Here is a 59,411-nt window from a genome sequence, read left to right as displayed (position 1 = left end):
AAGGGTAATAACAGCTCCTAATCTCTTAGGATACTGGGAAAATTAAATGAGTTAATATTTGCAAAGCACTTGTAACAATGCCTAACACAGAGTAAATACTTGTAAAACAAATGAGAATTTACCTTAAGGGAACACTGAAGGTGCGGCGGGTGCTTTAGTTTTGGGGCAGATTGTGGCTCCAAATGTCACAATGTGTATTTTTGATGCATTCCTCTCCGCCTCTTGCTCATTCACTGCACGCTAAGGTTCAGTTTGCTCTCCTCCCTCCTTAGGGCCCTGTAAAAGCAGTTGCTGGACTGAGAGACGGTAAGAGTCTAGACTCTAGAGACTTTTCCCTCCACCTCCAAGGTGGGATAAGGCCTGGGCTAGAAGGCGGGGAGGGACAAGTAGGCAAAGGAGCAGAAGGAGGAGGAATCTGAGCCCTCGAGGACTCTAGAGAGAGGCACCTTCCACTGGAGGATGAAGCAGACAGTCATGGTGCCCAGCCCCCCACTGTGGGACCACAAACACGTGTAAGCCCCCCGATTGAGTTAGGACTTAGCCTGAGGGGAGCTCTCCCTGCCACACACAAGGGGGACCAGGACATAATCACTTGGGAATTTCCCTCTCAGCCATAACAGTTCTGGACATACCACCACCACTATAATGACAAGGATGTTTGTTAAAGTGTCACCTATTACAGCAAACACATGAAAAGAAGTTAATGTCTAATAAAATGGGATCGGTTAAACAAATAATGATATTTTCTTTACAATAATAGAATATTAAGCAGGAATTTAAAATGATGTTAGAGGAGAGTACATAAGGTCATCTAGGTGAAAACAGGGCAAATCACAAAATAATACATAGCACATGTCAGGCTGGTCTCAAACTCCTGGCCTTAAGTTATCCTCCCACCGTGGCCTCCCAAAGTGCTGGGATTACAGGTGTGAGACACTGCGTCCAGCCTGAGAAAATATTTTTAAATAAATGTGTCATTAAAATGTTTTATATATACATATAAACATATGTATATAATTTATATATGAACATATGTGTATATATTTATACATATATATTTTATATGTATAAAACATGTCCTCTGAACCTTTTTTTTTTTTTTTTTTGAGACAGAATCTCCCTCTCTTGCCCAGTCTATAGTGCTGTGGTGTCAGCCTAGCTCACAGCAACCTCAAACTCCTGGGCTTAAGCGATCCTACTGCCTCAGCCTCCCCAGTAGCTGGGACTACAGGCACACACCACTATGCCCGGCTAATTTTTCTATTTTTAGTTGTTTTAGTTGTTTGGCTAATTTCTTTCTCTTTTTGGTAGAGATGGGGGTCTCGCTCTTCCTCAGGCTGGTCTCGAACTCCTGAGCTCAAGTGATCCTCCCACCTCGGCCTCCCAGCGTGCTAGGATTACAGGCGTGAGCCATCGCACCCAGCCCCTCTGAACCTTTTGAGTTTGCTCTGGATTGCGGGAGGAAGGGAGTAAAGAATATAATTTTTACTGTTTCCCCCATTAGTGAGTTAAAAAAAAAAAAATTTGCTTCAGCATTCAGTCTGGAGAATTTAAATTTAAAGAAAAACTAATTTTGGGCCGGGCGAGGTGGCTCTCGCCTGTAATCCTAGCACTCTGGGAGGCCGAGGCGGGTGGATGGCTCGAGGTCAGGAGTTCGAGACCAGCCTGAGCAAGAGCGAGACCCTGTTTCTACTAAAAATAGAAAGAAATTATTTGGCCAATTAAAATATATATAGAAAAAAAATTAGCTGGGCATGGTGGCGCATGCCTGTAGTCCCAGCTACTTGGGAGGCTGAGGCGGTAGGATCGCTTAAGCCCAGGAGTTTGAGGTTGCTGTGAGCTAGGCTGACGCCATGGCACTCACTCTAGCCCGGGCAGCAAAGCAAGACTCTGTCTCAAAAAAAAAAAAAAAAAAAAAAAAGATAGAAAGAAAGAAAAACTAATTTTAAGCTCTTATTTTCAATTGTGGCTGAGTAAATTTTTGTGCGTATTTATCCTTTGTGTTCAGGAGAGGGTGAACTTGGCAGGCCTTTGGTGTCTAAACCTTGCACATTTCAAAGAAAGGTCTGGCCCTGGTAGGTTCCAGAGGTAATCTCTGAGCCCCTGCAATGCGCTGCCCAATAAGAATGTCTTTGTGTATCTGGGGCCTTGGACTAGCCAGAGAGTTGAAGCCAACAGTGTGATTTATGGTGGGGCCCCTGGGCCAGGCTGTATCAGTTTGGGCTGCAGAGGAGCTGGACATTGAGTGACCTGGCCTCTCTTAGAAGTGAGTCAATATATCCAGTCCACATTCAAGGGATGTACAAATACAAGAATACCAGGAGGTGGGAATCATTGGCGGCCATCTTAGGCTGCCTACCATATGCAATAGTACTGGTGGCAAACGATGATGTTAGTTCCTATGTATTGCACAGTTGCTATGAATCAGGTGTGGCATTGTGTCCTCACATGCTATCTCACCACGATGACTCCTTTCTTCACTCAAGATTTGTCAGGCACCAGGCACTGTGAGCTGTTGAGGACAGAATGACAAAAAAGGACCACTTCCTGCTCTTGAGGTGCCCATGTCCAGAGATATAATTTGTTCCAATCTTACGAAGGAGGAGAAGAGAGGTCACACAGGTAGCAAGTGGCTGAGCTAGGAGGCCAAAGCTGGGGGTCGGTGTGACTTTAAGGCCAGTAATTTTTGTGAAGACAGCAGATTTCAGAACCCACCATCCCTGGAAACATCACTGGGCACCAAAGGGGCATTCGTCACTCCTTGTCTGAGAACAACTGTGAGGAAGAAGCAAGTCACAAAGAATACGTACAATGTAATTCCATTTATATGAAGTTCAAAAACGGGTGCTTGTTTAGCAGGGCACACATAGCAGGAACACTGAAGAAGAAAGCAGGGAAACGATTTCCACAGGTTAGGACAGTGGCCACCTGGGGGCAGGTGGGGGGAAGGGAGTGTCATGAGGGCGCACGGGAGCTCCTGGGGGCTGAGTACTATTCTACCCCTAGTGGTAGTTGTATAGGTGTTAATTTATAATGACACATTAAACCCACTCCTCTGCATGTCTGTGTGACACACCTCACAAACAAAATAGCAATAAGGACCATTGTGTTGAGTAGGAAGCTCTTCGGCTGCACCTGTGGGGGCAGGGAAAGTCTTTTTCAGAGACACAGTGGCTACAAGGTCTTCATGCCTCCAGCAAACCTCCCACACAGATGAACTCAGTCTGGCTTACCACTATGTTCTTAACATGTGTTGCACCCAAAATAACTTCTGAGGAAGACGGTGCTTGGTGAGGTTATCTTGCCATTTGATACAACGTGTCTCAGCAAGTTGGTGGGGTTTTTTCTATTCCTGCACGGGATGGCTGAAGAATGAAACCTAATTCTCATTGTAATAAAAGCCACTCGGGTCTTTATAAAGCAAAGCGTTGTACAAAAGTGCCAGGGCATGCTCACTCCCGGCATGCCTCCAATTCATTAGGCCTTAATGGATTCTCTTTCAAAACCTGTCAAAACAGCAGAGAGGAATCTGACATTGAACTCTGTTTGAGACCATGAAGCCAGACCGGCTGGAAATACATGAGAGGGAGGCAGAAGCCAGTCTCTGTCCATGGTGGAGAGAAGGACTGGGAAGAAATTTCCAACAGTGTCCTAATTCTTTAGGGGATGTTGAGCTGGTTTTATCCAGTCCCACTTTGGTCAAGGTGGAGCTTTACTTTCTGAATTACCAGCCCTCTAGATGCCTGGGCCCATGACAATGTTCTATATCTGCACTTGTGGGGTGGTTTCCCGGGCATGAGTCAGGGTCACATGGAACCGAAGTGTGTTTAGGGCCCCGCAAAGCATCCTTCTGCTCCCAGTGGAGGTATGGTTGCTGGATAAAGTACTAAATTCCTGTTTAGGACACTTTTCTCGTAAGTCTGCCCCCAAATATTGCGTGGGACATACTTATACTAAAAAAGTATTCATTGCTTATCTGATATTCAAATTCAACCGAGCATTCAATATTTTTATTTGCTAAATCTGGCAACCCTGGGGTGGGTGTGGGAGATTTTCGGCATCCAGCCATGGGAGAGACAACGGGTGCTGGCAGGTGTCTACTGGGCTCTGTGGAGCCAGCGAGGGACACTGGTCACTTGAGCTGCTCACAATCCCCACTTCTCTCCTCTCCCCAGCCCCAACCCTAGAGACACGCTGCTACCTAGTATCCCGGCTACACACCAGCTCTGCACTCATATTTGATAAAATCAAGGAATTATTGCTAATCATGTTATATGATAATGGTATTATGGTTATGTTTTTTAAAGGAGTTTAGAGATGTATAGCAAAATATTTATAGATGAAATGACATACCAAAATTAACTCAAAATGGATCAGAGACCTAAATATAAGAGCTCAAACTATAGAACTCTTAGAAGAAAACATACCAGCCGGCACTACATAGGGAGACCCTGTCTCTGAAAAAAAAAAAAAAAAAAAAATTAGCTGGGCCTGGTGGTGCCCACCTATGGTCCCAGCTACTTGGGAGGCTGAGGCAGGAGGATCACTTGAGCCCAGGAGTTTGAGGCTGTAGTGAGCTAGGCTGATGCCACTGCACACTAGCCGCAGCGACAGAGCGAGACTCTGTCTCAAAAAAAAAAAAAAAAAAATTGATTCATCAGTTGTAGCAAATGTAGCAACTAATGCAGGATGTTAATAATAGTAGTGACTGTGCCCGGGGAGAGAGGTTACAGGGAACTTTCTGCTCAATGTTTCTGTAAACCCAAAACTGCTCTAAAAGATAAACTCTGTTAATTTTTTAAAAGATAAGGAGAAAAGAAGAAAGATTCATATCAGCCATTTTTAGAATTTCTCAAAAAGGGAGAATAGCTTTAAAAATATATTGAAATTAGATTTGGTTGAGATGACTACAAATGACTGGAAGAAAATTATTACTATCTAGAAGGATTCTGCATTAGGATTTCCTCTAAGTGACTTCAAGTTCTTATTTATTCACATTGACCAAAAAAATGGAAATCCTAAAAGAATTAAAAAGACAAAAATACACAATCATATTACTCTGCAATTGTGCCCTCCAATCCTTCTGTCTTAGCTCAGCCCAGCGGCATTTTTGCATGTAATTGTCCTGAACTCTCCTCCTTTGTCTTCTGGGTCTGCAGGCGGGGGACTCAGTCACAAAGGGTGGGGTGTGCAGGGAGGTCCTCAGGAAATTTGGTGAGAGTGGGGGCGGTGGGGAGTACTTGGAATATTGATCTGGCCACGCTTACAAACACTGCTGAAGTGGCCGAGAAATGCCTCCGTTGAGATTGGAACCCTGGGCTTCTTAAGTGTTGGGAACCGGCTTTCCCACCAAGTGTTGGGGAAGACACACCCAGCCCCGCCCCACCCCACCAGCTCTTGCTTAGATGTGAAAGTGCAAGTTTCTAATCGTCCTTGCTGGCTGGGACTGGAAGCACCTGTCAGGGGGAAGAACAGGTCGAGGCTGCTCCCAAGCGGCTGTGGACCAGCAACAGGGCCCTGCAGGGAGAGAGGAAAAGTGTGAGCTAAACTATCTATAAATGGAGAACAAGGAGGAGTCTGTGATACAGAATCCATTTTGTTTTCTCTTTTAGTCTCTTGAGCTTGCGGCAGTCAATTTTTTTTAAATTAAAAAAACACTTAATTGGCAAATAAAAATTGTATATATTCAATGTGTACAACATGATTTGATATATATGTACATTATGTAATGATTGCCACGATCAAATTAATTAACATATCTTGGCCCGGTGCAACCGGGAGCAGTGGCTCATGCCTATAATCCTAGCACTCTGGAAGGCCGAGGTGGGAGGATCCCTTGAGGCCAGGAGTTCGAGACCAGCCTGAGCAAGACCAAGCCCCTGTCTCTACAAAAAAAAAAAAAAAAGAAAAGAAAAGAAAAATTAGCCGGGCATGGTGGTGCACACCTGTAGTCCCAGCTACTCAGGAGGCTAAGGCAGGAGGATCACCTGAGCCCAGGAGTTTGAGGTTGCTGTGAGCAACAGAGGCAGACCTTGTCTAAAAAAAAAAAAAAAAAGCCTTATAACAACAAAACAAACATATTTTCATGACAACAAAATAAAAAATTCATAAAGCTGTGGATTTTACATGACTGAAAGCCAGAAAAATAGGAAAGATAACTGAATGCAGATGTAAAACCAATGAAATATTAATTAATTTCAATGTCCTTGATTTCTTCCCTTCTGGTAGTTTGTCAATATGTATACTATGTAACACTTGTTTTTCATGATTTTTGTACATAATATAATCTAGTTAAGTTGAGTAACTAAGATTTACTTTTAACTATGTTGTATATGATTTCTCCTCTTACTTTAAAACCCAATAAAGTATTAACCTCATTTTGAATTCTCCATTCTATATGGTGACCATTTAATGCATTTTTTTAAAAACCTGTATTACATGTTAAGCATTTTTGCATCACATAATTTCTATGAAACCTAGAAAATTTCCATTGTTTTCTATAAATACTAAGCTGTCATTGCCACAGTAACCATTATTATGCTTGATTAAATGTTGGATATTAATATTACTTTACAAAAACATCACACATCATATAAGAACATCATTTGTCTTTGTTCAATACTATTTTTGTTTTTTCTGTTTATTCAGTCTTTTTAAAAATTAATTCTAGTAATACATATGCATGCATTTTTTTTAAATACAGGTGATGTTTCACTTTTTTTTGTTATTGCAATCACCTTTCTTAGGTTGAAATGTTTCACTTTTTAAAAATAATCAAGAACCTGTTTTTTCAGATAGAAATGCCTTTAAAAAAATATTTTTTTCATAGAGGTGGGTGGTGGTGGTGGTGGGTGGGGGTGTCTCATTTTGTTATCCAGGCTGGTATCGAACTCCTGGCTTCACGCGATCACCCTGCCTTGGCCTCTCAAAGACCTAGGATTAACAAGCCTGAGCCACCTCACCTGGCCAGACGTAAATACCTTAACTGGCCAAAGCTGATCTTGAAGATCGGTTGTAAAACTGTCATAGAAACAAAATGCTTTGTAGTTAAGATATGAAAACATATATAAAAGCTATTTGTACAATTTCTTTCTCCATCTAAAATAATTTTGGTGTAAAATTAAATACGAAATTTTCTGCCATGTTCTTGCAATGGAAAATTGTAACCATTAATTTAAATTGAATTGCGTTTTGCTGGAAACATATTTATGCTGTCAGAAGCATGTGATAGCCATTTTTCAGGATCACAATGAGCACAGTAAGGCTCCAGAGGTTTTTGATTTTCACATTCAATTGCAGCTTTTATAAATATAATTTTCTGCATATGCTTATGGACACGCTAGAGTTGCCTTTGGCTTTTTGAGTTATGAATTTGTTACAAATAATTCGTCTCTTGTTCTTGTTGTTTTGATCCATGATCAAATCTTCATTTAGTGAAAAATATGAAGCTGCAGGGATTTCATCTGATCTTTTCAAATTATGGGCTTGAAGATATTTTTGGTCATTTTCATATGATTAGTAATTAAGTCTTTATTCCATAAAGAATTTGTAAAAGTCCTGTCTATGGATTTTATGAGTCATGTTTAGCCGAGGTCTATTCACTTTCATTGTTTCCAGTGAAATTTAAGCAGGCTGCTGCCTATTTCCTTTTCTTCAGGTTTTTTTTTCCCCTTTAAGCTTTCCTTCTGTATTTTCTATGTCAGAATGATCTTGACTTATACTCATTTTAAAAATTAGTTCTATAAAGCTGAATTTATATTTAAATTTCTGGAAATTTAAATTATCTTATTTAAGTTTTTCTAAAAATTCATAATGGTAGCATTCAATGTACATCTGTTGCCATTGTGTTGGTCCATCTAGTTGCCAATTCATATCATGCTTCATGGATGTTGCCTCTAGACCTGTAGATATACAAATTTAAGAGAAATATGAATTATTTAATGTAACAAAACATTCAGCTGTCATTTGCAACTGTTGCAAATACCAGAACCATGCATCACTGACAAACGACACCTTGTTATGCAAGAATCTATCGCATTTGTGCTGAGGAAGGATTTGACAAGTTAATGAATTTGTCTTTTTTTTATTAAGTGCCTCCTCCTTCCCCTGCTCTGAAGCAGTGTCTAGCTCTACGTTAGCAGCAGCACAACTTACAAATATTCACGACATTCTGACTCACTCCCTACTTTGTTTCAAGGGTATAGGGCTAGAAATGCAGAAAAACAATTTCTTGGGACCTGAAACAGCGTACGTCATGAGAACAGATGTGTAGGGTATATGGATTCTGCCGTGCCGTCACTAAGTGCCAACCAAGTGACAGGCACTCGTACATTCCTTAATATCCAAGTCTGTTGTGTTTGTTATATGTGGGGTCCTCCAAAGCTCAGAGTCCCTGCTCACCTGGGTTAAGGGCACTGGACATTTTGGATGTTGTCTTAGGAACTAGTGAGAAATCTCTGGAGGGTGGGACCCCTGGCAGACCAGAGAGTCGGGGGAGGGAGCTGTCCTAGGGGAGAGTTGGGAGCCGGGGCAGAGGCAGATTTACCATGAGGCTAAGGAAGCTTAAACTTCAAGGTCCCTCATTTGCACAGATTGCTCCAAGGTCCATGCCTGATTAGGTGTTTTTTCTTGAAGATGGCCCCCAACCCTAAAGGCTTAAGTTTGAAAAACCTAAGGGAGGCTATTAGGGCCAAAGCCAGATAGGTTCAGGGCAGTTCAGCATGGAGTCTTCTGGCTGTGTCCGGGAATACACGACAGGACCAGAGGCGTGCGAGCTGGAAGCAGAAGGCCTGAGCTCACTCAGGAGGTTCATCCAATCTCTAGAGCAGCACTGATCAACAGAAATATTAACATAATGCAAGTTACATGGATAATTAAAATTTTTCTAGTGGCCACATTTAAATAAGTAAAAATAAACAAATGAAATTAATTTTAATAATATATGTTATTAGACCCCATGTATCCAACATATCAATGAAGTCTTTAAAATCTGGTGTGGGCCGGGCGCGGTGGCTCACGCCTGTAATCCTAGCACTCTGGGAGGCCGAGGTGGGCGGATCGTTTGAGCTCAGGAGTTCGAGACCAGCCTGAGCAAGAGTGAGACCCCATCTCTACTAAAAATAGAAAGAAGTTATATGGACAGTTAAAAATATATATAGAAAAAATTAGCCGGGCATGGTGGCGCATGCCTGTAGTCCCAGCTACTCGGGAGGCTGAGACAGGAGGATCGCTTGAGCTCAGGAGTTTGAGGTTGCTGTGAGCTAGGCTAACGCCACGGCACTCACTCTAGCCTGGGCAACAGAGTGAGACTCTGTCTCAAAAAAAAAAAAAAAAACAAAAAAAACAAAAAAAACATAAAATCTGGTGTGTATTTTATACTTACAGCACATCTCAATTCAGATCAGCCCCATTTCAACTGCTCAGTGGCTACACGTGGCTAGAGGTTGTCATACAGGGCAGCACCACTCTAGATAACCCTTCTGTTTCTACCTTCCAGTCAAAGCTGGCTGGGATGCCGTATCAGTTTCCTATTGCTGCTATAACCAATCAGCCCAAACACAGTGGCATAAAACAACACAAATTTATTCTCTTACAGTTCTGGAGATGAGAAGTCCCAAATGGTTGTCACAGGGCTAAAATCAAGATGTCAATGAGACTGCTTTCCTTCTAGGGAAACTGTCCCTTCCCTTTTCTAGCTTCTAGGGGCTTCCCACATTCCTCAGCTCATGGCCTTGCATCACTCTGACTTCTCCTTCCATAGTCACGTCTCCTTCTCTGCCTCCGACCCTCCTGCATCCCTCCTAGAAGGACCTGTGCAATGACACTGGGCCCACCCAGATAGTCCAGAGTAACCCATCTCGAGATCCTGAACCTGATGACACTTGCAAGGTCCCCTTTACCATGTAAGGTAGCTTATTCACAGGTTCTGGGGATTCAGAAGTGGGCATATTTGGGGGGCCTTTAGTTGGCCTATCACAAGTCCTTAGGAAGGGCTGAGGCTCAGAGCCAGGATGTTAGGGCCGCTAGTCCAAGTGGGGCCAGAGGAAGAGGGAATGACTCCATTGTGTCCAGAGTCAGAGGAAAGAATGAGCTGAAACTTCACAGGAGGAAAACTGGAGAAAGCAGAAGGTGTCGAGTCTTAGGGAATCCTATGGTTTGAATATTTGTCCCCTCCAAAACTCATGTTGAAATTTAATCCCCAGTGTGGCAGTATTGAGAGGTAGTGCATTTGAGAGGTGATTGGGTCATGAGGGCTCTGCTCTCATGAATGGATTAATCCATTCGGGGATTAATGGATTAATGGGTTATTGCTGGAGTGGAACTGGTGGCTTTATAAGAAGAGGAGGAGAGGCCTGAGCTAGGAGGTTAGAGTGCTCAGCCCCCTCACCATGTGATGCCCTGCACCACCTCGGGAATCTGCAGAGAGTCCCCCCCAGCAAGAAGGCCCTCCCCATTACAGTCCCTCAACCTGGGGCTTCTCAGCCTCCAGAACTGTAAGAAATAAATTTCTTACCTTTATAAATTGCCCAGTTTCAGGTATTCTGTTACAAGCAACAGAAAATGGACTAAGACAGGAGGAACCTGGTCCAGGCCCATCCCCAACAAGCGGGCTCCTTTTTTTTTTTTTTTTTTTTTTTTGCCATTTAGGAAACTTGTCACAGTTATGAATCCCAGAATAGAGCTTTTCTTCCAAAGATTGTATTTATTCCACCCAGTTTTAGGCCAAACCCTCCCTACTATCTTCTACCAAATGCATGCACAACCTCAGTGCACAAGTCAGAACTCTCATGACATGCTTTTGTGGTAGAGTGGATCATTTAAATGCTAAAATAGTCACTGAATGAAGCCAGGTGCAGTAGCTCACGCCATAATCCCAGCACTTTGGGAGGCCAAGGTGGGAGGATCTCTTGAAGCCAGTAGTTCAAGACCAGCCTGGGCAACATAGTAAGACCCCATCTCTATAAAAGTTTTTTTTTTGTTGTTTTTGTTTTTGTTTTTTGAGACAGAGTCTCCCTCTGTTGCTTGGGATAGAGTGCCTAGCTCACAGCAACCTCAAACTCCTGGGCTCAAGCGATCCTTCTGCCTCAGCCTCCCAAGTAGCTAGAACTACAGGCATGCGCCACCATGCCCGGCTAATATTTTTCTATATATTTTTACTTGTCCAGCTAATTTCTTTCTATTTTTTTTAGTAGAGACAGGGTCTCACTCTTGCTCAGGCTGGTCTCGAACTCCTGAGCATCAAACAATTCACCTGCCTCGGCCTCCCAGAGTGCTAGGATTACAGGCGTGAGCCACCGCACCCGGCCTATAAAAGTTTTTTTTTTTTTTTTTTTAATTAGCTAGGCATGGTGGCACACACCTCTCAGCTACTTGAGAGGCTGAGGCAGGAGGATAATTTGAACTCAGGAGTTCAAGGTTACCGTGAGCTATGATCATGCCACTGTACTCCAGCCTGAGCAACAGAGAGAGACCCTGTCTCTAACAACAACGACAACAACAAATACATACGTTCCCTGAATGAAAAAAATAAATATATTGCATTTTACCATAGGAATATTATTAAAATGAGATGATGTGTTTCTGACCAAGAACCCAGCACTAAATAAGTCAAAAATACATCCTAAGAGAAAAGATTATAAAATCTGTAATCACGTAAAACAATAAAAATGTGCTATTGCAGCTTCTAGAAAATGGGCTTAAATGAACTGTGCATGATAATTACACAAGGAATCCAATGAACTGTAGACCTCATGTAAGTGTCACTGGATCAATAATTTGAACTGAAGCCTAATTAGATGGCTATAATGTGGCCATAATAATCTCGCTTGACTTGTTAGAGTTTAGCATGGCTCACAGGAGATGATTTAATGACCCAAGCATATCTCACAGGGTCTTCTGATCTGTGATCTATCTTGATCTATTTCCCTGGAGCAAGCAGAGGTATTTAAAATTATTTCTGTGAGCCGGTACATCTGGTGCTCAATGTGCTATTGGTAATGATGGTCATCCTGGCCAACGTGGTCCAGCGCACCAGGCACACTGGGAAGGAAGGGGACCTGACACTTGGCACACCCACTGGGGGAGGCAGTCCACAGGTGTGGGTGCTGGGAGGCCACCCAGTATGGGCAGCTGACGATGAGCAGTTGTATAGTAAACCAGGAAGCATCGGAATCATGTGGTATAACAGGAGGCAGACAGAGGGTAACAAGAGATTAGGGATTAAATTAACACCCTTGGCATTCTTGCATATCTCAGTCACGATTTAAAATACTCTTGAGCGACCCCGAAGATCCATGGCATGCAGTCATTTGTCATTTTGCCAGGACAAGCAGCTTCAACACCTGAGCACGTGGGACTAGTTGAGTGACTGACCAGTATTCCATCTCACCATGGCTATGTGGTTCTTTGGTCATAGTTCAGCATGCAGAAACTTTCTTTTGGTCATTAAAAATAACAATGACCACAGTAGGGTTTTTTTGTTCATTTTTGTTTGTTTTTTGCCTTTGGCAAAGAAAGTCAGCTGCCGCTTATTGGCATTACATTGAAGAGAAATTCTGTCAGAAAATGAAATATAACTGAATGTCGCTCTCGGCTGTGCTGGGCTTGGAGGGATGAACAGGCTCACTTGTACTCCCTAAAAAAAAAGAAATCGGAGAAGCTGCTGCTTGCATGTGGCAAAAACCAGTCCTCAAGGGAGAGTTAAACTTTAGTGAAAGTTGAAAAGGAGGTTAATATGTGATGTGAGGCTATGCACGAGAAGCAGGTGACCCTTTGATTTTGGAGAACAAGAGTCATCTGTACAAACAAGGCAGGGATTCAAGTGGCTCAGAAGTGTGGCTCAAGCATGTCATGGACTGGCTGTAATCAGAAATCAGACTTGCAGGGGCTGACGCTGGGGAAGCATGTCAGGAGGGAGCGGTGCCATTGCTCCCGGCTGGAGTCTAAAGGCAGGGCTTGGGTGGGGCGTGGGGAGGGGCAGAGCAAGGCAGGGTCTTAGTCCTGGAAGGCCTGGAGCAAAGGCGCAACAGATCATCAAAAGGGCACTTTGGGCTCCAGAAGTGAGGCGGAAGCCCATCAACCCAAATCACGGCAGGGGCAAGAAGCCGAAGCTGACCCCATACTTTGTGCTGTGTCCCCACACATCAGGCTAAACATCCTTAATCTTTCTTTCTAAAATCAGGATTGGTCCTAAAAATTGTGGCAGGGCTGACCCTACAGGTTCCGGAGGAGGATCAAAGGCTCTCAGGCATAGAGAAGAGGGCTATAAGGCCAGGAACCAGGAAGGGTGTGAGACAATTTTCCCAATGAGGAGCAACTGGCTGTGTAGGGTCAGACGGCTGCAGAACTCTGGACAAGTCAAACGATGGAGCATCGGGTTCTCCTTTTCTGGGGAAACTGTATGTGAAGTCCTTACTGTGTGTCTGATGGGATTAAGGCAATTTGTCTTATGTCAACTTGAATAAGTTGGAATCTACATTTCTCAGAATCCTATTCTCTGTATGGTTCCAGGTAGGAGGTGGCCAAAAGAGGAATTTAAATGCAATTGGGAAGGTGGAGGTGAAGTAGCAGCCATTACCCCCTCCTCCACTCCTGATCTGCCTCTTCTTACCAACTGTTGACTCTACTGACCAACAGCAGCTCTTTACTCACTGCCAGATCCTTGACAGTGACCCTCAAAGGCAGGAGTGACAAGAGGGATGGCTTCCCACTGACCTCCCATGAGCCTTGCCTCTACCATCCCATTTTGGTGGTTGGATGTGCTTAGCTCGTCAGATTGACCAAAGAGTAACCTCTTTTCTGATCCCCAACTTTCATTCTGGACCCTCACTTCCCTGGCTCGGCCCACAGATGTGTAAGGTCTCCTCCAATAACAAATTCCTTATCCCATAATTTATAGTGGTTCTTCTTCCCTGGACTCCGACTGTATTACTAGGTAGTCTGTGTAGACTCCTGGGAAATCCAGGCATGGAAGCTTCCACCTACTTCCATAATGGAAGGATTCTTTGGTTGCAAGAGAGAGAAAGCCACACTGAACTAATTTAAACAAAAAGAAAAGTAGGGGTCCTTTATTGGCTCATATACTGAAACCATGCGGGAGCAACTGGAGCCAGGGGCTCAACAACTGCGGGTCTCTGATTGCTGCTGCTCTCTTCCTGTTTTAGCTTTATTTTTTTCTACATGAGGAAAGGCTGATCAGCGCGAGCCTGGGTCATGTGTCCACTACCCGGACCAATCACAGGCCAGCGGAATGAGGCATTATAACCGACCCACCTGGATCACTTGCCAAGCTCCATGACTCAGGGTTGAGTTAATTGTCAGAAAAAAAAAAAAAAAAAAAAAAAAAAAGTAGCACAAATGTGTCCACTGGGAGAATTGTAAACCAGGAAGCTACCTCCTGTTACATCTACTAAACTCCACTTAGTAAAAATTTAAGCAGTTTTGAGCATAACAAAAGCCCTTTCTAGCTAAGGCATTCAAAGAAATATCTAGTGGTTGGAAGACACAAATAAATTGCACAGGTCCACCACAGAATCTGATATTACACTGATATGCTCTGAGAGCTTTTTGCAAAATTACTGGAAACTTTACAAACTCTAGGTTATTGGGGAGATCTTTAGATGGAGCCTGACAACATGTCTCACTAGAGGCTTGCTTCTGAAAGTGAAAACACTGATATCCTCTTTGTTTTTGGACATTATAAGAAGCAAGTTTTTGGATATTACAAGAATCAAGAACTCAAGGGGAGAACAATGATAAGTCTTAATCAGGAAGAAAAGGAAGTCAAATATGGAAACAATCACATCTTTACCACATTGAGTCTCTCCATCCATAAACATGGTATATAATGCCTCCATTTGTTCAAGAATTCCTTTATGTCTTTAAATAAAAGCTGTAAGATTTCTCCATAAATGTTTTGACCATATTTTATTAGACTTATTCCTAGACACTTTATATATTCTGGTCCTATTATAAATGGTATTTTTAAAGTTAAATCTTCTAAATTGTTTGCTGTTAATATGTAGGAAAGCAAATTTTGGCAAGTATCTTATATTCAGAAACTTTGATAGACTTTCTCATTAGTTCTAAGAATTTGTCTAGAGAGGCTCTTGTATTTTCTATATATTTTCTCCTAATTTGCACATGAAAGTTAATTTTTCTTAGGTGAAAAATCCAAATTAAGTAACGTAAGCCTAAGACTATAATATCCTGTATTCATTTTCCATCCTTTAACAACTAACATTTATTTAGTTTACCAGAAATCACACTGATCTATGGAAGAGTTCCATTAGCCAAGAGAAAGTTTTCATATTTCACATGACATCCTTTTCTTGGAGATTCTCAAAGGCCCTGAGAAGTCCTGCAAAGAAACCTCTTAAACTTGGGTAAACCCTACATTCCAAACCTACTTTATCATGGAATCCCTTTTCAAACAACACCATCCAGGCTTCTGAGGAATTACTTTGTACAAAGAACACACTTTGGGAAATATGGTCTAAGGAACCACGTCATCATGAAAATGGTTAACTCCAGGATTTTCTCAAGAACCTACTATCTCTTTCTCTCCACATTCTATAGAAGTTAAACTGGGTAGAACAAGATTCTATTTGGCTTTTTCTGTTTCTACTCTTCAGACTTTAACACTAACTCCCTGTGGGTTAATGCCAGCTTTATGAAAGAAAGAAAAATATGCATATTAAATCTCATGAGACTACCCAGTATGTCTATTCTTCGGGAAAGGGGCACAGCTGGTCACAGTGGGAGATTGTCTTTGTAATTCCCATAAATATCTTTTGACCGACACGGAAATGACATTTTTCTGCTTCTATTTCTTTTCCTGCTGAACCCCAGGCCGCCAGCTATTATGCCATGCTTTTTTCCTTACATTGTGCAGAACCCCAGTGTTTATCACAAAGTGTTCTTTCTGTGTTCTGGATTATGTACCAAGGCTACAAATTTGTCAGAGTACAACTAAATAAAATCAAATGTAAAAGTCCCACAACTAGGAACATATTTTATTCAGGGGCAAAAACTCTAATTATGTAAATTTTCCTTGTATTGCTATTTCTGATCAGACAGTGTATTTATTAGATAATTTGAAAGGAGAATGATGAGTGTGTACCTTAGTGAGTTTCACTCTGGTATACATCAAACTTGCTTTTGGAGGCTGGGTGCGGTGGCTCACACCTGTAATCCCAGCACTCTAAAGAGGCCAAGGCAGGAGGATTGCTTGAGGTCAGGAGTGCAAGACTAGCCTGAGCAAGAGCAAGAGCCCGTCTCTACAAAAAATGGAAAAATTAGCCTGGTGTGGTGGTGCGCAACTGTAGTCTCAGCTACTTGGGAGGCTGAGGCAGGAGGATCGCTTGAGCTCAGGAGTTTGAGGTTGCAGTGAGCTATGATGATGCCATTGCACTTTACCCAGGGCAACAGAGCAAGATTCTGTCTCAAACAAAAACAAAAACAAAAACAAAAACCACCCAAAGAAACCTTACTAATGGAGCTCTGAAAATAATATAGGTTTTTTCCTTACCTGGGACCTCTGAATTAGAATCCCTGGTGAGAAGCTTAAGCACTTGTATTTTATAAAGCTCTGCAGTTCATTCTTTGGCATTTATTATGTCTTTCTTTTTTAATAAATCATTTTTCAATATGAACTTGCCTAAATTTTTTTCCTGATTTTGATGTAAAATAACAACAAAGTATATTTAAAGAAAATTTTTTTTTGAGACAGAGTTTCATTCTGTCACCTGGGCTAGAGTGCTGTGGCATCAGCCTAGCTCACAGCAACCTCAAACTGTTGGGCTCAAGCAATTCTCCTGCCTCAGCTTCCCAAGTAGCTGGGATTGCAGGCTCAGCTAATTTTTCTATTTTTAGTAGAGAAGGGTCTTGCTCTTGCTCAGGCTGGTCTCAAACTCCTGACCTCAAGTGATCCTCCAGCCTCGGCCTCCAGAGTGCTAGGATTACAGGTGTGAGCCACCACACCCGGCCAACAAAGAATATTTTTAAAGAAAAAAGTCAATTTCAAACCAATCTTCCAAATACAAACATGTCTGGCTCTGGTCCTTGTTCATGAAGCAAAATTTTGGAATTCTGAATTTGTCACTTAGAATTTTATTTTTTTAAATTTCCATGCTACCATATAGTAATAATAATTGTCATTTTAGCAATTGCATAATATTCAAACAAGTATTTATTTGAATCATAATTTAGCTAATCATTCTTTTACTATTGGACATTTAAGCTATTTCTTTATTTCGTTAGCTGCCTTAGAGATAGTAAGAAGCTTGATGTGTATGGATTTTGCTTTTCTTTCGAATCAATTCCCTTGGGATAATTTTCTGGAAATCTGGTTATTGGGTCAAAGAATATGAACTTTTTTATTACTCTTGTTAATGGTTACTAAATTGCTTCCCCAAAGGTTGAACAAATTCTCAAAGCCATGGCCCAATTCCATGGCATAATTGCTGAGGTTTTCAGGGAGGGACAGGCAATATCAGAGGTCTGCTGGGTTTTCCCACGACAGAGGAAGAAATGACTCCAAATACACCAGTCATATTACCTTACTTAAGAAGAAAGGCAAGAAACCTAATAATAACAACAGTGTCATGTCACTGCTCACCTGTCTCACCTACACTTCCCTTGCATTCTCTCTAATTCTCAGATAACCCTGGGAAGTTAGATCTTACTGTTCCTCATCTCACAGATGAGGCAAGGGTGGGAAGAGAGATTCAATACCTTGCCCAAGGGTGATACAGTGAGTTAGTACTGAAATGTGGACTTGAACCCTGTGTTTTTCCAGTATTACATCATGCGGCATTTCACACCATTGACTCCTAAGGCAGTCCTGGAATCTCTCAAATGAGATCCTCCTGAGTCATACATGGGCTGTGAAATGGAATATGATATAATGGATGTGGTAGGTTAAAGATGTCCACAATGCTCTGCTGCTTCTCCCATCAAGAGGTGGAGTCGACTGACCCTCCCCTTGAACCTGGGCTGGCCTGGTGTCTTCTTTTGACCAATAGAATGCAGTGATCCTGTTTAGGTCTGGGCCTAGGTCTTAAGAGGTCTGGCCGCTTCAGCATTCACCCTCTTAGACCTCCGAACCACTTTGTAAAGAGGGCCAGTTTTCTTTTTAGAAAGACCACAGAAAGAAAGAAATGCCTGGCCAGCCCAGCCCTTCCAGCCATCCCAGCTGAGACACTAGACGTGAATGTCGCCATCTTGGATTTCCATCTTCAGTCAAGTCACCCAGTTGACAACATGTGGAGCAGAAATAAACCATCCCTGATGAGCTAACAACCAGTGTTGTTGTTTTTAATGTCATTGAGAGTTGAGGTGGTTTGTTATACAACAAAGATAACTGAAGGAATAGAGTCTACTTTGGTGAATGCCAAATAGAAAAAGTATCGGCGACACATTCAGTCTTCCCTGGCCCGCACACAGCAGAATGAAATGCATTGACATTTACCACCTTTCGTGCCACCTAGGACTTACCTCTATCATGACACTGACCCCACTGCACACACAGCCTTAACCTGTGTACGTGTCCATATCTGCCATATCTGCCTTCCTTCCCACACTGGGCTTAACTCACCTTGGTAACCACAGCCTCATACACAGAGCCTGGCACTAAATAGTTGTTTAATACATATTTGTTGAGTGCATTTTGACTTGCTCTTGATTGACTGGTGAAAGCACTTGAAATGGAATAGTAGCTTTTCTTTATTGTGCTCAGCACCAGGCAAAGTATTTTATGTGATTTATCTCATTTAATCTTCACAACAACCTCATGAAGTAGGTCCTATAATTATCCTCTTTTTACAGATGAGGAAACTGAGAGACTAGGTAAATTGTTTGAGGTCATACTACTGTGGGCTGGCACAGACTCAAACCTCACTTTGCAAAGAGAAAGATTTTTATTATGAAACATGTCAACCACACAAATAACTATAGAGGTGAGTACAGCATACACCTGTGTACTTGCATTTCCCCAAAGTCTTAACTTCTTCTATTTGCTTCAAAGCTTTATAATGCTCTTAAAGAAATACAATATTGTAGATTCAGCTGAAGTTTCCTGTGTACTTGCAATTGAGAGAGTACACAGGGAACTTCAACTGATATATATCCTTCTCTTCCTCCCTCATCTTTTATCCCAAGTTAACAAGATAACCGTCCCTCTGCATTTGGTGTTTATAAATCTATGCTTTTTTTGAAGTTCAGGGGCACGATCATAGCTCACTGCAGCCTCGAACTCCTGGGCTCAAGCGATCCTCCTGCCTTAGCCTCCAAAGTAGCTAGGACTACAGGTATGCACCACCGTGCCAGGCTAAACTTTTTTTTTCAGAGACGATCTTGCTATGTTGACCAGACTGGTCTTGAACTCCTGTCGTCAAGCAATCCTCCTGCCTGGGCCTCCAGAGCGCTGGGATTACAGGTGTGAGCCACTGTGCCCAGCCCCCATGATTTTTATGTTTTTCAACATATGCATGCATTCCTAAGCAAGGTATTATGGGTTTTAAAAAAAAAAACTACATAAAAGGAATCATGCTTTTTACACCCTTCTGTACCAGAAGTGGCTTTTTTTTTTTTTTTTTGAGACAGAGTCTCTGTTGCCCAGGCTAGAGTGAGTGCCGTGGCGTCAGCCTAGCTCACAGCAACCTCAAACTCCTGAGCTCAAGCGATCCCCTGTCTCAGCCTCCCGAGCAGCTGGGACTACAGGCATGCGCCACCATGCCTGGCTAATTTTTTTTTCTATATATATTTTTAGCTGTCCATATAATTTCTTTCTATTTTGAGTAGAGGTGGGGTCTCGCTCTTGCTCAGGCTGGTCTCGAACTCCTGAGCTCAAAGGATCCGCCCACCTCGGCCTCCCAGAGTGCTAGGATTACAGGCGTGAGCCACCGCGCCTGGCCAATAAATATACTTTTGAGATTCATCTTGTTGATATATGTAGCTTTTTAATGCTATATGGTATTCCATTACGGAACTATGCCATAATTTATTTAGTCATTCACCTGTTGATGGACATTAAGTTGTTACTTCCCCCAATTTGGTTTTTTTTTTTTTTTGCTATTGCAAACAATGTTTCAATGAACATTTTTTTTTCCAATGGACATTTGTATACATGTCTCCCTAGGCAGATCAGCAACAGTTTCCATTTAGGAGTGCAATTGCTGTGTTACAGTATATATATTAATACATCTATAATTCTACTAGATTTTGCCAAGTTGTTGTGCAAAGCGGTTTTACTGATTAACATCCCCAGAGTCCACTCTTAGACATTATGGGATGGTCTTGATACCAGTTCCAGGGTTGTCAGCAAACAAGTGCTTTTTAAGTATTTGTGATGGGGAAGACAATACTTTAGGCATTGGCAGCAATTAAATGAATGAAGCCATTGCAGTGTAGTGCACAAAACCCCGAGAGGTCTAGCTGGTTGGTTGTGTCATGGCGGACAGCACTAGCTCTGTTAGGACTCACTCCCACCTGCAGGAATGTCGTGGAGGCATGTAGGTCAAGCTCTGCGTCAAACCCAAGGGCAAGTGGGGGCTGAAGTCCAGGTTGTGCTCCTGTACTCTGCTCACCACGGAGCCTAGCACTGGGCTATGCCTGTCTGGAGGAAGGTACACTTGTAGCCTAATTTGCATAATGCCACTGTATGGGCTAGTGGCAGTCCTAAGTAGAATGTATTCATCTGTGGGAAACCTGTACACCTGATTAAACAGGAGACAGAAGTTACTCAGAAACTTGCCAGGTTTTAGAATGGGTAGAGCCAGAAAATGGTTGTAGAGAAATGGCTGGGGCTAGGCAGAGGTTAGGGACAAAGGAAAATTTGGGTGCAGTGTCTAAGCTCCCATGTTGCCATGTACTCTGCCACATCACTCCTGGAGGTTGGTCATCTTGGCCAAATGCCTCATCCCCAGGGAAGTTCCTGTCTCCCTGCAGTTCTTTGAGACTTCTGGATCTTGCTGTTTCAGACCATCTGAGCTGCATGGTGCACAGAAAGGTTATGCAAACTAACAAAATAAACATGGTACCTCGGATTATAAACCTCACCCAGAGAGATTTCACTGCAGGTTTCTTACAGATTCAAGCAATTCAAATGTCCACGCACAGGCATCCAGTATGGTCAGGTGGCCTCCTGGAGGCTCCAAACAGCTGGACCAGGAGAAGATATCTCCTGTGGAATCAAATGAGGTGGGTCACAGTCTCTGGAAACTTCATTGCTTCTCTACATGCATGAGCTTTGCTGTAGTTGAAGGGCCTAAATCGGCTTTGGGTAGAACTTCACTCTGCCTAAAGGAGTTTGCAGATTCTTAGGATTTAGTCCCAAACGGAACTGTTGTTGGAAGAAGCTGGGAAGAGTGGAGGGGGCTCTGGGAAATGATCAACCATACCTCCGCCAGCCACTCATTGAACAGAACCAGAATTAAGGTCTTAAATACACAGCTGAAAAATTCCCAAGATGTGCGTGGCGGTGCCAGAGTCTGGGCAGAAGCTATTTGAGGCCCCTCCATCACAGCCCCTTGGATGGGGCTCCTGCCCTGTGAAGTTATTACACCTCGGGTCCAGACAGGAGGCAGGGGACAGCCCCCTTTTATCACCTGCTAAATGACATCACATTCCTTTTTACCAACTGGTGTCTACAGTTCAAGAAAGAAGGGCACTGTGTCCATTTCCCAGAGCTGCTATAACAAAGTACTACAAACTTGGTGGCTTAAAACAACAGAAGTTTATTGTCTCCTGGTACTAGAGGGAACTCCAAAATCAAGGTGTCCGCAGGACCATGCTCCCTTGCTTCTTCCTAGCTTACGGTGGTTTGGTGGCAATCTCTGGCATTCTCTGGCTTGCAGATGCATCAGTCCAATCCTCATCCCATGGTGCTCTCTCTGTCTTTCTGACTTCACAGGGGTGTCTTCTCATAAGGACATCAGTCATATTGGATTATCAACTCAAGTATATCTTTTTGTGGGGGATATGATTCCACCCATAACAGGCTTGTTTCTGCATAAAACTGCTCCTCTGGCCTTTGGATCTGTCTCTAGCTGCAGTATAGCGAGTTGATTAATCCATGGGTTCAGGCCAGGCTCAGTGGCTCACACTTGTAATCCTAGCACTCTGGGAGGCCAAAGTGGGAGGATCACTTGAGGTCAGGAGTTCAAGACCAGCCTGAGCAAGGGCAACACCCTGTCTCTACTAAAAATACAAAAATTAGCCAGGCGTGCCTGTAGTCCCAGCTACTTAGGAGGCTGAGGCAGGAGGATTGCCTGAGCCCGGGAGTTTGAGGTTGCTGTGAGCTAGGCTGATGCCACGGCACTCTAGCCCAGGCAAGAGAGTGAGACTCTGTCTCAAAATAAATAAATAAATAAATTAAATTAAATAAAAAAATAAAAAAAAAATCCACGGGTTCAGAGTCATTGCTTGCGTTAAAATTGTGGCTTTGCTGTAGTGTGACTAAGGTCTGTGAAACAGAAATACAGCGATACAGATTTCTGTGACACAGAAATAGATAACAAGAGTATCTAGTTTTTCAAGTTGATGGAGGATTAGGAAAAGTACTTTGCACAATGCTGAGCATTAAGTGCTCATTAAGTATTAGTTATTTAAGTGCCATAGTATTATTATTCCCCAACTGTTTCCATTGACTTATTTTGGAGTAGGTCATTTATTCTTCACTGCAGACACTACTCATGGCCCTGGAGCACAACCAAATGCTTCTTCATTTTAAGAGAATTGAGAGTTGGGTGAAGAGCAGGAGGGACTCCTTCAACGTATATCCATAAAGGAGACAGTTCATATTTATTAGCACTCAAAAATTCTTTCTGTAAATGCTTCCAATGAAAAAGGTAGGACATTTCTCAAATTGTGCCCCCCAAAGTTGGAGGGATTATAAGAGAAGAAAACTGACTGACTTTTAAAAAGAGCCTCACAGGTGATGTTTACTTTGATGAATGTTCCCCAGTGTCCTGTATCAAGCCCTCACTCAGCTTTACAACAGGTTCAGAAACTTCACCACGTTTGAGTCCCAGGATGGAAAGCTGACTCATACTAAAAACATTCATATGATGTACAAGATGTAGAAAGTGAGAGGGTAATTTATGCAGTTTACAGTGACAAAAATGTCATTGGCAGACCAGTGCCTTCCATAGGTCCAATCACGGCTTCTCTTCTTAGAGAGAATTATCAGAAGGCTGCTTGGTGGGCACAGAGTCAGAGTCAAGGGCTTGGGTTGCAGGATTTCAATGAATAATAGCATTGGGTTCTGAGGCCAGCTTCTTGATGAGATGGGATTGGGTACCTTCTCCCTTAGATGGACACTACCTACTTCTTCTTCTTCTTCTTTTTTTTTTTTTTTTTTGTCTCCTTGGAATGCTTTCATTTTTGACCTCCTCCTTCTGACGGACACATTCCTTTTTTGGACAAAGTGTTTTGCTCTGTTTACCAGATTCTCTTTTTTTTTTTTTTTGAGACAGAGTCTTGCTCTGGCATTATCTTAGCTAAAGAGAGCCTCCTGCCTCAGCCTCCCAAGTAGCTGGGACTATAGGTGCACGCCACCACACCAGGCTAATTTTCTATTTTTAGTAGAGATGGGGGTCTTGCTCTTGCTCAGGCTGGTCTCAAACTCTTGACCTCAAGTGTTCCTCCTGCCTCAGCCTCCTAGAGTGCTAGGATTACAGGTGTGAGCCATCATGCCTGGCTTATTCACTAGATTCTTATTATTTTTTTTTTTAGAGGCCAGGATCAGAAAATCTGAAAATCCTATAGAAGCTATCTATCATAACCATCTCTGCAGAAAAACACCATATTTACAAAACCATATGAATAATTTCAGAGGGTTTGTGGTCATCCTTGAAGCTGTTCTATGCATCCTAAGATAAAATTCCTGCCTTTAAGCAGACTTTGCCCATTTTGAGCTGATAAAGTTGAAGCCTAACAATGTAATCTTATTTTCCTTGTGACTAAATTCTTAGGACCACCTTCTGTCCTTACCTCCCTTGTCATTCCTCTACCTTCTAATCTTACACTAGGGCCACCTCTGTGACCTCTGAACTGCCCAGACCTTGTGACCACTCCTTAAGCCACAGCTACTGGGTTGAACTCTAGTTGTGATTATAGTGAACACTGTTTTCTCAACTTTCCCCCTTGGACTTGTATCTTGCACCTTCCCTGGTATTCCAGTTAATCCCCTCCTCTTTTCTTCTTTCCTTCATTTTCCTAGCAGGCTTTGCCCATGTCCCCAGGCATTGGCTATGACTGGCAAGTTGATCTCATAAGCCCTGATCTTCTGTCCTTCGTCCTAATAACCATATTCATAGCCCCATCTCCCTCTTCTACTCCCTCCACCTCCATTTTTCTTTCTTACCAATGCTTAACCCCCCAGACATCATTTTCTGTTTCTTCCCTTTTTTACCTCCCCCACCACTAAGCATTGTCTTTCTTTAAAATATTCCTTTTTGGAATGATGAAGATACAACATCTCTATGGTTCTCCTGGAGAGAGTTGGAACCCATTATATTAAGTGAAGTATCCCAAGAATGGAAAAACAAGCATCACATGTACTCACCAGAAAATTGGTTTCCTTGATCATCACCTAAATACAAATCTGGAAATGACACCAATTGGACATCAGACTGAGGTGGGGGGTGGGGGAGGGGATGGGGGTATGCCTACACAATGAGTGCATTGCGCACCGTTTGGGGAGTGGTAACACTTGAAGGTGCTGACTCGGGAAAGGGGGGGTGGGGAAAAAAATATGAAACTATTGTTTTTAACTTGCACTGTTCACTTAATAATTTATCATGAATATTTCCCATATTATTTCATATCATTGTACAAGAAATAATGTATACATTATGAGGACATACTGTATCTAACAAGATATACTGTTAGACTCTTTGATTCTGTAAAATTAAAAAAAAAAAAAAATTCCTTTTTGCAAGATTTTCAATACATATTTGTATTTCCCACCCAGACCACTCCTCTGCACTCCAGATTTGCATATCTTATAGTCACTTAATGAGTATTTGCACTTGGATGTCACAAAAACAGTACAAACTTAATGGGTCCAAAACGAAACTGATGATTCTTTGTTCCATTTTTCTCCTTCTCACTAAATTGCACTCCAGTTTACACAGTACGTTGAGCCAGAGGAATCATTGTTCATTTTTCCCTTTTCCTTGCCCCCCAACAACGTGAATGAGTCTTGTTGCTCTACTTCCAAAATATATCTTGAGTCCAAAGCATCCCCAGGGCCACAAACCTTAGATTAGGACAGCATCATTTCTCACCTGAACCATGTGCAGCAGCCTCTTAACAGGTGTCCCTGCTTCTACACTGGTCTTCCTCTAACCCATTCTTCACACAGCAGCTACATCTCACATTTAAAAAAAAAATTTTTTTTTTTTGAGACAGGGTCTCACTCTGTGGCTCAGGCTAGATAGAGTGCAGTGGTGTCATCATAGCTCACTGCAACCTCAAACTCCTGGGCTCAAGCGATCCTCCTGTCTCACCCCCCAAAGTGTTGGGATTACAGGTGTGAGCCACTGCACCCAGCCTACAGCTTTCTTTAACAAACAGAAATTATATTGTGTCACTCTACTTAACCCTTTTTAATGGTTCTCATTCATTCACTAAATTTTTACTGAATATCCTCTACGTATCGGGCCCTCCATAATCCCTGTCCTTGTGAAATAAATGAAGTGCTGGTTAGAAAGTGGTAAGGGCTATGAAGAAAAATAAAGAAGGGGTAAAGGAGGGGAAACTGTGTGTGTGTGTGTGTGTGTTGCTACAATTTTAAATAGAGAGTCCAGGGAAAGCTTCACTGAGGCTGAGTAGGTGACGTCTGAGCAAAGGACTCGAAAGAGGCGAGGGAGTAAGTAAGAATATTCGAGACAAGGGAATAGCAAGTGCAAAGGCCCTGAGGTAGAATCCTGACTGGCTTTAGGGCTGAGCAGAGCAGAATAAAACTCAAGCTTTACTATGTACTATGGTTTATAAAGCGGCACAGTCCACCCCCACCCCCCCAAACAAGAACAAAAACAAAAACAGGAAATAGCCCTCCTTCTGTATCTCCAACTCCCTTTCCTGGCATTCTCCCTCTCACCATATTCCATCCACACCGGTCTTCCAGTTCATGAGAAGCTCTTTCTTGCTTTTGCCTGTGTTGTGCCTCTGCCAGGAATACTCCTCCAACCCTATACTCATATACAATTTGCAAAGTTGGCTCTGTCTCATCCAATAGGTCTCAGTTTAAATTTCACCTTAGGTTTTTTCTGACCATAGGACTTAAAACAGATCTCTTCTTGCTATTTTTTCCCTTATGTCAGCTTCCTATTTATTTCTTTCCTGGCACCTATCACACTATACAATTATGAATTTTACTTAAAACTCAAAAGGTACAGTCAATGGAATCTCACTGCCATTTAAATTTGCATTTGATCACCAATGAAGATTAAGCATTTTCCCAAGTGATGGTTAGTTTTGGCATGAGCTCTTTTCTGTATTTTGCCCAAAGAAATGCTATTTAAAGTCCCTATGTCTTAAGGATGAGAGCAGGGCTGGCCAGCTGAAACCCTGCAGCGTCCACTTGTCTAGGGGGGATTTTTTCTCCCCAAGTTCCTGGTAGAGGCAGTGACTCACGGTGACTATATCTTCGCAGGAATCATTCCAAAACCCAAACCCATTTAGAGGAAAGTGTTTCACTTCGATACAACCAAGTTGTGAAAATGGGCAAGAAAGTTGCATTTGAGTGGTGCCAGGTGTCCCCATTATGCAGTTACTGAGCAATTATTAATGGCCACCTAATTATGCATTACTATGAAATGACCGTTACGGGGAAGCTCAAAGCCCCCAAACCAGGGGATCCCTGCCCCTCATCTGCCTCTCCGCCTTTTCCAGGGAGCTCTCCGTCCCGAGGCAGGAGATGGCCTAACTGACCCCTGGAGCCCGCACAGGGTTTTCGGCACACAGCTTGCGGCATAGAGCAACACGGACCCCATGGCTCTGCAGGTTTCTACCCGGCCCCTCTCCCAGGCCCCACCGAGATCACAGCACCTCTCGCGAGAGCACGAGCTAGGCTCGGCTCCGGGCCGTGGGACATTCGCGAGGCGCTCCAGACCGCGCCCCCTCTGGCGCAGCTGGGAGAGGCGCTGGCGAGGTGCGGCCGGGAGCGGCCGGCTGCGCGCACGCGCAGGTGAGCGAAGCGGAGCGGGCGCGGGGGCACGAGGGAGAGGGGCGGGGCCTTGCGTCGCGGCGCGGGCACGTCGCTGCGCGTCCTCTGTATTTAATGTCTCTCTGTTCCACCCGCCTGGGCGAGCACGTGGGGGAGCTGCCGGGGCACCGCGCTGCGGGGCCGGGCCGCGGGGCAGAGGCGGGGGCCGGGGGGTGGCGGCGGCGCGCGGACTTTGCACGCCGACGGTCGCCGAGGAGCTGGTAGGTTGGGGCCTCGGGGACAGCTGACCCGGGGAGCCCCGAGGGCGGTGCGGTCGGGGTGATGGGGAGCCTGGGGTGCAGGTGCAGCGTGCGACGCGCGCTCCGGGTGCTCCGGGAGCCAGAGGCGTGGGACGCCGAGCGTGTGCGGAGGTTCCCGGCCGCCTCCCGCTGTCAGGCAGGCCCTTTCCTTTCCCTCGCCTGCGCCCCCTCGTCCTCCCCCGCCGGCGTGTCTGCCCGCGGGCTCCTGACAGATCGCGTGTGCCCGGCTCTGGGCGGCGCTCTGCAGCCGCGCCGGCCCCCCACGCGCGTCCCTGTCCTCCGCTGGGGGGCGAGGACGCGGCGCCCGGGACGCCTCTCCGCACCTTAACTTTCCCTGAGCGCGTCCCACCCAAGGTCGCCCAGCCCCACATGCGTTTACTTTTCAAAGGTCGTGTGTACCCAGGCTGAGCAGGGAGAGGCGGCGGCGGGGCGGGCTCTGGGCAGGGCCAGGTGCGCGGAAGGGCGAGGAGGTCCCCTAAGCCCGCGGGGATTCCTCCCGCCCCTGAGGTGTTGGAGTTGAACTGGTCCTTTCTGGAGCCTAACCCAACTTCTGGGACCTCTGGCTCGCCCCGGGTGGCGCCCCACCGTGGGCCGGGCGGCGGAGGCAGACCCGAGCAGGTAGCCCAGCGCCTGAAGTTCAGTGCGGAGAACGAGGGGAAAGGCTCGGCTTACGGAACGGGGAGGATGGGCTGCGAGACCGGTCGTGAGCCGGTCCGATCGTGTTTCGGGCGGAGGGGCCGTCTGAACCGAGTTCGGGTGCGGAGGTCCCAGGCTTGGGTGTTTCGAGCGGGATTAGCATTCGTAGACTCTTAGACGCGTGTCCGGAGAGGCAGAGGCCGCCCAGCCTGGTGTGCCCGCTGACTTCAGCCTGGGGGCGCCCAGGGTCACGTGCCGGGCTCCGCCTGAGGCCCTCGGCCTACTGTCCGCGATCTGGAGAGACCGCGCTTGTTTCGGGGTTGCGAGCTGCAGTGTGCTTGGAGAGGCCGGGGGCTGGGCGCCTCCAGGTCTGGCTTTCCAGTGTTCAACTATTTAGTGCCCTAGGTTAAGGTTCTTCTATTTCCCCTCCCTGGGAAGGGTAGGAGAGGAAAGGTACTGTTGGTGGTGGGCGGTGCAGAAGCGACTCCGGACGGCAGGGAAGCCCTGGGTGTTCCGGGATCTCCCTCACCCAGGGAGATGTCCAGGGTGGCGGGCGCCTTCCAGCCCCTCTGCCGCGGTTAACGCAAACCCGGTGGGCTTCGCTCCAGGTGCGAGGTGAGACCTCTCAAGCCGGGTAGGGTGTATGCGCCGGGCAATTAGTGAGGTTAAACTATCTTTCCCCTACTGAAGTGCAGGCTATTTGGTGTTTAAATTTCTCTCTCGTAGTGAAATCTAGGCTGCTGGACCTGGTATAACCATATCTGTTAGTTACTGATCAAGGAACACCGGTTCACAAAAAGCGATTAATTCTGGCTACCGATAACCTTACATGCTCGTGTAACTGCTAAGTCTTTCCCAAATTAGTACCTTTTTTTTTTTAAATCTTTATTTAGAAAGCAAAGCTTGGACTCTTAGCACCACCCATCCACTTTGCTCTTAAAGGTACAGAGTGTCTTTGAAGTGAAGTGAGCAGCCTGATTGATCATTTATCTGATTTCTCTGTTCTTGGCACTTAAGTGGTTCACCTGCTGATTATTTAAGACTTTGAGCACTGGAAACCAGCAAAGTTCTGTTTGGGGAGCTTTTTTGACTTGTGTTGAGCCTTTCCTCTTTCACCTCTAACATGTTTTGTAGGTTCTGGGTAATAATTCCTGGGTGTGTTCTCTATGAAACATGGCTCTAGGTTAGAGGAAGTTCTCTGGATCCTACAGGTATGCAAATCACTAAAGCTCCAGTCCATTACTGGATTAAATAGGCTCCATTGTCATGCATATTTTAAGTGCTGGCCCAGAACTTGTAGGAACTGATCCTAGCCTGTGAGTGAGACTGGTCTAAGGGATTTGGGTCTAGGTGGGGTCCTTTGTAGGAGTTCCAGCTGTTTCTAGGAAATGCATTCTCACTTGGCCACTGCAGGGTGACAGTGGAGCTAGGTGTCTGTTGTACACAGCCTGCTCAGGTGCTGAAGTCAATGTGTCTCCAGTTGCTGAGCATTAATATTGTAAAGCAATTTGTCTTGCTACCTGGTAACCCAAATTATTCTTGGGCTTTGGATGTATAGCCACAGTTTTGGGGAAAAGCTAGTTTTAGCCACCACAGTGTTCCTTCGCCATCCTGAAGACAAACTGAGATCATATTTGTGAGACTACTGTGCCTGGTTCATGATAGGTGCTTAAGCACTGTCGTTGTTCCCCACCCCCCAACAGAAGCCCCGAGTCTTTCTCTGGAATCACTTGAGTGATTTAAATTTTATTAAAAGCACCCCTCCCCCCAGCTTCTGACCTAGAAACTTGGTTGGAAGGAAACGGGAAACAATTTCCCCGAGCTTTGCCAGCTAGCCTCCTGGCTCTAGCTTGCAACAGCATGACTTGCTCGAGTGGGCATTTCAGGGCTTTGAAGAGCAGGCAGCTCATAGCCCATGAACCTGGAGAGCTGTCTTGTTTTCCCCTAGGGTTCTCCTTCCTAATCATGTCTGTGAGTCTAGAATGATCAAGCTTCGCTGTAACTTGGTCTGTTTTTCTATTGTGGGGAAGACATTGTTTTGGATATGAGTTAATACTTTCAGTTTGTCATTCTGAGTTTTCCTCAACTATGGAAAGGTGGTGAGTCCTAGGGGCCTCTCATCCCACTGAAATCATCTCATACTCTTTGAGAGTTGCTTATCTCTGTAGAGGGGTATATTTTAGTCCTAAACCTTGCTTCCTAGGGCAGGTTCTGTTTCTTCCACATTCCTTCCTGGTGTAATACCCCAGGCTTGTTTCATTGTTAGGATCATTTCACATCAAGTACGCATTGTATGTGACATCCCACTGAGGGAACCTGCTGACCCTGGCACCTAATTTTAAACGTGGGTGGTGGAAAACATGATCAATGAATATGTTTGGAGTAGGGCCGGGTCTGGCTGGAGAAGTAGCTGGTGAGGACATGGGAACTAAAATTTGGAGGCTGCTTCTTCATTGACAGTTACTGTGCTAGGTGAGTTACAAGCAAACAGCTCCCTAATCCTTTAATCCTCACACCTCTGAGTACAGTGCAGGTGAAGCTGGAGGTCATTCCCAACTGTTTCAATGGCTGTCACAAAAATACAAATTGAGGGGTGGGTTTGGACTTGAACTAGGTCCTCTGGAGGGCTTTTGTGAGAAGAACCAAGGAATATTTTTAAATCCATGGGCTTGTCTCCTAATCTTTCTGCTGCTTTCTAAGCAGATTGTTGCAGTGAGTGTTATCATTCAGCATTCTGAGGACTGGCTTTCCAATAATAGGTAGCTTTCAAGGTGTCCTTTTTCTTAACTTTTTCTCCTGCTAAATGGTGCGGCCCTGCCTTCATTCTGTCCAGGTCCTTGCCACCTGGATGTTTCTGGGGCTTGGTTTGATAGTTTGCAGCAGTTGGTAGTAAACATTCTGTTCCCTGTCCCGTAATGCTGGCTGGCTGTGTTCACTTAGCCATGTGTCACTGAGGCCCACTTGCCCTTGGGAACAAAGCGGGCCCCCGAGGCGAGTTCTGGAAGTAAATGTATGTAGAGTTCTGGGCTGACTGGGCTTGCTTCACTGCTGGGCTTAGCTGGCCAGAGCCCTGGATTGGGTGCAGCTCTCAGAGCTGAAACCCAGCTGTGATTCTAAGCAGGCCTGTTCTCAGCCTTCCCGGGTCTTCAACCAGTAAAAGAGGGTTGGTCAACATTAAAGACATTCAGTTTGTGCTCCTGGAGCCCTGGTGTTTGGGCTGGGAAGCGTAGCTGAGTGGGAGGTACAAATCAAAGACTTAAAAAATCTGTTTTCTGTTCTTCTCAAGTTCTCTTAGCTCTAAGGTGCTACTGTTCTAAATATTTTTGTTTTGAAAGATAACTCTATTTGCCTAAATCCTTGGGTAGGGGGAAGGGTTTAGAGCTGCCCTATTTATAGGGTAACTACTAGCAATCTGTGGCTAAATTTAAACTTTTTAAAGCATTAAAATTTAAAAATCAGTTCCTCAGTGATATTATCCACATTTCAAGTTTCCAGTAGCCTCATGTGGCTAGTGGCTGTTGTCCTGGGCAGTACTGGTCAAGAGCATTTTCATCATTGTAGAGAGTTTTGTTGGACAATGCTGCACTACTAGAATGTTCTTTGCCCAACTCTAAAAGCTTAATTGCCTCAACTTGTAAATCCTTAAGGCATAATATGTTGGGGCTTAGTCTTTTGTAGTCCATAAACCCAACAGCTTTGGTTACAGATTACTTATATATATATCGGTTCTTTTTATGGCAGATTAAGAAGGGAGTTCTAGTCTGCCAGTTGGGAGGGGAGAGAGCAAGTATGGAAGAGTTTGAGAGAGGAGCTCAGCAAGGGGTCTGGGGACAGAAACATGAAGCCTAAGGCCCTATGCTAAGCCTTTAGAAAGCTGTTTTGGTTTGAGACCCTGTTTATTATAAAGGTCCTATCTGGTTCTCCAAGACCTGTGTTCATTGTCATTGGTCTCCAAATGTCAACTGTCTCCAGATGTGCTTCTTGGGCCTTCGCCTGATGACTTCTACGGGATCCTGGTGTGGGCACTCTGAACTGGGTGGCATTTTCATTGTGTTTCCTCTAGTCCATCTAAAAGTTAGGGGACATTCTTTGTCTTCAGGAAGGTGTTGGGGGAGAATGAGGCCACGGATGGGTCCTGACGCTTTGGTGTGGGGTGGGATGGGTGCTTTATTTCCAGATGTCTCCTCCTCTGCTTCTGGATGTGCTTTGTTAGAACCCTGCTGGACTGACCTTTGACATATAATGTGAGGTCTCTGTTCTTGGAGCCAGACAGCGTAAGACGCTGACTGAGCACCTACTGGCATTTTAGGTGGGTTCTTTTGATCTATGCCATTTTTATCCTCTCTCAACCCTGTGAGGTTAAATACAGCATCTCTAGTTTGTGGGTGAGGAAACTGAGGCCCCGAGGTGGGTAAGCTGGTCCCAGGACACAGCAAGGGTGGCTGGCTTTGGACCTGGGTCACGGAGAACCCCTCCCCCTTCCTTCCCTCCATGTGCTCAGAGGCTGTTTCTTATTTACTGCCCCATTATCACTCCTTCATCCAGAAAACTAAGCTGGATTTTTGAAAGATTAAAACTATTCCTAAAACTTGAGTCTGACTTGTTAGTGTTTTGAGTCATTTAAGCCTCATTAGAACCTTGTGAGGGAGGGCTCCTTATCCCATTATAGGACATTTTCATTTTAGGGGAAACGGAAGTTTCCTACACTTTAGCTCTCCTGTCTTTCCAAAGCCATGTTTTGTCATCAGAATTGTGCAACTATCAGGTCCTTTGGAAATGCACAGGGAATGACTGAGTAAAGAGCCTCCTGGGCTAGGAAGACTAGGTAGCTGGACCTCAGGGCCCAGGGAAACGGCTCCAAAGACTGAGCTGGTTGAAAAAGACGTCCTTGAAGTCACTGATTCCCCAGGCCCGTCAGACCTCACAGAGAGGTCACAAGCCCGTCCCCTGGCCCTCAGCAGGCTGTCACCCAGCAGTAGCTTGCCCCCAGCTCCCACCCCTCCTCTGTCCTTGGCCTGAGTGTACCCTTGTCAGGATAGAGACAGCAGCAGATCTGAAGGCCACTTCAGTCTTGTGTACATCTCCTTCCTGCCCCTCCAAAGGAAAAGGAGTGGGAGAGACTCACTTCCCTGAGCTGCTTGGAGGGAGACCAGCACTTGGCTGTGCCTTGAGCTGTCTCTGGGAGAAAAGGCCGTGCTGAGAATAACCTCCCTGCTTTGTCCTTTGACTTTGGTATGGCCCACCTGGCCAAGCATGTGCTGCCGCTATTTTTAGCAGGTGGCATCTTTTAGGGGGGCCGGGTGCATGTGGCTGCCATGTACGGGACAAGTCCTGGTGACAAAGCCACTGCTGCCACTGCCTAATCAGGACAGGGAGGAGAATAAAACGACCCTAGAAACTGGCATGGGGCGTGTGGCCGGGGTGGTTGTTTAAGAGAGAGGTCCCTGGGGCAGCCTTTGCTATTCTGGGTCCATGGCAGGGACCCAGCCTGCCTCCTGGGCCAGGCAGGCATGTGACTGAGGCAGCCCAGGGAGCTGGGGAGCCAGGGGTCAGGACTGCTGTCCCTGGGGAATGAGGGTCCCTTGTTGCCCCAGCAGCCGATTTCTCAGGAAAGTGGGCAACCGAACCCCATCTTTAGGTGAGGTTGCTCGTCCTAGAGGCGGGCCACTTAATGGACAGGAACAACGCTCTCAAACTGTGCACTGGCTGGCAGTCTGATTCCTGGTGTCCTCTGGCTTAAATGACAATACAAGCATGAGAGGAGGCAAAGCCGTGGCCCCCAGGAGAATTTCTTTACTAAGAAGCCACTGAGGCTGAAGAGTGATGAAAACAGTCGGACAAACGAGTTTGCTGGTTCCCCATGCTGTCCTTTATTCTCTCCTTTTTTTTTTTTTTTTGGTTCCTCCTTCCCTCTAACTTGGAGCTGCCAACTCCAGCCCATCTATCTGTTTCTGATTAAGAAAGCTTCGAGCCATATAAGGCCCTGTGTTGCCTATGGTTTATGTTGGCTGGAGAGCAAGGTTGTTTTCACAAAATCTGATTCAAAGAAGTGGCAAGGGCTTACGTAGGCTGCGAGTGTGTGCACGCCTGTGTGTGTGTGTCCTCGCGTCGCCTGCTTCCCAGGGCTGTGTGTTTGTGTGCGCGTGTCCTGCCTCCCGTGGCTGGACTGCCAAACTGGAACAGACTCATTTGAGGGGGTAGGGGCTGAGGACAAGGGTCTGGCAGTGGCCCTCAAAGGCTGGTGTGTGGTGTGGCCACAGGGCTTCCTGGCAAGTGTATCTGCTGAGAACCTGAAGCAGAAAGAGATCCCCCACTTACCCACGCAGCGTACCTGTCATGCTGCCAGCCACGGAGGCGTCCCATTAATATTTCAGGAGTGGATTCTGGAAGCAGCTTCTATTTATTAAGAACTAAAGTGCCTGGGCTCTTTGGGCAAGTTGGTTTCCCCTGTGGAGAACAGGGCACCTTGCCCCTCGAGTCCAATCTGCCTTCTGCACAGTGATGCTGGGCAGCCGTGCCCTGACCTCACTGTCACCTCTTGCTGTCTCTTGAGTCAGCCAAGCTTGTTCCTGCCTTAGGACTTTGGCACACGTTCTTCCTGCTTGGAATTTTCTCTCCCCTCTCCCTTCTCCCCTCTCCCCCCTCCCCTCCTGCCTGTCCCCCGGGTCCTGGCACAGCTCTCAGCTCTGGTGCCGCCTCTTCCGAGAGACGTTCCCTCACTATGCTGTCTCCAGCCGGCCTTCTCTGAACCACAGCACACGGAAAAGGCCTGGGTGACTCTCAGCACTCCCAACTATCACCGTGCTGTGTGCATGGGAGTGTAGTATTCATTCAGAGCAAGGGGTGTTCCAGGGCTCCGTTCTCTCTCTCCCCATTCTCTCTCTCCCCGCCTGGAAGAGGCTGCAGGTCTATTAACATTTCCGTTGTTGGATCTACTTTGCAGTATCTTATCTGTAATTTGACTCCCTCGCCCTCCCTCCACTGTTGCTTCCTGAGGGCTCTTTCTCTTGTGCCCAGTGAACCTGGCTCACAGTGGGTATTAAAATCTTTATGAAATGACCAGCCCTGAGGGGCCCTGCTGTCCGATGGTGGCCAGCCCTCCCAGTGGGCTGGGGAGACCCATCCCTTGGTTCTTGAAGGGTCTAGCTATCAATAAGCGTGTTCTTGTCTTTGATTATTACAGTTATGTCAGCAGTGCCGTTGGGGGTCTCTGAAGCAAAATTGGCACCAATTATTATGGGAAAATAAAGCATGACAAGTTTGTACACAGATTAGTCGACATGAATGCGTATTGTGATGGTTAATAAGAAACACATAAAGCTGTATGGTAATAGAGCATCCCTTGCTTACTTGTATATAGTGTAAGAACGTACTGTCAATCAAAGCATCGCTTATGGGAAGATTTGGCTTTTGACTGTACACAAGGTTTGGAAGGACAGTTCTTTGCCCAGAGAGCCCCCCATCCCCATCCAGTTCTCTTCCAGGGACAGCTGCCTTCACTTGTTGCTATCTTCCCTGCCACTTGCCTCTGTATTTCTAAATAGTATGCCCTTTCTTTATTTTTTAAAAAATTATCTGATTTGTTTTTCTATTGTGGGAGATAGCACTTAACTCATTCCTACACTTTTTTCTTCCCTCATCCTCCCAGAATAGAGATAGCCCAATTTTTGGTGGTGTTGCTATTGAGAATGTAAATGATTATAATATAAACGTCATTCATAGCTGCAAAGTTTTTAGTTTCCCCTGTCTCTTTTGTCTCCCCCTCTTCTCCTCTCCTAGTTAATTCCCTCAGTTTCTTGTGCTTAATTTTCTATGTCTCTGTCACCAGTTCCCTGACTCTTCCCTGAGTCTCCACCACTGCTGTGAAACTCTTGTCATTGGCGGAAAGCTCCTCACTGTGGCTGTGTGTACCAGGTACTCTCTCAGCTCCGTGTTGGTCGTGGGAAGCATCCCTTTCCCCTGACCATGCTGCCCCTTCACCCTAGGAATTCCCTGTCCCCTTCTCTTGTGTTGTGTCCTGCATCCAGCCCCCACCTTTCTTGGTTTACTATGTTGTCTTGGGGAATCCGTCGTCCAGCAGCTGGCTGAGAGAGTGTATGTGGTGGGTGGCCAACAAGAAACACGCTGTTTAGGCTGGGTGCGGTGGCTCCAGCTGGTAATCCTAACACTCTGGGAGGATGAGGCAGGAAGATCTCTTGATGTTAGGAGTTCAAGACCAGCCTGAGCAAGTATGAGACCCTGTCTCTACTAAAAATAGAAAAATGAGCGGGGCATGTTGATGTTCTGCTCACCTGTAGTCCCAGCTACTCAGGCATGTGTGGCTGAAAACAGGACTGACGGAAAGTTGGCCAAGGCAACTAGGCCCTCAGAGCCCGTGCACCAGGCGAGCAGAAGGTCTGGCTTGACTTTCTGGAGAGGTTGGAAATGAGAGGGGATCTGGATTTGGGCCCCAGGTAGTGCTGCAGTGGGTACTGAGTGGAGCCTGAGTAGTGAATGGGGCAGCTCCACCCTTCTTGGCTCCCCCGATGCTGGCACTCACGCCCGTGTCCCCTCATCCTCCACCGCAGGACATTGGCACATCCTAATCTGGGGACACTGGTACCTTGTTTCCTGTTTGTCCCCCACCCCAGCAGGATACTTGCCTGTCTCTTGGACCAAACTTTCAGATGGGCAGTGGCAGAGGGTGGCAGTAACAGGCTCACTGGAGAAGAGGTCACTGATTTTTTTGGTTTGTTTTTGTTTCTTTGTCCCCAAAGAGACTGTGAAACATTGAAGGTGCCTCAAGGGCAGCAACTTCTCTGATTCGTTTGTGTCCCACCATGCTTTGTCCCTGTAAGGGCCGGCAGTTATTTGTTGGATAGAAGTTACCTCCTTATGCCTGTATGTGATTTCTGGGTTGGTTGTACGGCACTGTCTGCCATTAGGAAATCAGGGTCTTACCTCTTTGCTTTGCCCACGTGAGGTGGTGGCGTGAAGGGGCTTTTGCACTTGAGCATCTTTTCTGATTTCTTTTGAAAGCACGTGTCATCTTTATTGGCTTTTAAGTAAGCTTGTTGTCAGATCACCACTTCATATCTTTTGGGCACTCCTATATGGCGTCATCTGTGGCTGTGGGCAGGATCTCCATGTACCCAGGAATGCGTTCCTGGCACCTGCATTGTCACCATCCTTAGAAACCTGTCGGAATTCACTTGTAAAGCGAAAGATGGTTGTCCAGGGCTGGAGATGAGTGGCCAGGTGGGTGTAATGGAGTCTTCACAGTTTGTAAAAACCACACCCCTACCTCCCAAATGAAGCAATTGGGAAGACCTTCGCAGGAGGTGCTGAGGTTTTCCCTTCCTCGCCTGAGGAGGAGTGAGACTTGGACCTGCCATGGGTTTGGTCAGCAGAGGAGGAGGCTGGCTGGGCGCTTTACCCTTGTGTTGCTCCCTTTGTTACCAAGTTTTCCAAACCAGGAGTTGGTTTCAGTGTTATTGAGTAATTGGACTGGAGGAGCTCTTAACTTGAGACCATGTCCAGACATGGGACTTTTTGCCTCGGCCCTTCTTACCTGGAGCTCCTGGCGCTGGACTCTGGGTTTCCATTTTGGCTGGAGAAAGCATCACTGAGCAGGTGCTCCCACCCGGACATCACTGGGTCAAGCGTCCAGCCTGCCTTCTGCACAGCAGGCTGGGAAAGTGATCCGTGACATCCTGACAGCTGGGCGGCCTGGAAGGGGGGAGCGTCCCTGGGGCGTAGCTGGTCTGGCCACACTGGCTGGCCTGGCTGCTCTGGGCCCATCACAATGGAGGGTGTGGGGACAGTCCTGGGTAGGACCTCGCAGCCCCACTGTGAGCTAATTTGGAATCTTTAGGGTGGCCATGTGAAGTCATAGCTTCCTCAGGCCCCTAAGGATGCAGGTAACCGCCCAGTGACACTGGAGCTGGGCTGACACTCCCACACCTGAGGCATGGCTCCAGCACTCTGAACCGCTGGCCCCAGCCATGCTGCTGAGGGTGCTTGGCCCAGGCTTACCATCGCCCCCGCCCTCGGTGGCAGGACCGCACGCTGCCCAGCAAGGTAGGTGTTGGCCGTTGCGGCATCTTTCCAGCCCTCACGTTTCTTGGGGTCTTCTGGGAGCACCCTCTAGAACCGCACTGTCCAGTGGGTAGCCACCGCTGTGTGTGCCTATTTGAATTTAAATTAATATCAAATAAAATAAAAAACTGAGTTCCCTAGTCACACTCATCATATTTCAAGTGTTGAGTAACCTCCTGTGAGCAAGTGGCTGCCAGTATTAGACAGCAGTCACCCCTGGGGGGTCCCCCAGGCCTTTGCCTATTGTGACCTGCTCCACTTCAGGGATGTCGCAACTGCCGAGACTCTTTCTGGCCACGTGGCCTCAACAGCAAAGGTCGTCCTTCGTCTGGCCCTCCCAGCGCGGCAGCTTCGGCTCCTGGGATCCGTTCCAGCTTTGCTCACTCCCACACACGAAGGCAGTAGAACCTTAATGTGGGTCACAGCCCCCTCCCCGAGGGAGGGCTGGCCGCCATTGAGAGCCATTGCCTGCTGCTGGGCTCCGCTGCTTGGGGTACCAGGTTGTGCGAGTAAGTCTGAGAGAGATTGATTCTTCCATCCAGGTTGGGAGCTCCTGGTGGTCAGGAGCTGCTCCTGGTGGTGACTTACACATGTTTGCATGTACAAGCAAGGTGAGTAACTGTGACCTGACGGGGAATTAGGTAAACACATCTGATACAAGAGACATTCTTGGGGTCTTGCAGAGAAGTCTGGGTTTGGGATCTTGCTCCACCAAACTTCCGTGGGAGGGAGTGTGCCTCCACGCTTGGCCCATAGCCTGCTGCCGTCCTCTCTCTCTCTTTTGTAATTTTAAAAGTTTTTTAGTCTTACTTTTTAGAGACTGGGTCTCACTCTGTTGTCCAGGCTGGAATGCAGTGGCATAATCATAGCTCTCTGCAGCCTCAAGTTCCTCAAGCGTTCCTCCTGCCTCAGCCTCCTGAGTAGCTAGAACTACAGATGTGAGCCGCCACCACCACCCCTCCCCCAACCCTTGTGCTGTCACTTTCTGAATGCAGTGGCTGACGTGCTGGGCTCTAGGTTCTGATTCCCTGCTGGGGAGGAGTCCTGCAGGAGGGACTTGGTGAGCGGGGCACTCTGGAGATGGAGGGTCTTGGGCTGGCTCTTTCCTGTTGGTGGACACTTGGGGCGGTCTTAGGTAGTGTGCACACTGGGGGAATGGGAGAAATGCTCACATTCCCAACTTAGAGGATGTGTAAGTGTCCATTTGGAACACAGAGTGGATGACCAGGCGAGACGGGACTTGCTGGGCTTTTGGCTCCTAAGCTGTTGTTTTTATGGTGGACTTTCCCATCAGTTATGTGCGGCTCTTTTTCATAGTAACTGTGCCAAATGGGCTTAGTCACTGGGACCAACGTTTTTTGTGCCATTCCCGGGGATTTGTTTTCTAACAAGAAACATAGCAGAAGGCTCTAGACCGCAGTTACCCATCTCTCAGCTGGGTTAGGAGTGAGGTCATAATTTCTCCCAGGGCTGTTCTGAGAAGCTGCAGGTACGTCTCTGGAGAAAGAAAGGATCCTTTTAGAACCTGGAGTGAGCAGATGAGTGCTGAGGCCTGTGGCTGTAGCACGTGCCTGCCTTCAGCTCTGTGACCGCTTGGCAGCCAGCCACCGTGCATCTATTCCCGGGCAAATGGACCTGCTAAAAATAAGCAGGCAGCTATTTCATTCCAGCAGATTCAAAATAGCCGCGTGTCCCCCCCCCCCATCAGCCCTAGGGCAGGGCTCTGCAGCATCCTTCTGGGAGGCCTTTTCCTGAGTGCAAGCAGCCTGCCCTGAGTGTCCTGGGCCTCGGGGAGGAGGCCCTGGGGGAGGAGGCCCTGGGGGAGGAGGCAGCCTGCGGAGAGCGTGTGCATGTGAAGGCCTATGGCCCTGCGGTGTGCAGTGCTACTTCAGTCTTGAGAGGTAGGTTCAGCTTTAAAAAAGAAACAAAAACACTAGGGCAAAGAGCAATTGCAGAGTCTGTACCCAGAGAAGGAAGGAAGGTAACAGAAAGCCTCGCAGGGTGGGGTGTGTGCACACACACGCATGCTCGTGCCCCCATCTGGGCATTCAAGAAAGGTTGGTGTACCCCTACACCACTTCTCGTAGGCCTATCAGACCACGTAAGTCAGGGAAAAGGGCATCTTACCAATTCCCAAGAAGTCTGTTTGACTGAGATTGGCTCTGGGTAAGAAAGTGAGGGGCCAGCCGATTCCTAACTGTGGGAAGAGGGGGCTGGTGGAAGGTATTAGTCACCCCGTGGAGCCCCTGGGAGGTCCCTCCCGGTGGCCACCCGTAGTGAGCCCCAGCTAGCCTCAGGGAGTTGGAGCCAAGGCCTTTGGGCAGGGTGGCTGCTGTCCCCAGGGGCTCTCAGTTCCCTTCTTGGTGGAGGATGGCTCATATTTCTAATCACAATCCCCTGATAGCAAGGGAGGAATAAACTGTGCCTTCCGACTCTCTGGGGGTATCTCATTCCTCTGTTCTCCAGTGCCGGTGGAGCGCTTCGGGTCGGGCAGTTCCTGTCCTGGAAGCAGTCATGGAGAGAAGAGCTTTGTCCTGAGCCGCTCACTGCGGAGTAGCAGTGACACTTGGTTCCTGGTTCCTCAACCTTGGGTCTCTGGCACTAGTCCAGGGTGGGAGGTGGAGGCCCTGGGCATTTAGGTGGGGCATTCTGGATTCTGTGATGTGGATGACATGGCCTCAGGGTAGTAGTATTCAGTGCCTTCTCCCAGGAGGCCCTCCTGGCACAGCAACAGGGGGCATCTGGCTTGGAAATGTCGCAGAAATCATGTTTGCTGGGCTGTAAGTCTCCACAGCCATAGCTGACCGTAGGGGATAGATTTGGTGGGTGTGGGGGCTTAGAGCCTTGGTCTCTGGGGACCATGCTGGGCTGGGAGGCTCGGGTGGGATGCTATAGTGGTGTCCCTGTGAGCTGCAGAGCTGCAGGCAGGCGAGGCGCGTGTGGTGGCCCCTGGCTGCTGGTTCTGTGCGTCCTGGCTGGGTGAAGACTGAGATGGGGCAGGGGACGTGTGGGGAGCCCAGTGGCAGGATGGCTGGGGACTGGGTCGAGGTACCAAAGCCAGGCTGGAATGCGTGTTTGAACACTGGGGCTCTGCCTTATCGCAGTACTGCCAGCCTCTGGGATCTCGGGAGGCTGGGTGAGGCGGGACCGTAACAGCTGCACAGGCAGAACCCCCGGAATCAGCTTTCAGTTCCAAAGGGGTGGGGCTTCTCCCAGCTGTTTCGAGAGGCAGTTTGTGTCTTGGGTAGCAACCCCTCCCCGTACACACCCATTTGAGCCTGTGGCCTTGGGCCGTTGGTGTGCAAAATGGGGTGGTGGTTAGGATTTTTTTCTTCCTCTCTACCTCATTTCATTTAGTCTTTTTCCTAAAGTCAGAGAATGGCTAGAATACTGTGGGAATCACAACTGTAAACCCTGCTGAAATGGGATTGCCTAGTTAATAAGGATCAGAATCTAAATTTACTGACCAGATGAAAACCTGGTTTAGACCTCGGCTCCACTTCCTGTTAGCACGTGCCCCTTGGAGTAGAACTTGATCTCCTGACACCAGGCCCTGCACACACTGCCCTATCCCGAGAGCACCCTTTCCCCTTAGTCTTTCTCCCTTCTCGAATTGTCTTTCCTCTTTCCTACGAAAGGCGTTGAACATGAAGCAAATGCTAAGGAAATCTCACATAATCTACCTCTTTTTTGGTTGGTTGTGGGTTTTTACAGAACAGTGATTCTCAAACTTAACTGTGTGTTGTAATCACATGGGTTAAAAAAAAAACAGATGTCCAGGTCTCCCCCTGAGATTCTGATTTAATTGGTCTGGGTACCATCGTGGCCTTGGCTTTTTTAAAGCTTCCCAAATGATGCTGTTTTGGAGCCAAGTTGGAGAACCACTGTCAGAGAACTCTCCTCCCGAAAGGAAGAAGCAAGAGTATCTATTTCTAGATAAGAAATCCCAAGGAATCTACTAAAAAAAACTATTAGAACTAATAAATGAGTTCAGCGTGGTTGCAGGATACAAGATCAATGGGCAAAAACTTCCTCCTCCCACACCTGAATGGCCTGTCTTGTGTCCTTCCCAGCTTTTCCACGGGATTGTAGGGACATAGACGTCACACACCTGTGGTGGTCTATGGTTTTTTTTTTTTTTTTTTTTTCTGTATCGTGCTTTTTCCATGTCAGCACATGAGATTCTGTAGCACCAGTATATCTGTGGACTTCGCAATATGTTAATCAGTGACTCCCCTGAAAGGTTAATCCCAATTTTTTAATTTTTATTTTAATTTTTTTATTATATTTTTAGAGATGGGATCTTCCTATATTGCCCTGGCTGGTCTTAAACCCCTGGGCTCAAAATGATCCTCTCTCCTCAGAGACACAGTAGCTGGGACTATAGGTGCTTGCCACTGTGCCTGGCTTAGTGCAACTTTTTTTTATTGTGTTTTTTGTTTTTGTTGTGGTTTTTTAAAGACTCTAGGTATAGAATTTCTGGGTCACAGGATGTGGTTCTAAGGCTTTAAGAGCTATTACGAACACTCTCCAAAAAGGTAGTACAGAATTCCTCCTTCTTGGCTCATACGATGCTTCTTGCCCATAGTTGTATTAATTAGTGGGTTCTAGATTTAACGTGGACTAGAACTTGGGTTCCCATCCCTTGGCTGTATGACTTTGGCTTATTTTGACCTTTAAAGATAGTAATAGATTCCAAACCAGGTGGCTGAAGATTAAGGATTAAGCGATACAAGGAAAGCATCTAGCAAGGCGACATGTTTGAATCTAAAGCCATAAGGTAGCATTGTTGAAGCTCTCCTCCTGGAGGGATTGATACAGTCTTCTGAGGCCTGGCCACTGCTTAGCCCTACTTTATACTTCAAGTGTTATCATTGCTTCCTTTTCCAGTATTAGCAAGAAGGTTTATCTTTAAAGATAGAGGGGGCTTCTAGAGAGGACCCTCTCACCACCGCTCCCCTGGCTCCATCTGTAGCACTGGGGGCAGAACACACCTATTATAGCTTCCTTCACAAGCTAATATGCTAGCCCCTGGGGTCTTGTTAAAATGCAGCTCTGATTCAGTAGGTCTGAGGCTGAGACACTGCGTTTCTAGCAGGTTCCCAGGTGATACTCAGTAGTACTACTTGTCTATGGACCGCACTTTGAAAAGCAGAGCCCTAGAGCCCTTCCCAGTCTTAGCTGAAGATTAGCACCACCCAGGAAACTGTTAGAAGTACTGATGCTCTGGTTTTGCCAGGGACATTGATATAAGTCAACTAAACCGATAAGAGTTGTTAAAAACGTTTATTTTTGTTATGTCTGCAACAAAACACAAACCCAGATTAAGGTGTAATTCACCATGTCAGTTGGAGGATTTTTGGCTTTAAGTAGACTTTTAATTTTTGCAGACAGATTTAAAATTTGCTGGCATGGGAGGTGCTGAATACAAACAAGTGTTCTAGAATAAGTCCATCATAACTTAATGAGAGCCAGCCCTGCTTTGCAAAGCACTTAATATATATATATATATCTTAGCTAATCCTTATACCAACCCTCCCTTAAGAGATGTGTTCCCATCTTACAGGTGAAGAAAATTGAGTGTTTTGGAGTTTTTTGTTTTGGTTTTTGGAGACAGTCTCTGTCTGTTGCCCTGGCTAGAGTGCAGTGGCGTCGTCATAGCTCACTGCAACATCAAACTCCTGGGCTTAAGCAATCCCTCCTGCCTCAGCCTCCCAAATAGCTGGGACTGCAGGCACACACCATGGTGACTGGCTAATTTTTCTATTTTTAATAGAGACAGGGTCTCACTGTTGCTCAGGCTGGTCTTGAACTCCTGCCCTCAAGTGATCCTCCCGCCTCGGCCTCCCAGAGTGCTAGGATTACAGGTGTGAGCCACCGTCTGTAAAGTTTTCTATCTTCTTGATATGTCTGCTCCCTCATTCTAGATCCTTATCGTTTCTCCTCGTTTGGATCTGACTTAGATTTCTAGGTTCCCTTTGCCTTCTGGAAACACAGTGTGGTGTGTGCCCTTGCAGACCTAGACTTGTTCTGTCTACAGGACAAAATCCAGACTACACAGGGGGGCCCCGCTAAACTACAGATGCTCCTCAACTTAAAATGGAGTTCCGTCCTGATAAACCCATCGTCAGTTAAATACATTTAATACACCTAACCTACCAAGCATCATAGCTTAGCCTAGCCTGCCTTAAATGTGCTCAGAAGGCTTATGTTAGCCTACAGCCGGACAAAATCATCTGGCAACACGGTGCACTGTAAAGCACCAGCTGTTTACCCTCCGGATCTGATCTCGTGGCTGACTGCGAGCTCCGCTGCCGCCGCCCACGGTTGCAGGAGTGTCCTGCTGCGTGTGGCTAGCCTGGGAAAGATCCAAATCCAAAATTCAAAGTATGGTGTCTACGGAGTGTGTATGACTTTCGCACCGTTGTGAAGTTAAAAGATCATAAGTTACTGAATTCCAAGTCTGACCTGGGTCTTCAGGCTACTGTTTGTTTTCTTGGTCCCTCACCCTGGGGCATCTCCCGTGCATTTTTTCTTCCTCCTTTGCTCTTGCCTTCTGTTGCTGAATACCAAACTACTGGTTCCCTGACTCGTGATTTTGGGGGAACGTGAGAGGGACGTGTGTACATGTGGATTCCATGGGTGTTTGAAAATGCTTCAGCACCCCTTGGATAGGCAAAGTGCTCCAGGAGTTTAGAGAACTAAACCACACGGAACATAACTGGCCCCTTGTTGGAGAACGTAGGGAGAATTTGGTGTCGTAACGCGATGAAGAGGGGATTTGGGTTAAAGAATAGAATGCTCGTTGTGTTTCAAGGGGGTATGTGTGAATCGGGGAGCTTGGAGGGGCAGGGGCCTCTTCCTGGCCACTCACCCGCAAGCGACCACCCAGAGGGACCAGCTGGTGCAGGTCCGAGAGGCCTGCTCCTCAGGGGACGCGGGGTAAGGGAGGGAGACGGCGCCGGCCTTCCCCCCGCCCCCCAACCTCCTGCGTGTGCACGTGCTCTTCTCTGGCCCTCGTAACAGTCCTCCCCCTCCTGCCCTCTGCAGGTATCATTACTTCAAGCCTCCAGGATGGCGCTCCCGTTCCGCTCGCTCTTCCCCTTGGCGCTGCCCGGAATGCTGGCCCTCCTCGGCTGGTGGTGGTTTTTCTCTCGTAAAAAAGACCACGTGAGCAGGCACAGCGAGCAGGTGGAGGCCAGCGCTGTGGAGCTGAGAGCCGACTCTGCCATCAAGGAGGCTCTCCCCGTGGAAGATATCTGTGCCGCAGTCGTGTTCACACCCCCCAGTGTCACACAGCCACCAGAAAAGGAACCGCCCACCGCGAGCAAACCTTCTGCAGAGCCCCCAGCCTTGCTGCGGATACAACCGGCCCGTCGGAGATCAGAGTCCTCAGGCAGCCTTCCCAACGTTACAGACCCACGACCTCGACCGGGAACACGCAAAGACGACAGTGCAAAGCTGGAATTAGCCTTGATGGGTGACGATGCCAAATCTATTCCCCTAGAGTGTCCCCTTTCATCCCCAAAGGGTATACCGTTTCCTCATGAAGCAGCCGAGGTGTGTAAGCAAGAGCCCATGTTCAGCAGGATGCCGGGGCGGGCGGCCCCCGCTGAGAAGCATGGCCCTGGGGAGAGGGCACGAGAGACCGGTGGGGCCGAAGGGACCGGCGATGCAGTGTTGGGGGAGAATGTGCTCGAAGAAGGTCAGTTGTCCCAGGAGCATGTCTCGGAATTAGAGAACAGCAAGGCCCCCCGCCTGGCCCCCCTGGGAGGAGAAGGGGAGAAGGGGAGGAGCGGCCTGCCCCAGGTGGTCGTGCCCGCACAGCAGAAGGAAGAGTATGTGGTAGGAAAGTTGCTAAGTAGCGTCATTGAGTCTGCTTACACAGAGCTGGCTAAGGACGATGAGACGCCAGCACCTCACGTCAGAGGTGGCAAAGCCTGGGACAGAGACCTGGCGGGAGAACTGACCAAAGAGGAGAGCTTGGATAGAAATGATAAGATTGAGCAGGCTGCCTTCCAGTTAATCTCCCAAGTGATCTTGGAAGCAACCGAAGAAGTGCTGGCTACCACGGTGGGCAGGATTGCAGGGCGGATATATCAGGCCTCGGCCGGTCAGCTCCAAGGTCAGAAGGAGGAGAGCTGTGTCCCAGGCAGCCCCCAAACTGTTCTGGGCCAAGATGCTGGGGAGCCCACCCTGGCCACAGCAGAGGCAGCCACCAGCCCATCAGACGCAGCCCCACCCTCGCCAGGCCTGCCGGCAGAGGACCTGCCGCCGCCAAAGACCTACGTGAGCTGCCTGAGCAGCCCTCTATCCAGCCCCACCAAGGACAATAAGCCAAAGAACTCCGCACACCCCATCTCCCTGGCCCCCTGCCCCCCGCCGGCTGCCCTCCTTGGAGAGTCGCTGGATGGGGAAGATGCCACCTGCATGTCGGACAACAGCCAAGGTGTCCCTTCAGTGGTCTCCTCGGGCCACTGCTCAGATTCCCTCAGCACTTCAGGGCTCGAAGACTCTGGCACAGAGACCAACTCAAGCCCCAGGGACAAGGCCATCACCCCACCGCTGCCGGAAAGTACTGTGCCCTTCAGCAATGGGGTGCTGAAGGGGGAGTTGTCAGACTTGGGGGCTGAGGATGGATGGCCCCTGGACGCAGAAGCAGATCATTCGGGAGGTAGGAGGGTCTCAGGTGCTCACTTACAGGATGGGGGCCTCCCTTTATGTGCTAGGGACGGGCCGCTGGCCAGCCTCTCCCTTCTGCTACCTGTGCAGCAAAGCCGTGGTGCTCTTCAGCTCCGTGTCCCAGCTGGCCTGCAGAGCTCCGGGCACAGCATAGTGCTCGTGGGTGATGAGCAGTCAGGTTGCCCTGGAACCCCAGAGCCACAGGAGCCGTGACTTGGCTCATTAGCCAGCGAAGCCCCCAGCCCTTCCGAAGGAGGTAGCTCAAAGTTGAGTGCACTGATGAACCTTCGTGTGCCTCTTTTCCTCTTAAATGCTGACCTCTTAATGTTTTTTTTTTTTTAAATGGAAAGGTCTCCTTAGCTTTGTTTCCCTTGAGTGCCAGGTATGGGTGTGAGGTTCTTTTTAATGGTTTATTTCCTTTTAATCATGTGCTTGTTCCCATGTCTTCACCTGCTTCCCTCCTCCAGAAGCTCTTACAGGGTAAGTGCCCAAAGAATGGCCACAGCTTTGAATACATGTGGGAGGCTCGAGCTTCCTGACGTTGCCGTCACCTGTTCCTTCGCAGAGAGCCTCAGCCACTTTCTTTCTGTGCAGCTGCAGTTCCACCCCCGGGAAAGAGGGGCACTTTGGTAACGAGGTGTCCACTGGGTTTTTCGAGTGCTGACCCCAGCGTAGACAGTTCAGACCGCTAACTGACAGGTCAGCAGCTCCGGACCCTGCTTCTGCAGCCCCCCTGGGGTGTTTGGTTTCTCTCCTGGAGAGGGGCCGCCGCTCTCCCAGTGGCTCTCTAACTTGCCCATCCTGGAGCCACCCCCTACCTCCCGTTTCAGCTCCAGGGGTTTGGGAATCTTTACCGGGAATCTTAATACTTTCGGCAGCATCTGGTTTGTACCACACACGACGTTTTGTCACCTCTAAGATGCTGTTAAGACGTTCCTGTTTTTATGTGCTGCCAGTCGTGATTATAGAAGGCCAGGTACTATGAGATGCCTCCCAATGTCAGGGTGTTAAAATGTTTCTCCCAAAATTGGATCTTTAAAATGAGTGAAATTTTTTAAGAATAGAGGAGTTTCTCTTTGCCTCCTGCCCCTTACTCAGCTCAATTGACAAGCCCCTCAACCTTGTCATGCCAACTCCAGATCGATGGCAGAGGCTACTTGGATGTGTTGACTGCGTCTGAGCCTAGGGGCAGAACTGGGCTGTGGTGGGCAGGGAGGCTCAGGGATTGCAGGGGAGCCAGCGGTCGCAGGCCACTGTTACCACTCAGTGGGCGCCGAGCACAGGGCCGGCGCCCGCGTGCGTTCCCACGTGGGCCCTGCTCTGTGTGGGAGGGAGTTGAAGCTGAGAGGGGTCCGGAGGACAGCCCGGCAGAGGGAGCCGGAAGCTGGCCTTGAGTACTGCCTGCTAGAGTCCTGGTGTGGTTCGGAGCCACTCTGGGTGCCCTTGGGGTGGCGGGTATTGGCTGGTCCTGTTCTGTTGGACAGAGGCGGGGGCTGCGCATGGGTGGAGCCCCCCACCCTCCCACTTCCTCATTCTGTTCTGCGTCTAGCAGGCTGGCCAAGCCACCTTCTCTCAGGGGGAGGTTTTCCCTGTGTGAACTATTCCGAGCCCCTGGTGTCAAGGGAGGGGGTCACTTGGAAGGTGGCTCTTCCTTAGCTGGGAGCAGAGTCTCTGTAAGCCCTCGTTCTCTTTATCCAGACAGTGTATGGGTTGCTTGGTGGAGGATTGTGACCAGGGTTTGGAGAAACAATGTGGAAAATAACCTGATTGGTAGGCTGTCGGGAGTGATCTGTTTCTGGCAATTGAGTCGTTCATATTTAAGCCAGAACCACTTCTCTTGAGCTGGTCGGGACCCGTTTTTCTGCAATATGGTCCCTTTGGCGCTCTCTTGAGAGTGCAGCAGGCCAAGTTGCTTCCCACTGTATCCTCTTGGATAGCTCAGTCTTTTGACCAGCGGCTATTTGAACCCAAAAGAGTATTCAGGGTTACACAATTTGGGCCCAAGCAGAAGGAAAGGAGACCCTTCTTCCTTGGTCCACATCTGGCAGAGAAACGCAGGTCCCTGGTCAGGGATAAGAATGGGGTCCTCGGACAGGCCAGTGAGGATTCTGTCTAGCTCTGCTTGGCAGAAGACCACTGCCTGGGACCCCAGGCCTGGGCCTCAGGGGCTGGAAGACCCCTGGTCCAAGGGCCTGGGCTAGTTGGAAGGGTGCCGAGACGGTTGTGACCGGTAGGTCCGGCTCCTGGGACCATGTGGGCCTGCAAGCATGTCTCCTCCCCCGCCACGCGGCCTCGCCTTCCCTGGGCGCAGTCTGTTTCTTCCCATTTCACCACTTGTGCCTCTGCTCCGGCAGCTGTGGCTGGGTGCGGCTGCCAATTAAGCAAGTGGGACTCTAAGTGACAGGCTAAAATTAGGTGTATCGACACCCCCAGTCCTCCTTTCACTCGGGTTGTTCTGAGCCTTCTAGACTGAGTTGATAGTCACCTGCCAAGCTTGAGGAGGGGGCGTGGGGCGGTGGCCTCCCGGAATGTGCACTTGGGAAGTTCTGCGGCGTGGCTCTGCTCTGAGCCAGGCTCGGTGTGTGCGCGCGCCCGCTGCTTCCTCCCCTGCAGGTTCCGATGGGAACAGCATGGATTCGGTGGATAGCTGCGGCAGCCTCAGGAAGACTGAGAGTTTCCAAAACGCCCAGGCAGGCTCCAGCCCCAAGAAGGTCGACCTCATCATCTGGGAGATCGAGGTGCCAAAGGTAAGGGCTGCGTCCCTGCAGGCCGAGTTGCAAGCTCAGAGCTCCTTCGGCCCAGGGCCATCAGGTTGGGGGGAGGGGGAAGGAGGGGGAGGGACAGTCAACCAGCAGGAGCCCCTGCGGGAGCCAAAGGCTGAGGGAAAGGGAACACTATGCTGCTCCGAGGCTCTGAGAGCTTCCTGCAGCGTGGAGGAAGATGGCTGCAGGAGCACCTTCTTCTCGTACTCACTCACAGGCCTGGGGGCTCTTCTTGTGCATTCTGGGGCTCAGATCTGTTCAGGAAAAACCAGGCTCCCTTCGCTGTGCTCTGCTCAAGCTCGCCAGCATAAAGTGTATTGTATAATTGAGCAAAGCATAAATCCACATTTTAGAGAACTTGAAAAGTATAGCAATGTATGAAGAAAATAAAAAGCAGCTTTAATCCTACCCCTGAGAGTGACTGTGAAAGACTTTTATTTCTTTCTCATCTCGCACCCTGTGGTTTTTAAACAAAACTGAGATTATGTCGCTTTAATTAATACTTTAAATATTTAACAATTTGATTTTCCTGTGTTACGCTTTGACAATGTAATTTTAACTGCATTATTCATCGTGTGAATGTCAATTTACTTCATCGGTCCCCAATTCCAGAGTGCTTAAGTGGTTTCTAGCTTCTTGCTGTTATAACTTACAACTTATTAGCTTGATCTTTATGTTTATCTCTGGGGCTCGGAAGTAATTGGCAGGCTGCGTTCTCCCAGGGCCTCTGGCTCCGTGCTGGGGGGGAGACTTGGCGTGGTCTGAACTCTGGGTCCGGGCGGCTGTTTTGACCCCAGGTTGTTGGCTCCCATGGCGGTTTCTTCCCCCGGGAACCCTGTTAGCAATCCTGCCCTCTTTTCCCTCGGTGGTGACAAAGGGCACAAGGAGGCCGGCTGTGGCCGAGGAGGACCATGTCCCTGGTAGCTCTGCTGGGCTGGGCTCGTGTCGGAGCTCGTCTTATGTAAAGGCTGAGTTTGGCTGCTTCTCTCCACCTTGAACTCTGGCGCACTGGGCACTTCTGTGAGCCTCGTGCTCCGAAGGCTCCAGCCTGCTGCCACTTGGCAGTGGGAGGCCAAGAAAGAGTTCTTAGCCTTTCGTTTTCAAATCTAGGCCCCTTATCTTTGGACCTGAGTAGACTTGAAGGAGAGGGGTACAAGGAATCGTAGTTGATCCTTATGCTGGTAAAGTTTCTCATAGCGTGGGTTTGGGGGAAGTTGCTGCCTTTGCAGCTTTCTGGGTCTGGGCCACGTTGTCAGGGATGAAATGGGAACCGCTAGGTCCTGGAGCCAGACTATCTAGTTCAGCCGCTTGGCAGCTGTGTGACCTTAGGTGAGTTCGTTAGCCTCTCTGGGCGTGTTTCCTCATCTGTAGAATGATGATAAAGTTGTCTGTTACACGGGTCCTGTGAGTAAGTGTAAGTGCTTAGCATAGTCCTGGCAAATGAATGCTGACATGGTAACAGCTAATACATTTGAGCTTGACCTTGTGTAGAACAAAAGTAGGTCTTTGGGAGTATAGGGAATTGGTTTTCTGTTAACCCTCGTGTCTCTCTCTCTCTCTCTGGAAGCACTTAGTCGGTCGGCTAATTGGCAAGCAGGGGCGGTATGTGAGTTTCCTGAAGCAAACATCTGGTGCCAAGATCTATATCTCAACCCTGCCTTATACCCAGAGCATCCAGATCTGCCACATAGAAGGTCAGTGGCAGCTGCTGCCTTGTGTGTCGCTTTCTTAGCTGAAATAGAAGTAAATTGAAGCACCTGAGTCCCCGTTGCTGTCCTCTTGGTATCTAAGTCTCTGAATAGAAAACCCTGCTTCTCATCCCAGGGGAAGGGAGCACTGGGCGCCTCCCCTGCAGCCTCTTCCTCCAGTTCAGGTGCTTGAAGGGTGCTCGGCTGGGCAGGGCCAGGGGTCCAGGTTCACAGTGCCTAACCCCACCCTGGCCTCCTCCTGCCCTGCCTGTGACTTCCCTCTGGCCTTTTCCCGCCTGCCTGCCTCCTGTTGTGTTCAGAGCACAATCACAGTGGCAGCGGTATCATCTGAGAGGGGTAGCACTTTAGCATTGAGTGGTACCTTAAAGATACACTTGAATTCTGGGACAAGCCCTCTGGAGTGGGCTGTGTGGCTGAGTTGTTTGTGCTATGACTTTTCTCTTACCCACAGTGATTGTGTGTCCTGCCCCCACCTCCATTTAGGCTCTCAGCATCACGTAGACAAAGCACTGAACTTGATCGGGAAGAAGTTCAAGGAACTGAACCTTACCAATATCTATGCTCCCCCATTGCCTGCGCTGGCGCTGCCTTCTCTGCCAATGACATCCTGGGTGAGCGTGCCCCTCCCCCCCAAACCCACCCCAAGCAAGAAACCCCCAGACTGCGGCAAAGAAGGCAGAGAGCACGTTAATGCCTGTGCCTTCTCACCTCTGGCTTCCACCAGTCAGTTCTGCTACTAGCCTGCCTTTTCTGGGGACAAGGGTAAGGGGGTGAAGTGCTGGCAAGAAACTGGAAACCTCTCAATCCCGACATGGGGGAACCACTTTCCCTGGCTCTGCCACCTGGGCACCTTTTGTATTTGCTAGCTGTTTGCTCAGGCTGGTGTGGGGTCCCTTAAGCCTGGTGCTGTGTCCAGGGTCACCTCTCAACATCCGAGGCCTGGGTAGGACCCGCCATCCTGGATTTGGATGGGGCTTGTGATGAATTGTTTTCTTCCATTCTTTTAGTTGAGCCAGAGCTGGTAGTGCCCTGGCGAAGGATTTCTTTCCCTTTCCCGCTCCAGGAGAGGTACCTAGATTGTAAAGAAGAATGAATAGTCCCCTCCAGGCCCACGAAGCTGGGTGGCACTTTGAAGGTTGCCCTAGGATTGTGGCAGGAGGAGGAGGTGACAGGGTCTCTTGGGGCCTGTCACTCATCCTGCAGTGTGCCTCTGGGCCTGCTCCGGCCTCAGTGCATTGGGAATAGAATTGCAGAGTTCTGTGGGCCAAAGACAATTGACTGCGTTTCACACAGATGGGCTGAATGTGTGGCTCCAAGGAAATTGCCCTGCTGGGTGTTTTTTGTTTTTTTTTAGGATGGTAGGCCTTTTACTTCTGTATCTTCCCTCTTCCAAAGACCCTTGTGCTGGGGATAAAGGAATAGGATGTCTCTTTTCCTGTGGGTATTTGGGAGTAGGCTGAACTTCACTTTATGCTTTACTCCTGAATCATAGAGTTTTATTTGCAGGAGTCGTGGCCTTAGACTCATTGTCTTTTTAAATAATTGAGTGGTTTGCACAGATGGTTTCCTTCCCTTGTACTCTGCTTGGCTCACTGGGACTGAAGAGGTGATCCCAGACACCCCAGAACCAGCAGTGCTGGGATGGGGGGGTCGGGGCCAGGACTCTTCCACTTGTGACCGCCCCCTGGGAAGGCAGGAGTGATGCCCTGCTGTGCCCAGAGCCCCTGGGTGTTGCCTGTAGCTTGGCTTTGGGAAAACCAGCATCTAAGGACAAGTCTCTTAGAGAACAGTTGATGGCCTCTTCCAGGCCTTTAATATGGGGTCTGGCCACTGAGCAAACCTATATTCCAGATGCTAAAGTGGAGTGAGTTGGCGGTGTCTGGAGTATGGAAGATGAGCAGGACTTGCGGGGCGGAGGGGAAGGAGGAAGAGCAGAGGAGACGCAGACTCTGATAGACCTGACCGTGGGCTGGCTGGAGCCCACTGCTGGTGTGGGGAAGGCAGAGCAGAAGCTGTCAGGCCGTCAGCTCCTGGCGTCGGCTGCAGGTCCAGGGGAGCTGGCGTTCCTCCTCGAGGGCCTGCCTCTGCTTATTCCTGGGCACCTGGGTCTCCGTGGCTGCCTCATTCCTGTGTTTGCCCTCTCTGGGTCTTACAGACTCAGGGAGAGGTGAGAGGGAGGCAGCGCTGGCGGGTGGACCCTGCCCAGGCCAGCACCACACCTGCAGTGGGCCCTTGGGTGCCCAGTGTCTGCTGGGAGCCTCCCTGCCCAGCCCTGAGGTGAGGCTGCCCCTAATGGCTGCTCCTGGTATTGCAGGGCAGCAGCCACAGTGGTGTCCAGCACTTTCTGCAGTGAAGTCGCTGCGAACCTCTGCATCTGGGTGCCACGGTGTTCTGGGTTGCTGTGCCCCTTTTAAAGATGTGCCAGTTCAGACACTTGCCCTGGGGCCCCCGAGACTTACCCAAACATGAGAAGGATTGTTGCAGTGGCCGCTGCCCCCTCCCCTCTACAGCTCATGCTGCCCGATGGCATCACTGTGGAGGTCATCGTGGTCAACCAGGTCAACGCCGGGCACCTGTTTGTGCAGCAGCACACACACCCTACCTTCCACGCGCTGCGCAGCCTCGACCAGCAGATGTACCTCTGCTACTCTCAGCCTGGAATCCCCACCTTGCCCACCCCAGTGGAAAGTAAGTGCTGGCCTGGCGGGGGGCTGGGGAGCCCTGGGCCCTGGCCAGGCTGGGGGGAAGCCCTGGGGGTTGACTGTTCTGCCCTTGATCTTGACAAGAAGAGGCTGTTGTGGGTCCTTCGTGGGAACAGCAGCCCTGAGTTCTTGCCGTTGTCCTGGGGTCGTGCTGGGCTGGGCTTCCCGGCCAGCCAGAGACTGGTGTTTCCACCAGCTGAGGGAGCGATGGGACTGGAGTGGAGTTTCGATGCAGGGATTCAGATCCCAGCTCTGCCGCTGAGCATCTGCTCAGTGGGGCGATGCCCACTTGTTCCAGGAGCTAGGGCTGGATGTGTTCTACATAAAGACTTGGTACGAAAGCTCCCTAAGCCCAACAGGCCCGTGCAGGGGTTGGGTCATCTCCATTTGACAGATGAGAAAACTGAGCCTCTGAAATCAAGTGACACCTGGGCAGGGGCAGGGGCTTGAGCTGGTTCTTTGTCACTATTAGCTTGGTTGCCTTAGCAGCAGGGATTAAATGACAGAACATCTTTCCACCCACCCTACTCTGGACTCCTAACCTGGGGTCCCCCAGTGAGCTTCAAGGTACTAGAAAAACCTTTGAAGTTATCTGTAGCGTGTGGTGTGTATGTATGTGTGTGTGTGTGTTTTCTGCCCCTGTCTTCCCAGGGTGGGATTGTGACCCCTTGGAGCACAGCCCTGGTGGCTGTCTGGGTGCTCTCAAGCTCCTTCCGTGGCAAAGACTAGACGTGGGGTGTAGGCCTAGCAGTCCCCTTCTGGTCGAGCCCTCGATCTGAGTTGTGGGCTGGAGCAGATCCTAGATACCAGGCCCCTGGGACCTGCTGCACTTAGCGGGTCTTGATTCTTTCAGGGACTTTCCTTTGGGAATGTGAGGCAGGCCCTGGCCCCGTTCCCTGAGTGTTGTGTTTTACTTGGTTTATCTGGTTAATCTGTGTGCATCCCAGACTTTGGTAAGTTTCAGAGCAATGCTTTTCGGTCTGGATAGATTTGGGGGCAGCACACCTGCTAGGCTGAATTTCTCACATCTAGGTTCCTCCCTCTGCTTGTCCTGGGCCCTGGGAGGCCTTGTCGGGGACCCCTGCTGTTCTGTCTCCTGTGCTGTGGAGGTGCGGGCCTCTGAGAAGTAATGCGGGGAGTGGGGATGGGTGCAGCGGTGACCGTGGTGGCTGTTGCTGCCCTGCCCTGGGCCAGGTGTTTCCACACTATCCTCTTCTTGCTCTACAGTAACAGTCATCTGTGCTGCCCCCGGCGCGGACGGGGCCTGGTGGCGAGCCCAAGTGGTTGCCTCCTACGAGGAGACCAACGAAGTTGAGATTCGGTACGTGGACTATGGTGGATACAAGAGGGTGAAAGTAGACGTGCTTCGGCAAATCAGGTGAGTGGAGACTCCTCAGACAGGCACAGGCCCTGCTGGTCGTGGGATGTATGATCCCTGCGTAGCTGGCCTCGCTGCTGCGCGCCTCGGGTGTGGGTTAATCCTTCTGTCGTGCCGACTGCTGTGTCTTACCAGAAACACACTCGATTACTTGCCTCAGCCACACTGAGCTAGAAGGCCCATCTTGCGGAGGAACCTCCCAGTGTCATGTCAGAAGTAAAGCAGGCTCCTTTTTGGGAATTTGATGCGAGAGGTCCCTCCGAGGTCAGGCTTGCGGCGGGGCTGGCCGCCTGCATTCAGGTGTGCCATGACCTGTGGCCTCCTGCATGTATCCCCCCTGCTCTGCTGCGTCCTAGCTTGTGGGTGCCACTGTACGAAAGGCGAATGTCAGCTTGGCGTGGAGTCAGCCTTCACATCCGTGTTAAACTCGTTCCTTTCCTGCCTTTCCAGGTCTGACTTTGTCACCCTGCCGTTCCAGGGAACAGAAGTCCTTCTGGACAGCGTGATGCCCCTGTCAGGTAATAGCTGGGGCCTGTGGCTTGGCAGGGGGAGGTGGGCAGTTGAGAGTAGGTCTGTCTCGGTGCCCTTGTACTCACCTGGGGGGCGTATGCAAACACAGGTGGCTGCCACTGCCAGAGTTTCCGATTGAAGAGCTCTGGGCCGAGGCCCAGGAACGTGCATGTCTAAGACGTTCCCAGGGGAGGCCAGTGCCGGTCCCCGTTGAGGTCCCCATTGAGGTCCGCTGCCCTAGACTTAACTCAGGCCTCCGGCATTGACAGGCTTCCAACAAAGGCACCTTCCAGAACATAGTCCAGACCCACTGTCTTCTCCCCTGTGGTCAAGGGCAGGCACTGAGGGTGGTGGTGCCATTCAACTGGGCCACAGCTCCGTGGGGCCGGCTGGGGACTGTGCTGACACTCGCCCCGTCTTAGGCTGTGAAAGCATTGCCAGAGGGACGAGGCCTGGCGGTGTCATCCTGGGCAAATTGCTCAGCCTCAGTTTTCCCCTCCAGAACATGGGAGTGGTACCTCAATTTCCAGGTGGCTGTGAGAATTACATAAACCCAGGAACTGGTGTGTAGAAGGTGGTGAAATAGCAGCGATTTGTGGCTGGAGAGTTTCTGTTCGCAGATGGCAGATAGTCTGTGGCATCTGGTCCCCTCTGCAGGCCTCCTCCTGACCCTGTTCTTGTTTGCCCGACGCAGCCTCGTGCACTGGAAACACTGTGGTCTCGCGGGGTGCCGGGTCGGGGGGTGCCCTGGGACGGGGTCTTCACTGTGTTCTCCTTTTCCCCTTGCCCAACCTTCCTCCCCGTTTCTGTCCACCTAAGCAGCCTGTCCACACTCGGCTGAAACGCTCCCTCCTTCATGAGGTTTTTTCCAGACCTCTGTGGGCACCTGTCTCCCCATCCTTGCCGCCGTTTGCCGCGGGTGTGTTTTTCTACGTAACTTTCTACGTGATCCGGCGAAGCAGAACGCCGCCTCGGTGCCTCACCCACTAGAGGGTGGCCGCCCGGGTTGGGCTGTGCGACCGGCTGCCTGGATTTGAGCTCTGCCTTCCCCACTCTCGGAGCCGGTTGGCCTTAGATCGGCCTTTGTGTCAGTGTTCTCCCCTGTAAGGCGGGGGTGGCGCTTGGTGTCACTGGTTTGGTGGAAGAACACATAGTGTCAGCACCCGTATCGGTAGTGCTGGTGACGGTGATGTGTCCGTCGAAGGCAGAGGTTCTGTCCCTTTGTTCTCTGTCCTCCTGTGGGCAGCCTGCAGCAGGGACCTGAGCTTATCCACTGGAGTCACACGGAGGCCTTGGCTCTGTCCCTGTCGTGGGGGGGTCTCCCCAGTGCGGTTCTGCAGTCCCGTGCGGCACCTGCAGCGCTCCTGGAATGCAGCGTGTGACGAGGGTGCCCGGCCGCGGCGAGAGTCTGAATGCGGCTTTTCCTCCCACAGATGATGACCACTTTTCACCTGAGGCAGATGCCGCCATGAGCGAGATGACGGGGAACACAGCACTGCTTGCTCAGGTGTGTGGTGGCAGCTGTCTGAGAAGCCTCCTGCTGATTTAAGCATCTGGGCTTGTTGGGAACTGGTCTTTGTATTAATAAATTGCTACCTCGCTGTGGCTTGGGCCTGGGGTTGATCAGCACTCTGTAAGAGAGGTGTGTACAGTAGCTTTAAATCATGCTTTTGTTTTCTCTTCCTCAGGTGACAAGTTACAGTCCAACGGGTCTTCCTCTGATTCAGCTGTGGAGTGTGGTTGGAGATGAAGTAAGTTCTGCCCTTGTGTCCCCTCTGAGCTGCTGGTGGCAGTAATGGGTGGATTCGGAGCTGGTTTTGGGCTTTCTTGTCTTGAGCTAATCGGAGGATATAACTGTAGACCATGCCCTCCCTCCAGGGGACATGTTGGGTGCCCTGATGGGGGTGGTGATGTTAGTGTCATCTAGTGGGTAGAGGCCAGGGATGCCGTGAGCATCCTGCAGTGCCCAGGACAGCCCCCACAACGCAGAATTACCCAGCCCACAGTGTCCATGGCGCCAAAGTAGAGGAACCCTGCTCAAGACTTTCTGGGACCTTCTATCCTTTGGGTTTTTCTATCCTCCAGATCTTACGGTACTAAAGCTTAGATTTCTTCAACACATTAAAGCCTGTTATCATGCCATTCTTCCTTAGTAAACGCCACCCCCCCCACCCCCTCCCCGCCCCCAAGTCATCCCTGCCATTGCTCTGGCACATCTGTTGCCTGCGATGGCAGCCGGGGCTCCTGGAGGGAGCGAGATGGCCCCCAGGTGCCACGGCACCGCTCTCAGGGGAACTCTGTTTTCCAGGTGGTGTTGATCAACCGGTCGCTGGTGGAACGCGGCCTTGCTCAGTGGGTGGACAGCTACTACGCAAACCTTTGACCCCCGGTCCCACAGCCGCGTCTTGAGTCTTTTTTGCACTGTTGAAATCGGGCTTGGCACTCCAGGCAAAGATTTAACATCAGAATAACAAACATTGTCCTCTCCAGAAAGTCCTTTCTTTCCCCCTCATATGTAGTCCTGTTAGGAAGCTGTTTCAAAAGGGCGGAGCCGTGGGTTCTTCTCAAAGCCATAGGATAGTGTTGGACAAGGCAGTTGGCTTAACCTGATTCTAAGCCGTTTTAAAAAAAATTGACGGAAACCAGTCTCCACCAGGTTGTCCTATCCCCGCCTCTGTCCACACCCTCTTCCCCCCAGCTCCTCTCCCTGCAAGTTCAGGCCGACAGGGGAGACAGGCCGGGGGCTGCCCGGTGCTGGCTTGAGAGGATTTCTTTTCACAATCTTTCTTCAGGGAGCAAGACATGAATTAATTGGTTATCAATTACTTGTACAGCTTACATAAATGAATTGCTGACATTTAACCAGTTTTTATAAACTCCATGTAGGTCTCTAGGAACAGACTTTTTTAAATGCAGATGTAAATATGAAGTGATCGTCAACACCTCTGACCTCAGTCCATGGGGAGGGGAATGTTTTCCTGCCAAGCCTGGTAGTAATTTGTAACCATTTTCTATTTGTGCAAACTCTGTAAATATGTTTAAAAAAATGTAATATTTTGTACAAGATAACACTGGAGAACAAAGGGAACTCGAGATTTTTCCACACCACGTGTCATCTGTAAGTAGAAGTTAATTCTGCAGAGTGCAGCTGCTGCGCCGGCCCCTCTCGACGGGGGCTCCTGTGGCTTCCTGCATACTGGACAGGGTGACTGTATGGTCTAGACTGTGATCTGGGGGCGGGGGGGGGGGGGGGTTGCTGTACAAATCTGTTAAAAAAAAAACTAATTGAATTACCTTGCAGTGGTGTGTTTGATTCTTTTTTAGACTGTCTTCAGTATTGTGCAATCTAAAAATAAGTAACTTAAGTAACTTAAACTTACATAAATCTTGAATTGTATAAACTCTTAGCTTTGAGTCCATTTTTTTTCCCAAAAAGGTTGTGGGGTGGGGAGTGAAGAGGGTGGCCGAGGGTGTAGGGGGTGGG

The 59,411-nt window shown here is 48.5% G+C and overlaps 1 protein-coding gene across 2 annotated transcripts; it reads left to right on the top strand.

Moving 5' to 3' along the window:
• The first annotated feature begins 27,383 nt into the window (after positions 1-27,383).
• On the top strand, positions 27,384-59,160 carry AKAP1 (A-kinase anchoring protein 1). 2 transcript variants are annotated; one of them, XM_069482361.1, is made up of 11 exons: positions 27,384-27,432; positions 45,235-46,858; positions 49,480-49,613; positions 51,196-51,322; positions 51,821-51,948; positions 53,848-54,025; positions 55,267-55,417; positions 55,868-55,935; positions 57,361-57,434; positions 57,616-57,678; positions 58,236-59,160. In XM_069482361.1, the coding sequence occupies exons 2-11, from the start codon at positions 45,259-45,261 to the stop codon at positions 58,308-58,310; spliced, it is 2,598 nt and encodes an 865-aa protein (XP_069338462.1). In that variant the 5' UTR covers positions 27,384-27,432; positions 45,235-45,258; the 3' UTR covers positions 58,311-59,160. The 2 variants fall into 2 exon arrangements, with proteins under 2 accessions (XP_069338462.1, XP_069338463.1); XM_069482362.1 differs by lacking the exon at positions 27,384-27,432 and adding an exon at positions 28,041-28,089.
• The last annotated feature ends 251 nt before the right edge of the window (positions 59,161-59,411 follow it).

This window comes from Eulemur rufifrons, chromosome 9, assembly GCF_041146395.1.
Source record: "Eulemur rufifrons isolate Redbay chromosome 9, OSU_ERuf_1, whole genome shotgun sequence".
NCBI classification, from domain to species: domain Eukaryota; kingdom Metazoa; phylum Chordata; class Mammalia; order Primates; family Lemuridae; genus Eulemur; species Eulemur rufifrons.
This window is presented reverse-complemented; position numbering and strand designations above follow the sequence as displayed.

Coding starts and splice junctions, on each gene's coding strand:
- AKAP1 (XM_069482361.1), top strand. CDS start 45,259: ATGGCGCTCCCGTTCCGCTCGCTCTTCCCCTTGGCGCTGCCCGGAATG. Junction 46,859..49,479: donor AGAAGCAGATCATTCGGGAG/GTAGGAGGGTCT, acceptor CCTCCCCTGCAG/GTTCCGATGGGAACAGCATG. Junction 54,026..55,266: donor CTTGCCCACCCCAGTGGAAA/GTAAGTGCTGGC, acceptor CTTGCTCTACAG/TAACAGTCATCTGTGCTGCC.